This window comes from Strongylocentrotus purpuratus, unplaced genomic scaffold (assembly GCF_000002235.5).
Source record: "Strongylocentrotus purpuratus isolate Spur 01 unplaced genomic scaffold, Spur_5.0 spur5_scaffold_16, whole genome shotgun sequence".
NCBI classification, from domain to species: Eukaryota; Metazoa; Echinodermata; class Echinoidea; order Camarodonta; family Strongylocentrotidae; genus Strongylocentrotus; species Strongylocentrotus purpuratus.
Window position 1 is genome coordinate 26,913,315 of NW_022145601.1, and position 56,803 is coordinate 26,970,117.

General features: G+C 37.2%; 1 protein-coding gene across 1 annotated transcript; it reads left to right on the forward strand.

Annotated features, from left to right (window-relative positions):
* The first annotated feature begins 524 nt into the window (after positions 1-524).
* On the forward strand, positions 525-48,265 carry LOC752279 (protein dispatched homolog 3). The gene is made up of 17 exons (XM_030987501.1): positions 525-678; positions 17,606-19,384; positions 23,410-23,550; positions 25,566-25,672; positions 26,176-26,447; positions 27,340-27,500; positions 31,035-31,162; positions 32,743-32,957; positions 33,545-33,715; positions 34,194-34,655; positions 35,455-35,685; positions 39,433-39,653; positions 41,677-41,961; positions 43,315-43,480; positions 44,689-44,802; positions 45,901-46,067; positions 47,009-48,265. Exons 2-17 carry the CDS (start codon positions 18,218-18,220, stop codon positions 47,375-47,377), a joined length of 4,377 nt encoding a protein of 1,458 aa, XP_030843361.1. The 5' UTR covers positions 525-678; positions 17,606-18,217; the 3' UTR covers positions 47,378-48,265.
* Positions 48,266-56,803: the final 8,538 nt, after the last annotated feature.

Consider the following 56,803-nt stretch of genomic DNA (forward strand, 5'->3'; position numbering starts at 1 on the left):
AATGGAAAGGAAAATAATCTGGATGTGAGCAAAACCACCTTTCACTAAACTGCATAATAAAGCACAAAGCAGAGTTTGTTTCTTACAATGGAAGTATAATTGAAGAAATGAAAATGGATAGAGAGAGAGAGAGAGAGAGAGTGTGTGAGGGGGGGGGGGGGGGGGGGGGGGGGGGGCTGGGATTTGTCAAACGTATGATAAGGGGAAGGGTACGTGTCGTACTCATATAGGACATAGTGGCCCGAATTCACAAAGGAGGTTTGTCGTCAAACCTTGGCTTTCGTACGTCATAATTATGACGCGTTTTACGCGTTTTTTACAAACCTGGTTTTTAAAGAACAAAACTGGAGGTTTGGCGAAACAAAAGGAGGTTTGAGCTCAAACCTTGGTCTGAGCTCAAACCTTGCTTTGTGAATTCGGGCCAGTATCTCTATGGTATGATCGCGGAAACTACCGCGGGTGTCGCCAAATGCGGGACTTGCGCGCATGGGTTTATACCCGCCAGAGCTAGAGCCGTATCAGGCTGAATCACTACACATCCATATATTTGCGCGTAGTGAAAAGGCCTATGCAGCTGAGCCAACAAAACCTTCCTTTAGCTTTGGCTTTGTTGATATTTTGTGATCCGAAGACAAGACGTGTTTCCAAATTGCTGTAGAAGTATAGGCTCAAGCTACGGTAAGTGTGATTTTGGAGTAGATCTTGTTCTATAGGCCTAGACGTTTTCACTCTTTTCTTTGTTTCAGAAACTTGGCTTAAAAAAGGGACTTTGCAACATTGTTCAGATGAGAGGAAATGTATTGCTCTAACAGTTAGACCTAGACCCTAGACCGAAAATGTCTGTCTCTTTAAGACTTTAGTTCGTTAGCCTCTTTTTTTCCTCCTTTTTTTTCCTCCTTTTTTTTGTTGTTATTTCTGAAAAACTTAACAAAATTTAAAAAAAAATTATAGGCAACAATAGATCTAACTTTAGATCTAGGTAATAGATCCTATGTTCGTTAGCGACTCACAAATATTAATAAAGAAGCCAACGACCAACGACCATCGACCAAAGACTCGGATCTAACTTAGGGCCTCTTAGAGGCTGTTCACACCGGCAGAGATAGCGCGGTCTAGCGCGCGCTAGACCGCGCTGTCTCTGCGGTGTGGAAGGTACAACGTCGTTTCGATCCGCCCAACAGCGAGCCACGGCGAGTCACGGCGAGCCAAGACTGGAGCACCTCTTGGGGGTGGTCTACGAGAGAGAGCGCGATCTAGCGCGCGCTAGACCGCGCTATGTCTGCCGGTGTGAACCCGAGCTACGATAGCACGCCGGATTTCATCGTTCTACACGCGGGGAATTTTATACTCATTCTATTTTGGTGCGATCTGAATCTGAATCGGTACAATAGGCCATTTTCGTAATGTAACCAAATGTAATGCATAAGTGTTTGTGAGGTGCCTTAATACAAATTATTTCATTCACCTGATGGGAACAATATAGTATTTCAATAGTCAGAATGCAACTGCATATATTAAGTGTTGCTATATAGGTAGGTCAACCATAATGCTTGTCCAACCTGACAACAACTAATGTATGCAGTTTGGATTCTGTCTATTGAAACACTATTATTCTTATCAGGTGAATGAAATAATTTGTATTGAGGCACTTCACAAAGACGTATGCATTAAATTTGGTTACATTACGAAAATGGCCTATTCAACACTCCTAGTTCGTAATAGCGCGCGAAATCTTTGACCGCTCTGACCTCATGACGTCACGCGTCACGACAACAGGACCTCTCAAAAAAGGGGGTGCTACGATCTCATTGCGGTGTGGATCCGGCGAATGCCAATGGGTGGACCGTGGGTCGCGCTACGATAGCGCGATCCACGGTCCGCCCACGGTCCCCCCTTGCGGTGTGAACACGCCCTTAGAAGCCAATGACCAACGACCATCGACCAAGGACTCACAAATATTAAAAAAGAGGCCAACGACCTATTGACCACCCACAAATACTAGTCTAGTCTAAGCACAAAACTAATTTTTTCTTTTGTATTTTTAGAACGAGACATTACTTGTTGATTAAAATATCTAATAGGGTCATTGAAAGCAGACTAGCAGTGTAAGAGAGGGCACAAGGTACAAACAAATACGTGTGTGGGACTGAACGGGCTGGACATTTTGTGTTACTGAAATGTGCTTAGAATTCAGGTAATTCATCTATTAAATGACTATAACAGACAATAAACAAGACAAAGGTAAGGACAAGAATCAGTGCTTATCAATATAACGGACATTTTGCATGAAATACCATCAGGAAAGCCATCTAGATTTGTCACAAATTAGCGACAAACACACCAAATTCAGCACTGCAATGACGCACAAAACGGCGTAGAATTCAACTTTTCATCCACCAAATGAATTCAAACACTTGCATTATACAATCTTCAATACCTGTATCACCGTTATTGCAAATAATAAAATCACAATCTATATCTACGGCTAATAATATATGAAGACTAACAATATGGTAGGGTATTCCCGGCCCCCCCACTCAGAGGTCGGAATGACCGCATGCGTGTTGCCAAAATGTCCGGTAAAGGGGTACTTTTCGTGCGACAAAGTCCGGCCCGAGATTTGTAAAAAAAGGGGTGTATTTGACTTTTCACCCGGAGATTTCTTTAAAAAGGGGGTGTTTTTCTTTTTCTCTCTTATCTCTTTGGACTCCTGAGAAATTATTCCGAATTTAGGGGGTACATTGAGAAATTTTCCTGATTTAGGGGGGTCTCCATGGCAGAAAAAGCCAGCGAAAAGCCCGCGAAAAGGGAGTTCGGAAATGTTGGCAGTCCTTAGATAGGGGGTGCTTTCAAAAAGAGGGTACGAGCATATGCGTACCCTAAATAACACTGAGAGGGGGGGCCGGGAGGGTATTCTGCGATTAGGCCACTAAATATAAATCAAAAGTCTGATCTTATATTCAGATGAAGACAACAATGTTCAACAATTCCCAATTTTTCTACAATTTTGATGTAGGTCTAAGTTGCTTCATTTATTCTGCAATTGTACTGTCTGATATAGCACCAAATGTTGCAGTCAATCACTCTCATCTGTCCTATGTTGTGGTCAAGGCCATGCTCAGTTTAATTTTCCCTTCCCTTTCGCTTTATCTCCCTCTATAGTCTGGTAGATAAAAGCCATTTCCTGGTTGACTGTATTATACGGACACATGTTCCTGTCATTACACTCCATTTACTGTACTTGTCAACACTAATTCTAAAAAAACACTTATCGAGAGGTGCAAGTTCATGCTCAATACATGTTAATGTGTTTTTCCTTGTACATGTATGTACAAGGTGTGTTTAATCAGTTTGTGTGTGTGTGTTTTTTGTTGTTGTGAGGTTGTAGATTTCATTAATGAGAACAGTCGTTGTAATCATTTCACATCCTGTTTTCCCTCACCTTATGAATCAAAAGTAGTACAATTATGTACTTTTTTTGTGATATGTGAGAATATTTATTCAGTGCTGTTTTCTATGTGAATGTATTTCCAAAATTTATTTTGAGAAATCCAGGAAATAAAGAATAATTTCCCTTAGCCTTGAAGGCTTGAACCTTGTTTTTTTCTTTCCTTCTCTCTTTGTCTTTATTCTGTTTTTATTATTATTTTTTTTACCTCTTTAGGTGGTCTGTCATCGATAGACCACCTATTGATTTCGTCAGAAATTTTTTTTTCTTTATATTTTTTTTATATTTTTTTTTATTTCTCCACACTTTTTTGTGTAGAGGATATCTCAAGACCAGTTCAGTCAATTTCTTTCAATTTTGGCACAGTCATTATCATGAGACATGAAAATAACATTTTCAGAGTCATCAGATCTTCATGACGTCATCCAGGCGCCATTTTGTGAAATTTTCTGAAAATTAACTCATGAATATATCTTCATAAGGGAAAGTCATTTCTCATTCATATTTAGCATGATCAAGGTCAATATCCGTCTGGTCAACTTTAGGTCAATAAACGCGGGAGTACGCGACATCCGCGCGTCGTCCACGCGCAAAATTTCAAAATGCTCAAAATCATTTTTTATTCAAAATAAGGCCATTTTAAGCATTTCAAAATTTTGTGCGCGCTTACGACTGTTTCCCGATGTTTATATTTTTCCAGTTATTCAGCCCAGGTATATGCAATGTTTATGCTTCTCCCACAGACATGGAATTGTTTACATGTCTATAACTTCTGTCTTTCTCTATATAGTAAATATTCAATTCTATTTATGCTGGAAATATTGAATGCATCGTTTTCCATTTCATCTCTCTCTCTCTCTCTCCTAGCTGTCAAGATTGCTCTGTTTTCCTTCCCCCTCTAGAGAGCAGTCACTCTGTCTCTCTATTTATATTCTAGTACTTCATCTCTTTCTTGCTCTCTACTCTTTCACCATCTCCTTCTCTCAATCTGTCTTGCTCTCCCTCTCCTGCTATATTGCCTCCCATTTATTCTATTGCTCTGTATCCCAAGCTCTGCCTCTGTAGGTCTTTCTTTACTCTATCGCCCCTCTCGCTTTCTCGCCTCTGGTTCCTGTTTTCCTCTTTGATGTCTTAGGATGTTCCTTAATTTTCTGTAGCTCTTTCCTTTCCTTTGCCCTTTGTATTCTTATTTCACCCCTACCCTGTTTTCTTATACTATCCTCTCTCCTTCCCAGTGCGTGCATTTTGATTACTCTTTTACCCCTCTATCCAGCTCATGTATTTGTTTTACATGACTATACCCCCTCTCCCTACATGTATGTAGTAGTGTAGTAATAGCTCTATACAGAGCAAATTTATTTTTCATTTCTTTAACATAATATAAACAATGACAAACAATAATAAACGTAATGATATAACAGAAGTGAGCGTGGAAATATCTTTAATATTGTTTTTGGTCGTTGTAATGCAAACTGATATGGTTACTACTGCCAAACTTCTCTCTCTCTCTCTCTCTTCATCTCTTCATCTCTCCATACATGTATGAGATCCTTTAAAAAACGTCCAGACCACCTCATTTGTCTTCAGTGACGAATTCTTATCTCGTTTGTCTTTCTTTCTTTAGTTTTTAGAAGACGAGAAGGCAAGGAAAGAAATGCCCTTTATTAAATATAGTCTTCCAGTATTTTTTTTTTTTACTTTGAGATGGTTTTAGTAATGTAGCGAGTAAATATGCTGATGCGTATTGACCTCTAGCACGGTATACTTGCTGAGAGGCAGCACGATTTAAATTTTCAAAGTATTCTTTCTAACATCGGTAAGTTGAAACAAGGGAAACGCTCCGGGCGGTCTCGCCTGCATTACGCAATTTGATATGATAAAAAATTGAAGTTGGAACATTATTTATAGGAAGGGTGGCCCATTAACAGACCCCCAAAAATGAAATCCTCTGAATATAATCAGCCTTTTGAAGTGAATATAGCCCAATTGTTTCCTCTATATTTGAATGGAATAATAGATAATACAATGAGAACGGCTTCTTCTGTCAATTCATTTGTGAATGGCTCAGCTGAACATACACTACGTGCATGTTCTGTAATATTAACATGATTTATTCACATAATTGCGACTTAATCAATAGTTTCCTATTGGCATTACAGTTGAACTACTGTAGGTCAATAAGAAAAATGTTTTTTTTCAAACGAGTATTCGTTTGTGCCACGTCTATCATTGCTGTGTCATATCTTTCTAAATGTACTATGGAATTTTATTTTCACTGTTCTGTATAAACGTTATGCTTTTTGATGTAAATATAGGGAGGCCAATGCCCGGGCGTAAGGCTTCTAAGCCTACGATTTGTGCGCTCGTCGTCCAAGTCAGAAAATTACCAGAAGAAAAAAATAAAGAAAAAAATATCTATGGAATAACATAACAAAAATACAATTGAACACTCCACAACATACCTATAAACACGGATCTGTAACGGTCTTTCACCATTTGTTGACGATCTTGCATATTTTTACGTATTTGAATCCAATAATTTTTTTAGCAGACGAACATAACACGCACCCAAGAGAAACTAGAGGGCGCGGAGGTTAGCTCACTAAAATGCTTCTCAATGGCCGAAGGTAGACCCTAAAAATATGGAATCCGTTTTAAATGCAAGAACTTTTGATAGAGATTCGAAGGTAGATAGAGTACGATGTTTCTGTCAATCTTGCGTTGGTTTGAGGCCGATAGCTACAGCCATCTCAAAATGAGAAGAAAAAATGTGAACAGTGATGTCATTGTTCAAGCCCAAAATAGAGGTCTTGCGACATCATAATATGAATATGTATGAGCTCCGGTCCATGACATCACCATATCACACGCCAGACAGATCTCTCGTAGTCTCAGACACAGTACCTTATTCTCAAAGCACTAATATCGAGTGTCGAGCTTGTGCAGTAAATCATGCATGAGAAATGTTAAAAAAGATATTTCAGTAAAAAATGTCTGCGTGACCAGTCTATATTCCGATTGAGAAGTGGATGAAAGGTCATGATTTAGTGGATACATATATTTAGTATTAGTATACCGGTAGCTAAAGAGAGAGAGAGAGAGATAGAGATCTAATCTAAGTATGCATGCGACCCTGTTGTGCGAAACGTAAATGCAGTGTATGCTCGGTTTCTTCAGATGGTGCGCACTGTAAACTCGCCGCAAGCGGCTCGTCCACAGAGCGGCACCAATCTAAAGAAACCTTGCGTGTACTGCATTCACCGCTATTGCACTCTGGGACGTGCGTTATTTGTTTTATAAAATAGCGACACAAATAGCAACAAACAAAACTTTAGATCTTAAGTTAGAGTCTACGAGAGTTCGATCTAGAGTTATGTTGGTTCTAGACTAAGACCTTGCAGGCTTACCAAAAAGTCAATGGGATTCATTGCCTTGATTAAAAATAAAATCCATACAGTGGGTCTAGAGACGAGTCTACATCAGACAGCTGAAATTCCTGGCTTCATTATAAAATCCAAAAGTCAAAACAGGCCTAAATCCAAGGCAAAAGTAAAATAAAAATTTGCTTTTTATGTCTAGTAAGTCCATGCCTAGAGCTAAGCTACGCGTACGTTGCGCTGGGGATCATGGTGGAGCGTACAATATTAGCTACGCGCAACCTACAATAATCGCAATGCTCTCGAGGGAGCGCGTACTACACGTATGAGCGCGCATTGGATCTCCACGGTCACGTGTATTATAAAAAAAAAAATTGCGCTTTTTTCTGCAAAATCGTGCTTGCATCAAAAATTTGTGCATGTCATGTGACGCGTATTGACCAATCACGATGCTTAAAATACTAGAGCCATTTTATAAACCGGTATGCATGCATACATGTACATCGTATCATTCTGGATTAATGTGTCGATCTCGCTGTGACTTGGATTTTGGAGGTCGTTGATTGTACACTACAGTAAACTCAAATCATAATACTCATGAGGAAATCAAGTCATTGAAATATTGGAATAACAATCTAAGGTAAATATTAAGTTGTCGTACGTACATTGATGGTTCGATTTCAACTTCAGCCTGTATTGCGGCTTGCCTGGTTCGGTGTGTGCGACCGATTCAAGGCTAGCTGGTGATAATGAATGTACTTTCGCGCAAAGTTTTAATCTTGTTGTCCGGGCAATGACACGTTATTCCCTCGGGCCTGTCTAATTCTCAACATAATTTCGGGGACATGAAATTGATTGTTTCAAGGCTCTTACGTATGGCCAGGCGTAGAAGGAAGGGCCTACCTTAGAGCTGGATATCTCCTCTTTTATGGAACTTCTGGAGCCGGCAGATGGGTGAGTTGTCTTAGTGAAAGAAAATGCTTTCTTTTAATCTTTGTTTTATTATAAACAAATTAGTAATTAAAAAGTTAGATTTTGGCATTGGCCTCCCTAGTAAATATGTTCTTGTTCATTCAGGGCCCCATGGAAGACCACTACTTATTGGTGAATGGGCTACCCTGCCAAAAGATTAGAAATAAATAAATATATAAATAAATATGCTATACTATATTTTGAGTAGTGCCCCAAGGGAGAAAAACAGAAATAAATGATATTTTTGTACACAGCAAATGGGAGAGTTATCCAAGTCCTACATGTACATGTAGGTCACAATCCACTGACCGAAATAAAAATTTGAGATTCGTATAGACTTTAACAGTGATTTCATACATTCATTACTTCCTTACTATTGGTCTGATTCATTTCAAACTTTTGACATTCTGTTTCTATTATTTTTCTGCTTTCCTACAAATCAACTATTACAAGAAACATTCATTGTCTTATGTCATAGTAGCAAAGTTTCTTCCCCTTGTCAAATTTCATCAAACTCTCATACTGATTAAAAAATATTTCCTTTACGTTTTCCTTTTTAGAAGGGAGAATATGATAGAAAAACATTACTTAGTGTAATCAGTGTAAACTTCCACTTGTGATCGGATCCAGGCCCCCTCTCATTTGTTTATACCAACGTACCTTACATATTGGGTGTCAAAATTGTTGTGGTAAGACTAACTGCACTAAGTGCACTTACACTGTAAGCAAAACTTGTCAATATTTTCCTTACATTCTGATGTTTCATCATATATTCTTAAGCAACCACCGGTAAACACAACTAAAAATATTGTTTTTAAATCTCACTTTTAGTGTGTGTTTTTTTAAACGCGAGCATAAATTTCACCTTTTTTTTTGCAGTGTAAATGGCAGTCCAAACCCGATGGTTTTGGGGCTGTGTAAACGGGCCTATTGACAGTAATTTGTTTGTTTACTCAATAAAGTGACGTTCAATTATTTTAGATTATAAACGAACACACATACATGGATGGTTGAGTTAAGCGCATGGACTAATATGTGACTTGCATAAGTTTTTAAAAGCTGTAGCTGTTACTGTACATGCTTAAATGTAGTAGGGCAATATTTAAACAATCACTTTATATTTTGATCAGTCTACCATAACTATTGTGTTTGATTCTCACAATAGACTGAGCTGATGACCAATATTTTTTAAATCCCTTTTACGCCATTCACAGTAAACTGTCATTTGTGATCATTCACAGTAAACTGTCATTTGTGATCATTCACAAATATAAGAAAAAGGATAGTTTTAATATAAGTTTTGAAAATAATGACAAAATCTCTATATTTGGTTTGAGATAATTCACCAAAAAAGGGTAAAGGGTCATGTTAGTGCAGAATAAATGTTGAATGGTATGATTTCTCTGTCTTTTTTATTTTAGATGCAGTCTGTGTCTCAAACAATTAAGGGTAGGCCAAGACAAATACACTTTTGATGCTTATAAGGTTATATGTATATATAAAACCATTTCCAATATTTGGTGGGGCTCCACAAATATTCGATAATTTTTAACCAGCTATTGAAAAAACGTTTTATTCCAGCGCATGCAAATGTTGGCTTTTGGTTGGCTTTTTGTTGGCTTTGTTTTGTTTTGGCTATAATATGCATAGCCAGCTGGCCCGTGTATTGTTATTATTATTAAAGTAACGGTCACCATATTTTTTTAAAAAGCAGAGCTACATTGGTATGATCAGATTTAATCTAAATTTCACACAGTTTGGGGTTTAAAATTCCCTCTATAGCAATTTTAGGTCCTAGTAGGGCACCAGAAATTTCATAAATAAGAATTAAGAGCAATAACCATGCACTTTGAAGTAGTGCTGTAAGTCAGACGCTATGTTCGTGTTCGGTTCGGTTCGGCAGAGTTCGGCAATTTTTTCCCTTGAACTTGGTTCGGTTCGGGGTTCAGTAATATAATAGCAAGCAGCGTTATAGCAACGGCGGTCGGCACTGGGCGGGCCGGCCGGACGGGCCTGACCAGCACGAAGGACTTCTGCCCACTCCTGTTGAAAAACAGTGCTTCCGACCAGCACAAATTTCACATTAAAAAACTGCTCTAAACGTAATTATTTGTGAAGAAAAGTACTACCGGTACTTACATTCGTATTTTTCGTCTTGAATCGTGTATTATTTTCAATTTTAAAAGAATCATGTTTTCAATTTGTCAATAAATGATATTTTTTCAAGATTTTCCGAGACGGTTGTTGTCTAATGTTAGAGTCATGAAAATTGCCATCTTGAATAGCAATTCAGGCTTGTCAATAACTGTTTTTTTATAAGTTTTTATTTTCAATAGGAAAAATATAAAATCCCTATTTTTCTTGAATAAATAAATACCATACTATAATATATATTTATTTTATCATTTATAATGCAACATTTGTCCGATATTGTTACAATTAAAATATTGATTTTTTTTTGTTAAATGGGTTTGAGCTTGTTTTGATCACGCACATGTATTCTTGTTTATAGCTTGCGATCGCGACGTAGCGTAGCGTGGTCAGGATTTGGGATTTAAATGGCGCCAGTGAAGTCGCGCCCACCACTGGATATAGGCATTAATCACAAAAGCGGAAAATGGGAAAAAAGTAAATATAAAATGAGCAATCATGACATGAAAATTAGGTACAAAATGACAAGTTTATTAGCTTGCAAAAACGTTAACATCTTTCTGCCGAACATCCGAACCAGGCTTTTGCGTTCGGTTTGGTTCGGAAATGCCATGTTCGGCGAACTTTTGTTCGGTTCGGCTACAGCACTACTTTGAAGGCATTTGCGGTCTTATACAAGAAATCAACTGTCCCTTTAAATATGATAAGAGTCACTTTGCGTACTCGCAGAAGAGAGAGTCTTCATGATTTACTGGCTTGTAAAAAAACCGAAGTGTCAACCCTACACTTTGGAGATAAGAGCTTGTATCTAAGAAAGTACTCGAAACATAACGTGATTACATGAGTGATCGTTACAATTAAGCCTGAAATGATTTATTATGTGCTAAGATTCAATTTGCTCTAAAAATCATTTAAATTCTTTATCAGTAACCTGGTTTTTGTTTTCCTTTGCTTGTATGTTTTTTTTTTAAATGTTATTTTTCTGGCATTCTTTGACATGCTACACAAAGCTATAAAAATGTCAGGACCTCTGTTGGACCAATATTTTTTTCTCAATTAATTGATCAGATACCTTCAACTGGCCCCCGACTTAGGCAAGATACTGCCCTAGTTAGTCATATTATTATCATTTAAAGCCTACAATAGCTCTTCGCTTAATGGTTTGAATGCACATGTAGGCCGAAAGTAAACAGACAAATCAGAAGGCCTTGGGCTGTCACGCAATTATTTTACATTGGGAGAAAACTAAATTAAATCAGTCATGCCATCAATTTAGGTTTTCTATTTGTTGTGGGTGTTTTTCTTTTCAATTTCAAGGTCACTCTCATGACTTAGCTCAATTAAGGTTTGACAAGCATTTGAAAGCTGTGCGTTTGTTCACATGTATCCCCCCCCCCTAAAAAAAATAAAAATGGTGGGGCAGACATCAGGGGTGCTACTGCTAGTTTGGTTATACCCTGTACCCAACATTAACAAGCAGCTGGGACCAAATCCAAGTCAGGACCCTCAAAATTTAAAAAATGTTTTTTACATAGGACTTGTGCATACAGACTATGAAAAGTTAAATTTAGACCCCCCGTCAAAAACACTAATAGTGTTGAGCCCTGACTATGTAACCTTTTTTCTCTTTTGGGGGAGGGGGGAGTAAATAGGTGACCAGTATAGAAGGTGCAAGGCAGACATTAGGGACTTTTAGATTTGCGTGGACTGATACGTGTGACGTCCATTCAAGGCAGTGCATTAAAAGGACGTCGATCGTAGCAATCCACGTTGTCGTTGTGCAAATCTAAGACCCCGTTCTCACTCACTTTGAAAGTGGTCTTAGTTAGACCGCTCCAGAGGAACGGGTCTTGAGGAACGGTTTGCAAGCGTACACATTCCGAGCAGTTTTTAATGGCTCAAACCGCTCCACGAATCAAAGTGGTCTTGTTGCTATGGCAGCTCAGGTCAGCAGGTCAACTTTTTCGCGCGTGGAATACAAACCGTATGTACCGTACTACATGTTTCGCACGGAAGGTCACTAGCTCAATTCCGTTCAAAGTACGTTTCCGTTCACATTGCACGTTAGAGCGGTCCAAACCGCTCTTAATAAGACCCGCTCCTCAAGACCACCTCGGAAGGTGGTCTTCTGGAGCGGTCCAGAAGTCCACTTCCTGGACCACTTTGACCGTTCTCACTCACCTAAGAACCACTCCTGAGGAACGGGTCTTAGTTAGAGCGCTCCAGAGCGCTCCAACGAAGTGAGTGAGAACGGGGTCTAAAAGTAGGAGCGAACGCATGGTATACATTCATGGCAATGAAAGACTTATTTACAGCAAGAAAAGTAAACAATATTTCAACTAATGTAACACTAGAAACAGGTAAGCTAACAGATGGCCATCGTACAAGGTTTAGGTCAACTACATATCGGGTGATTTATAAAAATACAAATACAACCACCTCCGTAGCAGCTGGGATATACGAGAGATTTGCCGGAAAAATAATGATGTTTTAATGACGTCACTATATGGACCAATACTGCCCAAGCAGACAACATCCCATAAAGAATGAACATAATTGCAAAGTTATTATTTGTCAAATTATAACGAGTTTAGTGTATATAAATGTAATGGCATTTCAAACCATTCAAAAGGGGATATGACCCGATATTGATAACTAAAATCTTTTGCTTGTAAATACACAGGATAGGGGTTGTTAATTAACAATCAAAGAAACCAGACATTCAGATTGAAAAACCCCCGAAATGATATTAAGGAAATAATTACTCATGCGGCAGACTTGCCGCATACTCTTTCAGTATGATGAAGAGTCTGCGGCAGGTCAGGCACGTCTGCCGCAGACTCTTCATCATGGATATTCATAGAAAAGGCTATAACAAAGAGTCTGCGGCAGATCTGCTACAGACTCCTTTATCATGAATATTCATAGAAAAGGCTATAACAAAGAGTCTGCTGCAGACCTGCCGCAGACTCTTCACATGAATATTCATATCTCATATAGACCTGCTGCAGACCTGCCGCATACTCTTTCATATCCAGTACGTGGCAATTAATTATGCAGTCTTGCAGGAAGGCTATGCTGGAGAGCATGCATTGCATCATTACATTCTAGCGGTAACCCGACACATGCTCCGCCGACGATTGCTCCGCCGACATTTACTCCGCAAAACGCGACAATTGCTCCGCGACATTTGCTCCGCGACATTTGCTCCGACGTCAAATGCTCCGCCGACAGTTGCTCCGCCGACAGTTGCTCCGCCGACAGTTGCTCCGCCGACAATTGCTCCGCCGACAGATGCTCCGCCGACAATTGCTCCGCCGACAATTGCTCCGCCGACAATTGCTCCGCCGTCAACTGCTCCGCAAAACGCGACAATTGCTCCGTCGACATTTGCTTCGCCGACATTTGCTCCGCCTGAAGCGACAATTGCTCCGCCGACATTTGCTCCGCCGACAATTGCTCCGCCGACAATTGCTCCGCCTGAAGCGACAATTGCTCCGCCGACATTTGCTCCGCCGACAATTGCTCCGCCGACAATTGCTCCGCCTGAAGCGACAATTGCTCCGCCGACATTTGCTCCGACGACATTTGCTCCGCCCAAAAAGTGTCCCATAAACTACAAATGCTACTAGTACTACGACAAATGCTTCGCCGACAATATTTTCTTTACACCTATTTTTTTCGTTTCTTTTTTTCTTCTTCATTTTCTGAATGCATTTCTTGAAATAATGTAGATGAAATGAAATAAATGAATGATGATGAAGTGAGAGGAAAAAGGAGTTACCTAAAAGTCATTTCGAATATACTGAAATAACTTTCCATCTATCACTGTACATCCCATATAATGTATACTAAACACTCATTACATGTCGTGGGAAGTTTTAAAAAAAAAGTAGAGCAGCAAGCCACATTCCCCAATACGCGCATACCTCCTAGTTAATTTCAAGTAGCTCATCAATATGTAATACCTGAAATTACCTCGATCAATGCATCTTACTAGGTAAAGCATTATACAATGTAATAGGTCATCATGGAAGTTTAGAAAATAAGTAAGGGGGATTTACCAAGTGTTGATCTTTTTAAGAGTTTTATAAAGAAACAAAAAGATATTGAATATTTCTCAGCGAAAAAAAGGAACAAGCTTGTTTCGCATTTTAAGAAATGGCGATTTGACTTATGATACTCATGTTGATTTAACTTTTATTCCTGTGCCCCCTCACTCCCCTTTATGCACTGGAGTTCAAACTATGATTTATATGTGTACAGTGTATTTTTTTTTACTATAATGTTTTTTTTTTATAACTTTCTTGTCCTTTCATTATTGTTAGTTGTTCTTATATACATATTGTTTTTTTTGTTTGTCTAATTATTACCAATGACTTGTAAATATGTAATTTTTATATGATTGAAAATTTAATAAACACACAAATATTTAAAAAAAAGTTTAGAAAATAAGGGCACTTATATACGTAAGGAAGAGAACCCATTCAGACGGGAAAATGAGATGGCAGCCTTTCTGCTTATTCACATTTATACAAATCATTTTGTTGCAGTTTGATGTTAGTTCTTCATGATAAGCCAATTGCTCTTCTTCCGGTGGCTTCGTGAGTCCCTTAAATTATTTAGTGAAAACAAAGTACTCGAATGAAACGGAGTGTTTTGCACACTAACATATATATATTAAAGCTACATACACTTAACTAAAGGAAAGAAACCTTTAGAAAATGGACTGGATATTATTGGAAATATTATTCTAAACAAGAATGTACTACATGATTGTATTACTTTACGTTTCAATTTCACGAGAGAAATAGAACTCGAGAGGGGGAGCAGAGAAGAAGTGATGGAAATGAAAGAAGACTAATAGCATGAGAGGAAAGAAAAGAGCAAAGAAGACAAGAAAACGGTGTAAACAGGAAAAGGAGGAGCATGGGAGAGAGAGAAAGAGAGAGAGAGAGAGAGAGAGATAGCCTTGAGCTTTGGATCAGCTAATGAGTAATACATGAAGCAGATTTTGAGCGGAGTAATTATCTTTCGCCGGAGAACTTGCGTAAGGAGCTATAATTTTATTTTTTATTTTTTTAAATCAAACATTATGGGGAATAGCAAAAAACGGTTGTCTTTTTTGCTCTTTTCTTTCCTCTCATGTTATTAGTCTTCTTTCATTGAGGTAATTTCAGGTCTTGCATATTGATGAGCTGTTTGAAATTAACTAGGAGGTATGCGCGTATTGGGGAATGTGGCTTGCTGCTCTACTTTAAAAAAAAAAAAACTTCCCATGACATGTAATGAGTGTTTAGTGTACATTGTGTGGGACGTACAGTGATAGATGGAAAGTTATTTCAGTATATTCGAAATGACTTTTAGGCAACTGCTTTTTCCTCCCACATTATCAACATTCATTCATTTCATTTCATTTACATAATGTCATGAAATGCATTCAAAAAATGAAGAAAAAAAGAAAGAAACAAAAACAACCCGTGAAAAAAAAATATTGTCGGCGAAGCATTTGTCGTAGTACTAGTAGCATTTGTATTTAATGGGACACTTTTTGTCGGCGGAGCAAATGTCGTCGGAGCAAATGTCACCGGAGCAAGTGTCGCTTCATGCGGAGCAAATGTCGTCGGAGCAATTGTCGGCGGAGCAAATGTCACCGGAGCAATTGTCGCTTCAGGCGGAGCAATTGTCGGCGGAGCAATTGTCGACGGAGCAATTGTCGGCGGAGCAAGTGTCGCTTCAGGCGGAGCAAATGTCGGCGGAGCAAATGTCGGCGGAGCAATTGTCGCGTTTTGCGGAGCAATTGACGGCGGAGCAATTGTCGGCGGAGCAATTGTCGGAGGAGCAATTGTCGGCGGAGCATCTGTCGGCGGAGCAATTGTCGGCGGAGCAACTGTCGGCGGAGCAACTGTCGGCGGAGCACCTGTCGGCGGAGCACCTGTCGGCGGAGCATTTGACGTCGGAGCAAATGTCGCGGAGCAAATGTCGCGGAGCAATTGTCGCGTTTTGCGGAGTAAATGTCGGCGGAGCAATCGTCGGCGGAGCATGTGTCATGGAACCATTCTAGCACCTTGAATTAGTAGAAACAGCTAAAACAGGCGGAATTGCTTCAACAATTCTACAAATATGGGTTTAACACAATGCAGAAGTATAGGTAGAGGAATAGAAATACAATAACTGCATACACACAGTCCAGAGTACAGTCACAGATCCATGTGCTAGTAACAACAAAAAAGGGCTTACATCGAAAGGGTGCGGTGCGGCGCGGTGTGGTGAGTTCAACGCACCCATTCGATAAAAGGCCCCCCGCTTTTCTCGAAAGGATGTGTTGAGAATGGAGGACCGTTTTAGCACACCCTTTCGAGAAAAGAGGGGGATCTTTTCTCGAAAGGATGCGTCGGCTAATCTTTCACATCAGTCGTCTTAAAATGTTTAAGGAATAGAAATGTCGTTTTATAACTTGAAATAATCAAAATAGAAACTACTTTTTGCGTAGTCTTGCAGATCAGGCATTTATAAGAATTAAATCAGTAAATAAAAAGAAACACAATGACACTCAGTGTGCTGATCCTATAAAAGCCCCAACCCCCCTCCCCCCTCTGTCTCTCAGGCACGGATCCAGGGGGTCAAACGGGCCTTGCCTCCCCACCCACCCCCCCCCCCCTCCCCCCGCGAAAAAAGAGAAAGAGAGAAGGAAAAGAAGGGAAAGGGAAAAAGGAGAGAAAGGGAAAGAAAGAAGAAAAGAAAAGGGGAAGAATGAGACCGGGGGCGAAAGGGCCTTGCGTCGCAGGCTGTTGCCTCCCCTCCCCCTTACAAAAATAAGAAAGAAGGAAGGAAAAGAAAAGAAAAAAGGAAAAGAGCAGATGAAGAAGAAAAGAAAAGAAGAGGGATTTCAGTTGCAATTTTCTGGCCAACAAAATCGGGATCGGGAGGGGGGCAAATGGCCCTTGCCTCCCCCCCCCCCTGCCCCCGCTAAAAAGAAGAGAGAAGGAAGGGAAAAGGAAAGAGGAGAGCAAAAAAGGAACAAAAAAGAGAAAGAAGAAAAGAAAAGGGTAAAAAGAAGGGGAGATCAGTAGCGGTTTATCCCACCAACAACATGTGGATCGGGGTGGGGGCCGAAAGGCCCTTGCCTCCCCTATCCCAGCAAACCTAAAAGAGGGAGAGAAGGAAGGGAAGGGAAAGAGGAGAGAAAGGGAAAGAAAAAAAAAGAGAAAGAAGAAAGGTAAGGGAGATCATTTCCAATTTACCCATTAACAAAGTATAGATCCGGGGTGGGGGAGGGGGCGGGGGAACACTGGCGTACTGATAGGGGAGAGGGGACTTGTGGGAAATAACATTCAAATGTGGTTTATGTTTAATTCCATAACGGTGATTTACAAATAATGCTGAAATGACATAATTTCCGAGATTTTTCCTCACTCTTTAGTAAATTATACTTTTTCAGGCGTTTTTTGGAAAATTTGCAGTCAGGCAAGAAATATGTTTTTTTGAGTTGCCTACATGTCATGGCCCGCAAAACGGAGGGGATCGGAAGCCTCGAGCCACCCCCCCCCCCCCAACTTATTTTGAAAAAGTATATTAAAGAGAAATAGGAAGAAAGAGAGCAGATGATGTTTCACAAATCTCTTTGACTCGCATGTTCTTTTATTTTCTTTTAAAGGTAAAGAAGACCAACAGCATGGATGCTTAAAACAGCCGTCTATTTGTCTGAGAAGAGGTGCTGATGCTGAAGTACATGTAAAGACCAATCACACTTTGATGATGATCATACTGTATCAAGTCTAAGAAAGCGGAAGGGCAGATGTTGCATCTTCTCCAGAGAATCAAGGAACCTGATTTTTCTGTCGCTGATACCACTCCAAAGCCAGTGTTCACTGCAGTATTGCAGCAAATAGTAATGCAACAAGAAAGAACCATGAACAGCAGTTGTACAGTTCAATACTGGTAGATCTTTTCTTTTGTAAGAATTTACCTATACTGCTGGACAGGATTTTTAAAATTTAACCTTCTGTTACTTTGAATGTTAGTTACTTCCAGATTTGTAGAATCAGTATATTAATGCACCAAATAACAATCAAGTCTTTCCCTTTTTGAGCTTGTTAATACATGATTATTTGATGTCCTGGGAAAATGTTAGGATACAGGATGTGTTAGAGCTGTAGATGTCTTGAGGGAGGAAAGAGGGCATCTTGTCCTCAGGGCAGTGCAGTAGTTGAGCACCAGTCTTCCTTGAGAATAACCAATGCAAGTCTGAGACACAATAGAAGTCAAAATGGTTGGTCAACTGAGATTCAAGCCGCACATTGACCATTGGGAAGGAGATGATGAAGTAACATTTTATGCTGCTAATGTCCAAAGACCTTGTGATTTGAGTGACCTAGCAGCCGCTTCCTCCTCCTCGTCATCCTCCTCAAACTCTAGTTCTTCAGATCTCTCTGGAAGTGGAGACGGCTTGCAGAACAGCAATGCCGCCAATGAGGTGTTGGATGCTCTACGCTCCAGGTCAGATTCGTGTACTTTCTCTGAGAGTAAAGATGTGAAGGTGCACCCCTTCATGCTGAGGATAGGCAAGATCATCTCCAACGTACCCTTCAGTGTGGGTACTCTTGTCACTGTAAGTGCAGTATCTTTTCTCTTAGGGACACTGGCTGTTATGGTTGTCAAACCCTCGCCTCAATGGGACAAGTCACTCAACGCATTTCAGATTCCTAATCATTTGTCCACTCTCAAACGTGAGATGCTTGAATTAGCTCAGAAGGATAACCACGTTCCGAAGAGACCTAAGCGAAGCACGTTTGAGCCTCCGGCTAGATTAGGTGAATTGGACTTGAAAGATTCTACCATCAAGGAATATGAAATCGATTTCAAGCACATGAGCAATGTCCACAAGAGACATATCAAGACAAAGCTGAGCTATCGCAAAGAGGCAGGGGTCGACCTTCCAGAGAATTCATTCAATCCCATCCATTCTGATCATCTCTTGAATATCAACAAGAAATTAGTGCATCGCAATCAACAACTCATCAAAGACAATAACCAACTCGTGCAAAAGGATAAAAAACTTCAAGTTAACAGTGCCAACCAAAACACAAACAGCGCAAATAAACGCAGCTCAAGTGTAAGCAACTCCAACACTTTGAAAGAAGACACGCAGCGGCACAGCATCAAGAGGCGTTCTGCAGGACTCGTGCCCCAGGCCCACTCCTGGCGTCTGCAGCTGGTCTACATGGCAAAGGGGGAGGACAAGAACATCTTCACACCTGAGCGACTTCAGACAATCCATGACATTGAGATGGACATCATGAAGCAGCCAGGCTTTACACGATTCTGTTCCCGGTCTTCCCATTCTATTGATGATCCAGCATTAGCCAGGTTTGGCCACTGTCTACCTCCAAACTCTCTCATGACGTACTTCTTCCCCACTCAAGTTGGTGACATGGTGAGTGTTTGATATAATAAAATAGTTTAGAAATTTAAAGTTTTATAATCTATACCGAAGTCAACAACAAAAAAACTAATACCTCTGCTCACTCTTGTACATTGTTGTATTTATCGAAACAGGACTAATGAATGATAATATCTCACCTTGAAGGGAAAGACTTCGAAACATGGTAATCAAATGCACATTTTCTTGCACCTTTGGGTATTTAACCTTGATGAATATACAACCACATGAAGCTACATTGTAATTCAATATACAGCTCCAAGGCTGTTGATTAGATTCAAGAGATTCAAGATTCCTTTCTTTCTTTCCACTGACATGAAAACAATACATTCATGAACAGTAACAACTAAGGCTGTGCACAACAGTGTAATGAGGTACCCGAGTACGCTCCCAGGCTTACAAGCGAATACTCGAATATTTGTACGCCATGTTTTTTTATAATTTTTTTGATTTTTTAAATTTTTTTTGATTATTATTATTATTTTTTTTTGGTTGCCACTACCATACCACTGGAGCAGTATCTCAGCTCTGTCGCTGAAAATGCATGCAATTTTACCTCAAGTTGCAGTTGAAGGCGCCGATTTAATAATACTAATAACAGTAAACAATGCTGTTTTAAAAACCAAAGATGGCAGAATAATCCATTTTCCTCCAAGTCCAAACAGAAATCAGGACATTTGGTCCCAGTTTTAAGGTGCTTGAGTTGGGAAACATTTTTACCGACAACACCGTGCCAGCGGCCGCCGCTCTTTTTTTTTGCGGCCGAATATTTGAGTACCGGTAAGAGAAATCATACTTGAGTAGTTGTCAACAGTGCGGGTACTCGAGCATTTGACGACTCGTCGCAGCCCTAGTAACAAGAAGTTCATCGTCAACAAGAATAAATTGATGAACAATAACAAGAAAGTTATAAAGACATTGAAAATGTGAAAAAGAGGGGGTCTGTAAAAACGCACATCTAGTTAAACACAGATCACCTTTACAAGAACAACAACAAAAAAGATTTAAAAAGAAGTAATAGAAATAACGGGAATGGGAAATGTGAACAAATGTACAATACAGGGGGAGGGGGGGCTAACAATACTAATCTATTTACCTTTACTGAATATAAATAAATATAAGATCTATCACTAAATTATAGAATAGGGTAGATTTAAAAAAAGGAGCAGAATGATGATAAGTGAATAGTAAAGAATAGGGGAAGGTGAATAAATGTACAATACAGGGGGGGGGGGGGGGACAAACAAAGCTAAACCAGTTACCTACAATACTGAATGTAAATAAATGTCAGATCTATCACTAATTTTAAAAGGTGGCTATTATGAGTTAGAATGGCAAAAGGTGGCTATTATGAGTAAGAATGGCAATTAAACACTCTGTATCATGAACCGAACGCGTGTTCACAGAGGAAAAAAAATATACCTTAAACATCTACATTATGTACATGTATGCAGGAAATGTCAGCCTGAAAATATTTCATATGTAGTGAGCATGTTAATACAATGGATAATTTGATGATAACTATAAAATACGTACTACAGCAAATTAAATCACATTTCACTGTAGGTGTATAGCAGACGAAACGTCAGTTTAAAGACTGCCTGATACCCACTCACAGTCAACTACCTCTAGGACAACTACCCCCTAGGGCAACCACCCTCTAGGACAGCTACCCCCCCCCCCCCCCCCCCCGGACAACTATCCCCAGACAACTACCCCCCAGACAACTACCCCCCAGACAACTACCCCCTAGGACAACTACCTGCTGGACAGCTACCCCCAGACAACTACCCCCTACAACAACCATCGTCTAGAAAATATACCCCCCCCCCCTGACAACTATCCTAGGGAGAAGTTGTCTTTGGTTTTAATAAACCATGAAATTCACTCAGCAAATCATGAATGTATCATATCACCCTCAATTTTGTATGCTCCAAAGGATTTACCTCTCACAAATTGGAAAGCTAATTCCTACGCAACCTAATTTCCATACCCTTTACAAAAGTGAGCAGTGCTCACCCAAGCATGAATTATTTTCAGACTTTTTTGTGTCATATGAAAGTTGAGTTTATGAGCTTTCCATACATATAAAAATTTTCCCCCAAGAATATTATATTTTTTATTCGGCAGCCATTTCAAAAGTGTATAGTTTTTTTGGGGACGCACTGTATATCAGGTATGGAGCTAGACAGAGAAGCACCAATGTTAGAAAAATATTTATTAAATGCTTCACAGTTCACACATAAGTTTCTTGTCTTCAAAAAGACCATCCTCCCACACAAGATTTGTAATACTCTGTAGTTTAGGATTGGTTTTTAAGACATTTCAAATAACGTTGTGGAATTGATCAGAAAGGTTGATCATCTAGCATATAAGTATTGGTGTGTACTGCAAGGTTCTGGAATCATCAAAATGATAAGAAATTTGGCCCAGTCTTGGTAAAGTAACAAGCACTGTATACAGAAAGATGGACTACGCGATATCTATCCAGTCCGGATAGATATAATAATTTACACATAGACTGGGATTGAAAATGATAATAGTCCTTCTTTGCTTGGCGCAGAGCACAAGTCGGTACATTTCTGTATCTACACTATAGTATACTTTAACTCAGATTCACCAGTTTGCTTTGTATATATCTACAAAACAAATAATTTTTAAAAATTTATTGACATACGTAAAGACTTAGTAACCCATGGCATTCAAGGTACTCTTTAATATTCTTGCTTACATCTTTGCACCAAGGGCAAGCATCTGTCATAAAATAACATTATATCCATGAATTTATCAAAAGACTTATCAACATCTGTTTCACATAAATCTTATTCTATTCAACAGTTTCTAATTCTCTCTTAAATTGTGCAATATTTCATTGAGTCAATTTCTGTATTAACTTTTTATACGATGCATTGCAAAAACTGCTTAATGATAAAGAGGATCTAGTAAATATAGGGAAATGATCTGACAAATCAGTTACTATTATACCAGCAGTGGGAATAGGGTGCAAATTGGTAAGAATATTGTCAATTAAGGTTTGTGAGTTATCTGCTACTCTAGTTGGTTTATTAATCAAAGGAATCAAAGAGAATGTACTTAAAGTATCAACAAAATGATCAACAGAGTTATCGTGATCATGACAAAATAAATTAATATTAAAATCACCAATGATAATTATTTTTCTATATGACATTCAAATATAAATTTACTGACCACAGAAGGATGCACTGCATCTGTATTTTTTGAAAAATACTTTTTCATCCTAAACCTATTCACCAATAATTTACTATAATATTAGATACGTATACCATTTACCTCACCCACCTTGAAAAGTACATTTTTTGTCCATTGACATATCGAAACTCATCAAAATAATATCAATAAATTATGGAAGGTCCTTTTTGCATGGACCAATACAACTGTAGTTGCTGTGGAGCACCACGCAATTCAAATACATGAAATAATAAGTTTTTGTTCATTAAGTCATCAAGACTATTCAACATAATATCAATACATTTGTGAAAGGTCCGGTTTGTCGTAGTGCAGAGGAGTAAGAGGCAATATGTCTGTAACTTTAAAGGCTTAGTCCACTTCAAAAATAATTTGCTTTTAACAGATGCAGAAAAACAAGAGAAACAGAGCAAACAAAATTTAAGTAAAATCGGATAACTTATAAGGAAGTTATGAATTTTTGAAAAACTATAGAACAATAGAAATCACTTCTCAAATTGCCAATTTGGTTATCAGCTTGTGACGTCATTGCCTGACTATTTATCAATTGCTTTATACATTTTTATCCTATTAATTTCCTTTTTTATCCCCCAAACCTTTGCAAAGGTTTTATGATTTGTATCATATTGCGTGCATGACATTTCACAAAATCTTTTATGAACTTTGAAGAATTGATACTATTTTCTGAATATTGTATATTTATAATCATTGATTTTTATGTATACAAGTTTCACTGTATAAATGTAAGTGAACACGTCAGTTTGTGTCATGACTTTTATATTGTGTTTCAGATTCGCTATGATGGTATGGGTACTGAGTTAGCAGATATCAATGGTACACTTAAAATGGCGATGAATCATCAGACGTTCTACTGGTTTGTAGATACACACATGAACAGCACTACCCGCAGGTCAAAGTTCATACGAACAGAGGTAGGAAATTTGAAAATTATCATTATTTCCAATTTTGCCTTATTCCCTTCTAATTTATATATGTATTTATTATTTATTCAAATATATTTGGAGATGTCATGGTACAGTGGATACATCTCCGGACTGTGGATCACATGGTTTGCTGTTGAGTCCCGCCGAGTGTGACTATGTAGATTTAATGGTTATTTTGTTACTTTGGATAATAGCTGCATTTTTATAGAATTAATGCATACATGTATACATTCCCCCTTTTTATTTAATCCTGTTGTACTTGGCAAAAGGTTAGAGTCTTTATTTTCTCATTCTCTTCTTTCATGCTCCTCTTCTTCATCTTTCAGTTAATGTGTTGTTGTTGTTCATTTGTTATTTTTATGGTTTTGTTTTGTTTTATGCCTTCTTTCATAGAATTATGTCTCTCTATTATCAAGTAACCAAATGAAAGAATAAGAATATAAGTGAATGTACTTGCGATCAATCATAAGCCAAACTTGTTCCTCAAAATAGGCTCTACATACATGTATACTTACTCATTTATATAGGGAAGAGTGTGGATTTAAATTGCTTTTTGTTATTAGAAGATTTATGTATTAAAATGATTTAATTATATTTGTGCTCCAAATACTTGACTATTAAGCTAATTGTTCAAATTCTTTTGGAAAATAGCCCTTCTCAAAATAAAATTGTCTAAAACTAGTCAAAACCTAGTACTACAGAAAAATAATTTGTTGCACTTTTTTCAATTCTGAACATATTTCCCATCTATCTTTTGTTCCGAATCCTTAGCCTAAAAATGTGTTTATTGTCTATTTAAAAAAAAAAAATCTTTAAGAAAATAATTTTTTTTATTTATAGTTTTCTAGGAAATACCATAAAAAACATACTTCATACTTTTTGCATGACAAAAATAACCAGGGTAAAACAAAACTAATTGTACAGTTTATGCTCATCAACAGATGGAAAATTGTATTTTATTTCCTCTTTAAAGGTACTACACTGTATGTCCCATTTGCAGGTCAAAAAAATGAAAAGGTTAATTTCCAACGGCATTTTAAAGATATTACTAATTTAGAAAACTTCCCTAAAAAAGGTGGGACTCGAAAATGTCTTCAAGTGGGAAAATAACGACTATTAGTTGTCAAATCGACTTTAGGGCTATAGAGCCAATAAGTAATAGTCTTGATTTTCAGACCATTGTACCGAATGGTCATACGTTTTATGCTGCGCAAAGATTCAATCAGTTAATTTTTGGCCATCACAAGAAGTGGGTTATTGATGTAGACAAATGCTCATGTACCCTTTACAGCTCATTTTATATATGTTATTACCAAAGAAAAAAAAAGCCAATCGGTCACTCAATAGTGTCTGACAGTGAAGTCTAGCAAGTAACGGGTTTCCTTGCATAATTTGAATATTAGGACACTGCTAACGTTTAAATTTCACAGATAGGACATACATGACATATTCATAATTCCTGCAAAGTTCTACAGAATTTGAGGTTGGCTGCAAAAGGGACATAGTACCTTTAACTCCTAGTTTTGTATTTTTTGCAATCATGTTAATTATACTAAGTTCTCTCCTTCAAATTGAAGTTGTCAGATCTTTAAATTTGATTATTATGCCTGGAATTTTAAAGAACCTCATTAATGAAATATATGTTCTAAAATTAAGCGAAATTGACAGTTCTCACATTTGTAATGAGAGGATTTTTATTTCCTCTGAAGTATGCAATTATACATTTAGTCTATTGATCTAAAAACAATTATTTATAATTTCTTCTCACAAATATTGAAGTGCAGATAGTGGGTCGAATAACCTTTTATATGCATGTTATTCTTATTGATTTTGAACTTTTAGATGCATGAGGAAATAATTTATTTGACTTGCAAATTTGCTTTTACAACCTCTGTCGGAAATCTACTTTACCTTTAAATTGAGAGAAATATGTACATGTATTTCTCATCTTGTAAAATATTAGAAGTTTTACAAGTATTATTATTTATTTTTATTGTTGGTAGATCTGGTTTGGACGACCTCATGATAATATGACAAGATCGCAAGTGTATGAGGAGTACAAAAAGTTTATCTTTACTTACATCAAACTCCTGGACACAAAGTCTACAGAGTAAGTACTGTTGTTGCTGTTGGTTTGCTTTGTTTTGTAATTGACACAGCATTCCTGTATTCCTATGCAAAGCATGACTGGCCTATCTAATCAGAACATCTAATTGCACAGCTGAGAATATTTTGGTGAACATGAACTTGTTTTAAATATTGATAGATGTATCCTACAATGTGTGATACAAAACAAGTTAGAATTTGAAGCATTTCAATTCATGCACACTGATCGATTCTTAACCCAGATATAGTAAGTGTGATCTGGCAGGATTTATTCCATGAAATGTATGCATTGAATGAGGCTGTCAGAATTAAAAGCCTGGGTAATAATTCACATTCGAATGAAATAGAATAGTCAAGGCAAATGTACTATTAATGATTTAGATAAACAATGTTAAAAAAATGATTAAGCAAAATGCTTATTAATTGTATTCAATATGGATTAATACTTCAAATGAGATAAGTACTCGTGATAGATCTTTGTTCCCTTAAAATATTTCCATTATGCAGCAAAGTTGATGTCCTGTACGGTGGTACAGAGATCTTTGATCAGGAAGTTTCGATGACCATCTACCATGACATCCTCCTCTCCATCCCGACCTTTGTCGCCATCTTTGTTCTCCTATTTGTCTTCACATCCTTCTCTCTCTGGCTGACGATCTGTGGCCTTCTGAGTATCATATACAGCTTCTGTCTGGCCTACTTCTGCTACCATGTCTTCTTTGGTATTGAGGCACTCGGCCTCCTCAACGTTGTCTCTGTGTTTGTGATCATTGGAATAGGTAAGTGGAAGATTGCAATCATCGCGTTTCAACTCACTCAGGACAGGAATTTTTATTGGCTAAGTTGATCCTTTTTTTTTCTTCCCCCTTTTTAGTAGGTCAAACCTTCTTTTCACTCTGTACATTTTCTTCGGTCATGCATTGAAAAATAGATGCACAATGCAACCATGAACACAGAAAGCACCCTTTTATTCTAGTCATCATATTTTCTGCCATTATTTCAAGGACAATCCTGTACACTTAGGTAACATGAGATTTATGTCTTGCCCTAATGAATTTTAATGGAACAGAAAAATGTTGTTTTATTGTTTCTTTAATGATATAAATGTCCTTGCATTGGTTGATATTATACAAATAAGTGGGTTTGTAGGAAATGTGAGCACAAAGTAACTTTGAGCATGCACCCAATTCCACCGACCCACAAATTCAAACTGGGTATCATCTGTTTCATAGAATGGACTTGATTTTTGTCTCGCCTGCGTAGCAAAAAGCGAGACATAGGCGCCGCTTTTCCGGTGACGGCGACGGCGGCGGCGTCAACATCAAAACCTTAACGTAAGGTTAAGTTTTTGAATTTTTGATATAATTTTTAAAGTATAAGTCCTTAGTCAATGAAACTTTGACTATAGGGTAATCAAGTATCCCCAATCATGTGAGTAGAATTCCAGATCACAAAGTCAAGGTCAAAGGTCATTTCAGGTCAACAGACTTGGACTATTAAATGAGTAAATCTGAGGTTAAGATTAGGTAACTCAAGCTCCCCTAAGAAGAATACTATTTCATTCGCAGATGAGGCTTCCCTGTTTGAACTCAAAACAAATCATATAAAATCAAATTAAATCATATCATAATTACTGCATTTTTGGTATCATCCTATTCCATTCTCTTTCAGGTGTAGATGATGTGTTTGTATTTGTCAACACATTTCGTCAAGCTGACTCCATCAAAGACCCTGCCCTCAGAATGGCTCATACCATTACTACAGCGGGGGGTGCCACTTTTTTTACCTCCATCACAACAGCAGGGGCATTTGGAGCCAACATGGCCTCACAGGTATGTGTGCTGCTGTACTGGTTTTTGCATGTTTTTTTCTTTCTATCTTTCTCTCTCTTTGTCTCTGTCTCTCTATCTCTCTATATATATCCACCTATCTGCTTTTTATCCCCTCGCCGACGAAGTCGGAGGGGATATGGCACTGTTTTTTTTTTCTAACTATGACCAAATAGCTAAATGGCCCTTTGAGAGCCTGAAACTTTTCAAAGATAAAGAATTAGAAATCAATTACAATTTTTGTTGTAGCATGGACCTAGATTGACCTCCCATAGCTTAATGAACAATTTTCAACATTGCTTTATATGCATGAGGTATCCCTGAACAGCCAATTGTTTACAGAATTTTGTAACAAAATTGACATACATTTTTGGTTGAAGCCGAAAAAAATATATACCCACTAACAATATGTTTTTTTTCTATTGATGATTAATGAGCATGGGTGGATCTTAAAGAAAGTTAACAGTAATCTGAATTAACTCCTGTATTTTGATGGAACAGTGCAATTGAAAATGGTGTTTCGGACGTTACATTTTCCGTAAACAATGTAGACCCTCATTTAACCCACTAGAACAATAAATTAATGAGATTGTTTATGGTTTGAATATGCTTATTAGATCTCCAAGTCATTAAATTAAGATAAAATATAACTTAATTGTAGTAGTGCTTATATTAGAAATATACTCAAAATTTTAAAAAGTTGTCTCATTTTCCGTAAACAATTTTGTAACGTCCGAAACAACTTTCAATTTGAAGTAGCAGAAAATATATGAACTGCAGGACCTATCTTTCAAACATTTTGTTAACATTTCATGGCGGCTACCCACCAAAAAAAAGAAATTTGCAATACATCATTACAATACTATTTTATAGTTAAAACCAATTTTCCGTTAACAGTTTTAACGTCCGAAACAAATGTAACGTCCGAAACAAAAAATACCAAATAAATGATGATAATCCATATTTGAGGGTATCTGGAGTGAATAAATCATTATGAAATAAGTTATTATAAGTCTTAACACAAGTCAAAACACAAATAAGGTCTTTCATATCCAATAATTTTGTGTAAGCTCAAAAAGGGTGTTTCGGACGTTACACTATTTGATTGTTAACACATAGTTTGCAAATTTCAACTAATTTTTGATCATATGTGCAAGTTACCATTTCACAATGCACACTCCTGTTAAAAACACTTTTTTGATAATTTCATTTAGATCTAAATATAAAAATATGAAGAAATATGATGCAAAAAATAAAATTTTACGTAAAATATCTGAATTTTCTGCAAAATTGACTTATAAAACATAAAATATTGAAGCCACACATTGTGATGCAAGGCATGGCTGGCTGCTTTAGTATATCTGTAATTTATCAGAAAAAATCTCAATAAAAGGGACTCATAAAAAATATTCAGCCATTTTAACAGCACTTTCTGGTATGCTGTTGGCACGTTTGGGATGTTACATTCAACTGTTAACAGACATTTTCATACTTTAACTAGTTAAAATGAGGGGCAAAGAAAGATGTGAGAAAAGCAAATTTCAATTTTTCAACCTCTCCTCTTGCTATTTACATTGCTGTGTGTTTGCAAATCATCAGGTTTTCATTTTTACAGAGGTTGTTCCAAATTACGTCATATAACCAAAGATTGGATGGTCAATCTAAACTATTTGGTAGGTTACAAAAGCTCAAAATCACCCACTTAAGCATTACCCAGTGTACATGTACATGATACGGGTATGATACAGGTATATAAAGTTCATAAAATCAAGCAAATTAAAATGTTCTTCTAAAAGTTTATGGGAAATATGGATTTTCATTTGAAAATACCTTTTAAAAAGGGCACTCAGTACACGTAACTAATCTGTGTAGAAGGTACATACATGTATAAAAGAAAAAGATTACCATCAATACCCTATTTAATGATCCTAAACATATACAGTACATCTAGTATCTTCCTCAAATGTTTGCATACAAACAAAATGTATAAGCTAGTGTGAAATATAAATGGGCTGTCCGTTTGATTTGGGTTTTTTTTTTCCTCTACGAAATGTCATATGTCAATGACATATATATATTTATTATTTTTGGGTCCCAAAAAAATCACGACTCAGCCAGCCCCTGAAGGGGGGGGGGGGGGGCCGGGGTGCACGTGCCTCCTGTGTCCCCCCTGGATCCGTCCCTGGTTACTTCAGTAGTATTATACCCTAAAACATACAAAAATTAAAAATACATCTAAAATGTCTCATTCTCGAGATGAACATAAATTAGGATTTATTTATTTCTTTTTACTTACATGACTGAGGGTACTTTTTTATAGTTTAAATTTTTTTTTTCTTCAATGTTTTGCTTACATATGTATGTGTTAGTGATATTATTGAATGACTAACTATATAGTTGAAGGCAAAGAACATAAGCAAGCTGATTGAACATCTATATTGTAGAGTTTGTAGAAATTGATGATCTCATTGAAATGTTAACATTGTGTAACATCTGAAACAAACCATAGCATACATTTCACACTGTTGTTCATAACATGCAATAAAGAGTATGTTTCTAAGTGAATTTTCTAAGGAGTTTTGATGACTACAATTGCTATTAGCTTCATATTTCACTCTGTTAGATCACATAAGCAATTTCAACTACCGGTACACGTTCTTGGAATGAATAATATACCTTACATAAATCTGATTGACAGATTTTAATGAAATTTGATATGAAATTTGATATGAAGGTACATGATATCAAAATACAGGCCGAGTTCGATTTTGGAGTATGTAGGTCAAAGGTCAAAGGTCATAGCTCATTAAATATGTGGAAAAATACACATCCGGTTTCCGATCGTTAACTTTAGTAATGTTTGACAGATTTTAATGAAATTTGATATAAAGGTACATGATATCAAAATACAGGCTAATTTCGATTTTGGAGTATGTATGTCAAAGGTCAAAAGTCATAGCTCATTAAATATGCGAATCTGGTTTCCATTCGATAACTTGAGTAATGTTTGACAAATTTTAATGAAATTTGATAGGAAGGTACATGGTATCAAAACACAGCCTAAGTTCAATTTCCGAGTATGTAGGTCAAAGGTCATAGCTCATGAAATATGCGAATCTGGTGTCCATTCGATAACTTGAGTAATGTTTGACAAATTTTAATGAAATTTAATATGAAGGTACATGGTATCAAAATACATGTACAGCCTAAGTTCGATTTCTGAGTATGTAGGTCAAAGGTGAAATGTCATAGCTCATTAAATATGCAAAAACACCTAATTATATATGTGAAAATGTGGTTAACTTTCTTGCCTAGTAATATAATAGGTATAGTCCAATGGAGGTAACTTTTTCAGACGTATATAGGCCATTTGTACCCTGCGAGGGGATGCTACGCTTTGCGTTGACTTGTTAGATCTATTCTATGAAATTCTACTCTTGAAACTATGGAAATTTACCTCATCTGTGAACCAAACACCTGGTTAATGCATCTGCGTAAACATGTATTGCCAATCTGTCTTTGTTCTATTCTTTACAGATTCCAGCCATTTATGACTTTGGTTTATTCATGATGCTTCTTGTAGTCTTCTGTTGGTTAATGGTGGTTATGATAATGCCGTCTGCTCTTAACATCTGGTCCCATGCTCTCAACTGTGAACTTTCTTTGTAAGTACTGGGTAATGTAATCTTTCAAACTAATTGCCTCCTTGCTCAGTTTGTATTAGCAATCCCTACACAATTATGTTTGTGTGCACCCCACTGTTAGTTACGAAGACCCCAATACCATCAAATATTTTTTCTTTCTTACAAAAAATTTGTCTAACTGTTCTTTTTATTCGTTCATGCATTTGCCAACTTCTATCAAGATCAGTAATACAGGAAGGCTGGTGGAAAGCCAGTTCTATCAAGATCAGTCAAACAGGAAGGCTGGTGGAAAGCCAGTTCTTTTAACCCTTCTATCAAGATCAGTCAAACAGGAAGGCTGATGGAAAGCCAGTTCTATCAAGATCAGTCATACAGGAAGGATGGTGGAAAGCCAGTTCTTTTAACCCTTCTATCAAGATCAGTCAAACAGGAAGGCTGATGGAAAGCCAGTTCTATCAAGATCAGTCATACAGGAAGGATGGTGGAAAGCCAGTTCTTTTAACCCTTCTATCAAGATCAGTCAAACAGGAAGCCTGGTGGAAAGCCAGTTCTTTTAAAGGCCCACTGCACTACTGGTAGCTACTTGCGCCCTCTATATAACAAACAATGCATAATCGGTGACCATTGGTCCCCCATGATCCTCTTTTTCTTATGTAAACTGAGAGCTGAGTTGATGAGATAACCACCTGTCCAGTGACCTTGCAGAGCGGTCTAATCCCTCCTGTAAACTATGGCAGATAAGCTTTAACCCTTCTATCAAGATCAGTCAAACAGGAAGGCTGGTGGAAAGCCAGTTCTTTTAACCCTTCTATCAAGATCAGTCAAACAGGAAGGCTGATGGAAAGCCAGTTCTATCAAGATCAGTCAAACAGGAAGGCTGATGGAAAGCCAGTTCTATCAAGATCAGTCAAACAGGAAGGCTGATGGAAAGCCAGTTCTTTCAAGATCAGTCATACAGGAAGGCTGGTGGAAAGCCAGTTTTATCAAGATCAGTCATACAGAAAGGCTGGTGGAAAGCCAGTTCTTTTAACCCTTCTATCAAGATCAGTCAAACAGGAAGGCTGGTGGAAAGCCAGTTCTTTTAACCCTTCTATCAAGATCAGTCATACAGGAAGGCTGGTGGAAAGCCAGTTCTTTTAACCCTTCTATCAAGATCAGTCAAACAGGAAGGCTGGTGGAAAGCCAGTTCTTTTAACCCTTCTATCAAGATCAGTCAAACAGGAAGGCTGATGGAAAGCCAGTTCTATCAAGATCAGTCAAACAGGAAGGCTGATGGAAAGCCAGTTATATCAAGATCAGTCAAACAGGAAGGTTGATGGAAAGCCAGTTCTTTCAAGATCAGTCATACAGGAAGGCTGGTGGAAAGCCAGTTATATCAAGATCAGTCATACAGAAAGGCTGGTGGAAAGCCAGTTCTTTTAACCTTTCAAATCCATTGGGAGCCTGGTGGATTTCTGGAGACTGGTCCTTGGTCTGAGTAGGAGTTTGACTTGTTGAACGGTATTAAAGCCCATCCATATAAAACATATTGACAGGAAGAATAGCTTGCTCCTGATATGTCTATTATAAAAAGCATGAATATTTTCCTACTTTGTGTACAGAATGCAGAAATTCAAGAACAGGAAGTCAGGCAGCCCAAGCCGTCATCACGATACCAGCCTCTATCGAGTCCTGGCCCAGTATGAGAACCAGAGTGAGACCAGGCTACCAGCCCTGGAACCATGTCGTCAAGGAGTTAACGAGGTCCCAGAAAACCATGTCCTCGATGATAGCGATATACCTTTGTTAGACCTTGAGGATGAACCTGCAGAACATGGTGAGCATCTTTGTCTAGTTTGTCCCTCTGATAGGACTGAAATATGTAGGACCTATTCCTCATATATCAGTGATGTACACATACCAGATCTTGCATGATCTGTCATCTGGGATTAATTCACTTGTTATTACCATGTAAACATTGCTGGGTTATATGAAAGAGAAAGTACTTTTTAGGCAAGTTGATTGTATCGATTAATACATGCATGTATTACTTAAGACGTTAAGAGACTATGATCTATTTTGTATCGCCAAAACGGGACCGAAGCCCCCACAATTGCATGTTACCTCAATCTTGAGTTAGAAGATCATGATAGAAAAGGGTGGGTGGTGTTGAAGATCGGGTCTCCATTTGTTGCCATCACTATAATGATGATGATGATGATGATGGTGATCGTGATGATAGTGGTAAGGATGATGATGGTGGTGGTAGTAATAATGATAATGATGATGGTGATAGTGATGATAGTGGTAAGGATGATGATGGTGGTGGTAGTAATAATGATGATCATCATGAGGATGGTCATGAAGATGATGATTTACTGTGATATTGATCTTTTAAAATCTTTGCTTTGCTCCTTGGATCAGGCCTGTTGACCGATGATGAAGATGACATTCCTCTGCTGGAGATAATGTCCATCCCTGCTCTAGTACCCCCTAGAGACACCAAAGAATCAGCTAGTTTGACTGCTGCTCTTCAGAAGATGCTTCATACATTCATAGCCAAACCTGTTATGAAAGCTAGATGGGTTTTTATTGGTAAGGTCTTTAGGTTGGTGGATTCAGTTTCTGGGAAGCAAAAATTATTAGCATCGATCGATCTTGTTTCAAACTGATATGGAATTGTAATGGATAGACTGTCTCAATCACGACATCATTGTACCTTTCATTATGTGGTCAATTATGCAAAAATGTGGGTATTTAGTTAAATACATATAAAGACCCTTTAAACATAAACCTAATCAAATCTTTGGATGTTTCTCCTCAGAACTTTTATACAATCCATTCACTTCAATATTTCATAAAACATCGCAATGTAGGTAGATCCCCCTATGCATAATGTTCATCAATATGTCATACAAGTTCCAGACAAGCTTTGTGGTCATTCTTTCCAATTTTTAAAGGGACTTTCCTTGGATTATGTGGGGGGGGGGGGGGAAGTATTTGTATATTATCATATTTCGATGTACACATTCTGACATATCTTTCACTAACGTTATCTTGTTAATTTTCACAGGGATATTCTGCATCATATTTTGTGTCACCATCGTCCTTGTATCCCGCATCAAGCCCGCGAGTCGTCCTCCAGCGCTCTACCAACCCAACACCAACCTCCAACGACTTCTTGATCTCGCCTACAACTTCAGCGGCAAGGACATCCGCTGTACCGACTGCTCAGGCTTCGACCAGGGGGATTTGCACCCTGTTATACCAATCCCCGATGTGCCGGTGGAAGTCCCGGGGATGCTGAGTCCAAATCCAGTCTTGCCCACCCATCGGCCAGAGACCACCCTTTGGCCTCCATCAGAGCCCCCAATGATACCGACGGATGCTGGGGGTGGTGGTGATGGAGGAGTAGGAGGAGATGGGGGTGGAGGTGGAGGAGGTACTGTCGTCACCATTCTGGGACCCCCAGGGCACCAGACTCCTCTTACTACTACCAGTTATTCTGGGAACTCTCCTACTCCACCACCTAAAAGTAAGTTCTAAAATATCATACTCCTGTTACATTCCTAACAAATCTTGTTTTCTGTTGTGAAATACCCTAATGTTCTTCCACTAATATAATATAGCATTGATTTGTCAATTTTCAATTTTAACAGCTAGCTTATGACAACAAATTTGTATGTATTACATGTGCCTAATATCTGTGTTACCTAAAGCTGTGAATGCACTAAACAAGAAGATTGCAAGAGTGTTTTTTTTTAAAGAGAAAGGCCTGGAATTTTAAACTAAACATATTTTTTACAATTTTGTTCATCATTTCTGCTTTGTCAATCTGGATTGTGAGTTAATGGAAACTAATATGTTACTAAACCGTAGGTTAATCTTAATTTCTGGTAATTCACAAAATTCTCATGAAATCAGACAAAACCTTTGGAATTTCTTTTTTCCTTCAAAATGATGATTTCTGTAGTTACTTGGAGAAAAAATATTTTATGAGGGATGAAGCTCAACTTTTCTACAAAGAGAAAAAACAATCTGTGTTTCGAAGCAATTACAGGGCTGGATGCTTTCTAGACATTTTGAAATATGTAGGATCAATAAAGCTGCAGTCAGATACGACCTGGTAAATCATGGCTTTTTGGTCTGTACTGACGATGTAATACGCTTTACATTTATGTATCTTATAACACAGAGCTCAGTCAATATGTGCAAGACCTTTGTTGTGCACCATTCATTTCAATACACGTAAAGAAAAAGGCTGTGGTTTACTGATCACATCTGAACACATCTGTATTCTAGTTCAATTTTTTGTTTGTGTGTGTGGCTCTCAGGACAGACATGCAAGGATGTTGACTTGGTTTGCAAGTATGGCTCCGTTTGCCAGGAGTCTAATGAATCACAAGGTAGACCTCGCTGCATCTGTAAGACAGATTGCAACCAGATGAAGATCGATCCTGTTTGCGGGTCGGACAGGGAGACGTATGCCAGCGAATGTCAGATGCGCTCTTATGGGTGCATGGATAAGCGTAAAGTGACCGTTGTCAAGAAGGGAGTCTGTGATGGTTTGTAATTGTAGGGTATTCAACGCATAGAAAACTTGCAACCAAAATTGTGTTCAAAGGAAAGTCTTGTAGTCTTTGGCGAAACTATAGTTTAGAGGCTAGGCACCTTGCTTCAATGTTAATATGGGCATTTGCTCACAGCACATTGATGTATCACAGTTTTAAAACAGTATAGTCTCACAAGATTTCTGTTAGTGTTCTACAGTGGCATTACCTGCCATTGCCCAAAAAACTAAAACACTTTGTTTCTTTGTCTTATGAAAGAAGAAAGCTGCAGAGACAATCATGCCATTTCTGTAAAAATGTATATTCTGTTGAGAGTCAGAAGGGTGTTACATCTAAGTTAAATTCTTCACCACACAGTTATTGCCTTTCCAGTTTTTCAAAAGATAATACAATTGCAAGATACGGTTATTGAAATGTTATTTTGGTTGCCTGTTTTCTTTGTGTGTTTTGGGTCATTTTTGGTTATGGGCATTAGCATGTTTATTGTACATGTATGTTTCACTCATCTGTAATCATAAGTCATTAATCTTGTCCATAATACATTTTTCTATGGCTTTGTGTTATATGTTGTATGTTCTTAAAATGCATGTGTTATATTCCTCAACGATACCCAACCCTGAATGCAGTAGGTACTTGTTTTTGTGTTTGTTTGTTTTATGCCTCTTTATTCATCATTTCATTCTCTTTCTGAGTAAAAATTTTGTAAGCATCAAGGTTTCAACCTGTGGAATAGGAGTCCCAAAATAAACATTTCTTGAGTCTATTTAAAATACATGTTACTCCAAAATCAAATCATATCCAATAAGTTTTTAAAAATGGCTCTGATTCACTAGCATGTTACAACATATTGCTGTAGATGTCAGCCTATAATATACTTGCCTTCAAACTTTATAACTCAGATCTACATTGTAAATAACTAATATATTACTCATAACCTATAACCCAAACGGTCAAAGCTAAACATAACAGTGGTTGTAAAGATGTTGCTACAACATTCGTTATCTCTTTTGCAAGCTGCCTTGTTTTTTGTTTTTTTTTCTCATCCTTGTCGAGATACATAAACATATAAATATGAAATAGCTGTGTTGATGTAATAGCTGTGTTGATGTATAATGGTGTGCATGGAACCAATTCAATGGGCTATAGATATGAATCCAACCATGGGATGCTTTGATATGCCTCAAATATTCTTAGCAGACTATATTGTCTTTAATTTCTAGAGATTTCATGCAATAATAAACATCATTGTCATAAAAAGAAACCATGTGTATCCTTCCAAATATTTATCTTTTTCTCATCCTTGTCGAGATACATAATACATATAAATATGAAATAGCTGTGTTGATGTATAATGGTGTGCATGGAACCAATTCAATGGGCTATAGATATGAATCCAACCATGGGATGCTTTGATATGCCCCAAATATTCTTAGCAGACTATATTGTCTTTAATTTCTAGAGATTTCATGCAATAATAAACATTGTCATAAAAAGAAACCATGTGTATCCTTCCAAATATTTATCTTTGAAGAGTTTTCTGTATAAACATGTAATTGTGTTTTTGTTAAGTAGAATATATTTTTTTATGCCTCCGTTACGAAGTAGCCGGAGGCATTATGTTTTCGGGTTATCCATACGTCCGTACGTCCCATTTTCGTGATCGCGTTATCTCAAGAACCGATGGATGGATTGGATTCCTGCCAAACTTTAGTCATGTATGTATCTTGCAGAGCCAATAATCTGATTAGATTTTGGGGTCAAAGGTCACAGGGCTCATTATGTATGCAAAAATAGCTTATGATCACATTATCATTAGAATCGATGGACAGATTACCATCAAACTCAAAACATGTATTTATCTTGCAGAGCCAATGAATTGAGTAGATTTTGGGGTCATGAGGTCAAATGTCATGGGGCTCATTATGTAGGCGAAAATAGCTTGTGAACGCCTTCTTATTAGAACAGACGAATGGATTACTATCAAACTCGGGACATGTTTGTATCTTGCAGAGACATCAAACTGATTAGACTTTAGGGTCATAAGATCAAAGACCAAAGGGTCATACAGTACATGTATATAAAAAATAGCTTGTAATAATGATATTCTGTGAACCTGCTAATGGATTACAATCAAACTTGAATTTGAAAAATTGCTCTATGGCGGCCGGAGGCATCATTTTCGACTGCACGCAAACATCCATCTAGTTTCTTAAAATTCTATGTTTGAGTTTGAAACAATGTCCCAACTTTTATCAAGATGTCAGGATTTTCAGTTTCTCATGATGTGATAGACATATTGATTATTTTGCTTAAAGTCAAGAAGGCATATGAGAGCATTACCTCATGGTCATAATAGGATGAGCCTATAGAAACAACTATGCCTGTCATAGCAGTCAGTATATCTATACAACTTATCATAGAGTTCATCTTGTCTATCTTGCTCTCAGAAGACAGATTGTTATTTTAAATAAGGCAGGAGAATGTAAAGATTAAGTCAGCAATTATGAGATTTTGAAAAATAATTTGAGATTTTATACTAGTGATATTGCGAAGTATTTTTTCACATCATTATCACTATATTTTATTTCACCATATTTCAATCTGTAGGGATGATCAACATTCAGGTTTTACAAAGCATATTATCTGTACTCAAGCTTTAAAGCCTTGTTGCAAAATGTGTGCTTGCTCTTCATTTGTAGCTGATATAAGAATGCAATACAAATCACAAGACTGCTCTCAGCTTTTCCAATTACTGCAATTTTTCACTACCTCCTTGCTAACATTGCCTGACACAATTATGTATTGATTAGCCATTTTACCTTTTTTGCTTTTATTGTGAGTGTAAGCTACAGATTCTGTGCATCTTTTGTATGTTAAAGGTAATACAAAGTTTTGGGAAATTTTGAAACTGGGTGGATATGATTCTATACCATTTTGATATATTTAGATGCCCCTGTGGATGTATTATAAGCACTAGAAAAATTAGCCCCTAAAACACTTCTGCTTTCGAGAAAAATTGAATATAAAAATTTACCGGTGCTCCCGGTAAATTTTGATAAATTGCAAATAGCGCCTATACGGCCGTACAATGTTAGCTGCGACCATGAAAATCTCAGAATATGTAGTTGTGATATATAATTTCCAAACGGGAAGAGCTAATCGGTCGATTTTAGTCAAGAAACATTGTTTTATAGCTTAATTAATATCTTGACCTTGAGAGGGAGCTATACAACATAAAGAGTTTATTATTTACAATTTCATCACTTTAGACTCGTTTTCAACCGCAACAACAATCACTTCATATTGTAGAATCGCATTTCCTTCCATTATGTTTATTTGAACCAAATTCATGACCCCATACCAAAACTTTGTATTACCTTTAATTTGATACATAAGGGGTATCTAAATCACCAACAGCTCCAGTATAAAGTATACCTTGGAAAATATACCTTGAAAGTTGACTTAAAGTTAAAATACAAACCTTTAATATTTGCCCCTTTGCACCCATGAAGTAAATTATGTTCTATTTGAAAGGCTACATCAACACTTACAAAATTCACTGGGGTCAAATTTATTTTTCCTGGATTCCCAAACTTTATGATTTCAACATACAGCAATAAAAGAGAATTTCTGTAAATTCTATGAATCAATATTCACAATACAACCTCCATCGTCAGCATTGAAATCCTTCTTAAATGCTCTCAAACTAAATTACAATGTATCCACCATATTTTCACACAGGTCCACCAATCATCCCTCCAACTACCGAGCCTCATGGTAGGGGTGATGTTGACCCCTCCTCTCCAGGCAAAGGCTACGACCCCTGCGCCAACAACGTCAAGTGTGGCAATGCAGCTAGCAGGCCAGTGCTCGATGACACAGCTATGGTTTTTCTGGTGTTTGGAATCAAGGGTATCAACAAGACAAATGTTTCTACACACCATGTACTGAATGAAGACAAGGTTAGAAGTGTACAAATTAGTTGCATAGGTACAAGGGGTATTTCACCCCCCCCCCTCTCCCCATCTAAAAGATAGAGAGACCTATGGTATTTCTGGTGTTTGTAATACAGTGAATAAAGCAGGACTGATAATTACCTGATTTAAATCAGTTTCCCAATTTTTTAATTTTTTTCCTGATTTCTTCCCAGTGTTTTTTTAATTTTTTTTTCTTCCCGATTTTTTCCCTCATTTTCTCTTTTTTCCCCAATTTCTTCCCAATTTTCTTACTCAAAAGGGGGGGGGGGGGGTGGGGGAGAATATGTTGTTAGATGCCATTTCCCCCCCCCCCCAAAAAAAAAAAAATTCCTTTTTTTTTTTTTTTTTACTCAAAGGGGGGGGGGGGTGGTTGAGGGGATAACCCCCACCCCCCTTTTTATGCCTCCGCCACCGAAGGTGGTGCCGGAGGCATCATGTTTTCGGGTTGTCCATCCGTACGTCCGTCCCATTTGACCGTTATCACAATATCTCAAGAACCATTTAAGATTTAAACTTAAGACTCGGGAATAGTATTTATCACCATAGGAAGACGATCTGATTAGATTTTGGAGTACGTAGGTCAAAGGTCACAGGTTACTGAGGTCAACTTATGAAATTCCTTGTATTGAGTTTGTTAGCGCGATATCTCAAGAACCATTTGAGATTTAAACTTCAAACTTAAGGATAGTATGTATCACCATAGGAAGACGATCTGAGTAGATTTTGGAGCACGTATGTCAAAGGTCAAGGGTCACAGAGGTCAACTTATGAAATTCCATACATTGAGATTGTTATCATGATATCTCAAGAACCACTGGAGATTTAAACTCCAAACTTGTTTAAATTGCTCTATGGCGGAGGCATCATTTTCGACTGCGCGCAGTCAAAATTCCATCTAGTTTTTTTATAACTCACTATACAGAGATGCCAACCAATACAATTAAATTATATAAGAGTGAAATACGATATGATATCACCTCTTTAAATGCGCAACCCGCAACCTCAACAAAAACTTGCTTTTTAATTTCTCATTAAATTTTTATGTAAGAGCAAACATTTTACTTGACCATACTTTTAATACCAGTAAAACATTTTTCTGAAATTTTACTGGCCCAAGGCCCATTCTTCCAATATGTTTCCTCTGTTTCCAATATGTTCACTTTTGTGTACCGGTAACCATAAACCTAGTTACTGTATATCTACATCACCATGCAAGCCAAAACTTATAAGCAGCATCTATTCCTTAATTGTTGTTAATGATTATAATTGATTTGTAATGCTTTGTTGAAAAAAGAAATAAAATTGAATTGAATTGACTTGACATAAAAAAGGAAGAGCGTGTGAGAGAGAGAAAAAGCGAGAGACCAATGGTATTTCTGGTGTGATTGTAGTAGAGGAGACTAATGTTTCCACACCTTATGTACTAAATGAAGATAAAATGAGAAGTGATGATAATTAGTATCATAGCTACAGGAAGAAAGATGAGCCCCTTCCACTCTAAAGCTGTTTATTTGGTCAAATAAATCAAATTTACAATTCGTGTAGACATAGACAACGAATTAGTATTTATTCTGTCTTGATACAAAAATATATTATGTGCATTCTCAATTTATTTACATGAAAGATATTTCTTACCCCAGTTAACATTTAAAGAGAAGAAAAAAATTCATAGTAATAGTTTACATGTGCTAATTTTGCCTTAACTTGATCGCAGCAAAACTACTGAACCAATTTTTTTTTTGGATGATATATCGTCGCTGTTTTCACGAAGTGACGGTAGTGAAAAAAAATTGCATTCACTTTGCGTTACGATTTTCCTCACTACCGTCACTTCGTGAAAACAAGGACGATATGTATCATCATTTAGCTGTCAGAGCCTAGTAATCTACATGGATATATTATGGAATCGTAAGTTAAACCAAGTGCTTTCCCCTATGATCTGTTACAAACTGTACTTTAGTGTCATGAGATCATTTAGTACTCGAGCGTGATATCCTCTCATCCTCAGGGTACTGTCATTTATGACCTGGACTTCACGCCTCTCCGCTCTCGGACTGTGGGGGCGCTGTGTAAGATCTGCAAGCTCATCGGTAACAACCAAGACCTAGTCCGCAATGGCGGGGCGGAGTGCTTCCCGACCCAGTACTTAACCACACTTCAGATCTATGGGCTAAGGCTTCCTGACGAATGTAACGACATCCCACGACCTAAGCTCATCGCAGGTCAAAGGTCACATGCAAAAGTTCACATGATTGGTCAGGAGCTTGTCTGGTTCGCCATGGCTTTTGAGTCGGTGAGCATTCCTTTGTAACTTAGAATATTTCGCTGGCATAAATTTAATGAGTGGTACAGACTTGAAAAAAAATTGAATCACAATTAACTGACACTGAATGTTTCTGGTTTTTGTCTCGCCTGCATAGCAAAAGCGAGACATAGGTGCCACTTTTCCGGTGACGGCGGCGTCAACATCATTAATTTGTAATATAATTTTGAAAGTATAAGTTCTTATTCAATGAACTTAGCCTATAGGGTTATCAAGTATCACAAATCATATGACATAAATTCCAGGTCACAAAGTCAAGTTGAAAGGTCATTTTAGGTCAGTAGGGCTTTTTCATCTGCAGCACCTTGTCTTTGGAATAATTTACTATTTAATTTGAGAATCATAACTTCCTTAGAGACCTTTAAATCCAAGCTGAAATCTTATCTTTTTTTACCAATACCTGTACTTGACACTCATCCGAACTTTCTCGTCCAAACTTTCTCATTCTTTCTATTTTTCCTGTGCGCCTTAGAATAGCATTGTCTAGATAGACGGTGCTATACAAATGCCTATTGTTATTATCATTATGTTTTCACAACTTAATATGAGAATTGATAAATCAATTTTTGTTATTTGTTCATCTTTTATGAAAGTTACCAATCTTGGTACAAATAATAGTAAATAATTCTTCTGATGATTCTTAGTCAATATTCACTTCAAAATGCTGATGATTTTCAGAGGATTTCCATTTTGGGGGGCCTGCTAATGTCCCAACCTCAATTGTTCATTATATTGAATTGCGTAATGCAGGTGAGAGCGTTTTTCTTGTTAGATTGTTTACTCTGTATTCATAGGTAACCTATGATAATAGATGTGCTTGACCAAGGGTTTTACGTTTTAACAATTATGGAACATTATAGAATATCATTTTAATTTAGATTTAAAGTCTTTGTTTGAAGGGAATGACATATATGTGAGAACTTCAAATTGTTATAAACAAATCATCTCTAATATGGAGAGGGATTTCATCTTTACAAACAAAGACTTTCACTCTCAAAAGCTTGATTGATAGAGTTCATGCTGGCTAATTATATATGTTTTACCTTTATATATATTTTACCTTGTATGATTATTTTAATGCCCTTATGTTATTGACGAGACCCATAACTTTGTGGAATTATTTTTTATGATGAATTTGCCATTTGTATTCATGTATGACAATTCTTTGTGCAGAAAATCTATGAAGGGAAATCAAGCTTCGAAGTCTACAATGATTATAGTACATCAGAGAATGCCTTGGCAAAAGCGAAGGCATGCAAAATGACATTACTAAAGTTTTATACATTTGGCAAATTTATGCATGTATTATTTTTCTTTGTGCAGAAAATCTTTGAGGGGAAGTCGAGCTTTGAAGCCTACAAGGATTATAATGCATGGGAAAAGGCCATAGTCAAAATGAAGGCAAACTTGACAGAGGAGGAGAGAGTTGGTTTAATGTCAGTTTTCCAAACATGTGATTACTGGGAACAAGTCTTCATGGAGATTATTGGTAAGGGATGAAGAGAAATGATGGATGAAAGGAGTGATGGAAGGAAGGAGGAAGGAGGGTATGGTAGAAATATATGAATAAACAGGGGCAAATATTCTTGGAAATGAAGGAAGGAATGAAGTGAAGTGCTTAGCTAAGGAAAAGGAGACAGGATTGAGAGAGGCTTAAATGATCATGGATCATCAAAAGTGATGAGGAAAGGAAATATAGAGAAAGGAGTTGATCTGAGGAGGGATGGAGAATTCAATAATAATTGGGGGGGGGGGGGGTGTTACACCCACAAATGTAATAACACTTTACCCACAAATGTAATAACACCCACAAATGTAATAACACTTTACCCACAAATGTAATAACCACTTTACCCACAAATGTAATAATTTTGAATCACCCACAAATGTAATAATGTAGTACAGCGGATAAGCTCCCAATATAATGAAAATTGTGCACTTTTTGAGAAAAGCATGAAACTTCTAGCATAGTTAGTTTAGACCATAAGATTTATATTCAGATGTGGAGGGAAGTCAGATTTGACCTCTGATGACCCTGAGAGGTCAAATCCAAAATGGCCGCCAGTCCGCATGGTCTATTATGGACAAACACGCTTAACTTTTAAACCAAATAGTCAAGAAAAACGTTTAAGGTGTTTTTTCCAACTAACTAGTTGGAAATGACACCTTAAACGTTTTGTCTGGACTTTGTCTTTTCTCAAAAAGTGCACAATTTTCTTGCTAAGCCGCTGCACTAATGACTTTACCCACAAATGTAATAAATTTGAAGGGATATTCTGTCGAATTTGTTCAAAACTAAAACCCTGTAATAAAGCATAGGTATAGCGCGCAGTCTTTACTCCAGACACGGTTATTTCAAAAATTTCAAAAATCTTCAAAACTAAGACCCCATAATCCTTTTCCTGTGGAATAACATGAGAATCGAGCATAGTCTTTCCTCCAGACCAGGTTATTCAAAAGTAAAAAAAAAAAAAAAAAAAAAAATTTAAACTAAGACCCCACCATCTTCCAATGGGTAGGAGTAGACATTTTGATTTTTTTGATTACTTGGAGATAAAGATTGAAGGGAGGTTTGCATTTAGGAAAGGAGGGAGTGGACTCCTTTTGCTCATGCATGTTTTTGTATGATTAAGGAAGTTGTCCTGATAGATTGTTTTCTCCTTCCTTCACATGTGTTTTATCTGTTTTTCCATGTAGGTGTTACCAGTGCTATATATGGAGTAGCATTCTCTCTCATTGTCTGTGTGATTGCTGTGGCTCTCTTCACTGCTCATATCACAATCTTACTCATAGCATTCTTAACAATTGCTGGTGAGTATTCACATTGTTGATCATGTATTTGCTCCAGCAACATTACTCTGGTGACAATAGCTCCAGGCTTTATTTTGTCTAATATCTAGTGTTATGGTTAGGGTTTGCAGTTGGAATTGAGGTTTGGTTTACTGTTGAACCTATGTTGAAGGTAAGCATTTGATTGTGTATGAAATTGACTGTAGAGCAATTGTCCATGAGGCACTTGCTGTACAGTTTTGGATGTCATGAGACTCTGAAAACGGCATTTGTCATAAAGGCTAATTTTGATGACCTAATATTTCGAAAGTTTGATGCTACTTTTGAGCTGTTGGCAAAAGTCACTGCTATTAAACAAAATGTTACACACATACTTGTATCTTCAGGCTAATATTGAATTGTGGCAAAATATAATTCGAACAGGTAAATTTTCATCAAAAATAATGGATGAAATGTTCAAATATTTGGCATGTATATACCGGTATATATATATTTGCTGGAAGACACCCTCAGTCACTGAGGTTCATACAATTAACAGAGCTGCCAACCAGTACAGTTTTATCATATTTTGTAGGATTTTTAGGAGTAAATACGACAGTACGCTTTATCCTCAATAAAATACAATTTTCCACAAAAACATAAAAATTGGTGTGTGTAGCTGCCATTTTCAATAGCAAATTGCCCATTCTCTCTTGTAAAGTATCCTACAAGCATTTCACATCAATAATTTGGGGATGTTCATTGGTACATCGAACACACCAGTCATGACAAAATCATGCATATTCAACCAATGGTCCATTCAAAAATTCTTCCTGTATGTTGGAACTTGCCCCCCCCCCCCCCCCAACAATATCAAATAAAAAGCATGCTTGCGTTGAGAAAGTATTTTTCGATCAAAGATCAAAAATAGGATTTTTAGTTTATATTTAGGATTTTTTGGGGGAAAAAATAGAATTTTTGTTCAGTTTGGGTTGGCAGCTTTTCAGATTAAAATGCACACACAATTGTCTGTTGATTTTACCCACACCAATGACACTTAAATTTAGATATCTGGCCACGATCTAGATTATTTTGTAACTATCTCTCTTTTTTTGTTGAAATTCCCTTTCTTTCCTTCAGGTGTGATCTTGGTGGTTGTGAGCATGTTCTATCTGTTAGGATGGCAGATGGGTGCAGTAGAAGCTGTATCTCTCTCAATCCTCGTTGGTTCATCCATCGACTACTGCATCCATCTTGTGGAGGGTTATCGGGTTGCTGGTTGTCAGGTCAAGATGGATTCCGGAAAGGTTGGCTTTGTTACTATTATATTGTAGTAATATTGCCACTCAAAGGAAATAGAAATAAATGTTATAAAAAGTGCCACTGCAGACAAACTGGGGGCTTTTGAGATTTATTCTACAGGACATGAAACCTAATGGTTTCAAGGCAAGAAAGGTGGACACTGTTGACAGATGGCCCTTATCGAAAGGTGGTCACTAAAGACAGGTTTGACTTATCTTTTATTATGCCTCCATTACGAGGTAGCCGGAGCCATTATGTTTTGGGGTTGTCCGTCCATACGTCTGTACGTCCCGTTCTCGTGATCGCGTGATCGCGTTATCTCAAAAACTGATTGATGGATTCCTGCCAAACTTAGGTCATGTATGTATCTTGCAGAGCTAAATGAACTAAGTAGATTTTGGGGTCACAAGGTCAAAGGTCACAGTGCTCATTATGTATGCAAAAATAGCTAGTGATTATCATTATCATTAAAACCGATTGACGGATTACTATCAAACTCCAGATATGTATGTATCTTGCTAAGCCAATGATCTGATTAGATTTTGGGGTCATGAGGTCAAAGGTCATGGGGCTCATTGTGTATGCATAAATAACTTGTGAATGCATTCTCATTAGAACTGATTTTTAGGGTCATGAGGTCTAAGATCAAAGGATCTTACATGTATATGCATTATCATTAGAACGGATGGATGGATTACTATCAAACTCAGGACATGTATGTATCTTGCAGAGCCAATAGTTTGTAATCACAATATTCTGAGAGCGTCGTAATGGATTTCTATCAAACTTGAATTATAAAAAATTGCTTCTACTTTGGTTTGTAAAATCGCTCTGTGGCGGAGGCATAGAAGATCCACCTAGTTGTTTTCTACTGGTAATTTCTTTTCAAGTGTTATAAGATAATCAGATTACAAATGTATCTTCTTTTTTATTATTAATTTACTAGAGCGCAAGACAAATCCGTCAACAGCGGACCATCCACTCCATCAGCACCATCGGTGTTTCAATTTTGTCTAGCGCCCTCACCACCATCATCGCTGCCATCCCACTATGCTTCACAACCATCCAGCTCTTTGCCAAGTTCGGTCAAATCGTGGCCCTCAACACCCTTGTGTCCATCATATACACCCTGACGTCCTGCACGGCTTTTCTTGGCTGCTTTGCTCCAGCGCGCTACAAGTGGAATTTGCGCGGGTTGCTGCTGACGTTGGTTATTGTCGGACTGGTGCTTGGGGCAGGTGTGGTGGCGCTCTTCGTCATGCATCATCATGGCATCACGATACCTGGACCGTCAGGAGACACCCTATTTGGATGATGATGTCTTCGTACAATGTGGTATTCCTTTTGAACATTGTGCAACAAGTTTGTGTGATATAAATGCTTCCATCCTAAAAAGTTAAAGTTAGGCAAAACTAGGCTTTAAAATGTAGGCTACTCGAAATGAACAATTGAATTATTTTTTCAAACTATATACACGTATGGTTTGCAACAATGGAAATGGGTAATGAAAGGTAATAATGAATATTATGTATAGATGACAATGCTATGCTGCTAAAGAGGCTTTAAAGTGTCTTGTTTAGATATGGTATGGTAAACTGCTGCAAAAAACCCACATCAGTTATTTTTTAACGTAAAATGAATAGCATCTGCGTGCAAAAAGGGACTTGCATGCATGTATTCACTGAGCTCTGTGATATCAGATTCAGAAAGGGACTTGCGTGCATGTATTCACCGAGCTCTGTGATATCAGATTCAAAAAGGGACTTGCATGCATGTATTCACTGAGCTCTGTGATATCAGATTCAGAAAGGGACTTGCATGCATGTATTCACTGAGCTCTGTGATATCAGATTCAGAAAGGGACTTGCATGCATGTATTCACTGAGCTCTGTGATATCAGATTCAGAAAGGGACTTGCATGCATGTATTCACTGAGCTCTGTGATATCAGATTCAGAAAGGGACTTGCATGCATGTATTCACTGAGCTCTGTGATATAAGATTCAGAAAGGGACTTGCATGCATGTATTCACTGAGCTCTGTGATATCAGATTCAGAAAGGGACTTGCATGCATGTATTCACTGAGCTCTGTGATATAAGATTCAGAAAGGGACTTGCATGCATGTATTCACTGAGCTCTGTGATATAAGATTCAAAAAGGGACTTGCATGCATGTATTCACTGAGCTCTGTGATATAAGATTCAGAAATGTGAAGCATATTAAATTTCACATCATTAAAAAACGATGTAGTTTTGCCGCATCATTTCTGAACAAAGCCTTAGATGTTCCTAAATTGAAATATCCTCTGTGGAACTATTATATAAGAGGTACATGTAGTGCTAATTATTAGAGGACGCTATGCTGCAAATTATGCTTTAACGTAAAGTTTGTAATGGCCATGCAGAGCAATAGAAGTTTGTGATATTACATGATGTTATTAATATACCATGTAATTTGGTTGCTGAATGAAATTATTCTGTGGAACTGTATTATTTAGACAGAGGACATGGTTTTGTTGGTTTAGTGATTCATCCCCCGGGCACACCACTAAAGTGACTCCAGACTGACCATTAAGCAATAAAACCTTGAATGCATGTCCGGTATGTTGCCAGTGTTGTGGCCATCTCGTTTGTGTTACTGGGTATCATGGGTGCTCATTAAAGGTAATACAAAGTTCATGAATGTGGTTCAAATAAACATATTGGAAGCATATGCGTTCCTACAATATTCAGTGATCGTTGTCGCGGTTGAAATGGAGTCTAAAGATATGAAATTGTAAATAATAAACTCTCTATGTTGTATAGCTCCCTCTCAAGGTCAAGATATTAATTAAGCTATAAAACAATGTTTCTTGACTAAAATTGACCAATTAGCTATTCCTGTTTGGAAATTATATATCACAACTACATATTCTGTGATTTTTATGGTCACAGCTACCATTGTACGGCCGTAGGCGCTATTTGAAATTCATCAAAATTTACCGGGAGCATCGGTAAATTTTTATATTCATTTTTTCCTTGAAAGCAGAAGTGTTTTAAGGGCTAAATTTTCTAGTGCTTATAATACATCCACAGGGGCATCCAAATATATCAAAATTGTAGACAATCACTATCCACCCAATTTTCAAAATTTCCCAAAACTTTGTATTACCTTTAATCTATCTGGTTGAACCAACAGATTATTTGACAGGGTAAAAACTCAGTCACGTCATCTAACTAGAGACTGACTCAAAACAGATAATAATAATATTTAATTTTTATATAGCACTTCATACAAATGTTTCTAAGCGCTTTACAAATATACTGTTACCCCGGTCAATGGATTCAGTGCTTGCCCGCACACACTGTATGCACAATCTCCACTCCCTGGGGAGTATTCCAGCCAGGCGTTACTTGACGCTCAAAAACTGTTTGACTCTTGGCCTTTTTGGGTATTGTCAATTTTCAGTTGGTCATTTTTTTATTTTTGTGAAAAGTGTTGCAGGAATATGCTGCTTATTGTAAAATCACATTGGGATAATGAAGTATTCTTAGTCTAGCTTGTATCAAGCAAAGTGCTATGCTAAATGAATTTACCTCTTGTTTAAAACTTCTTGATATTTGCTATTTTAATCATTGCTGATATCAGTTTTACTTGAAGGTTATCCTCAATTTTTCCTGAATCCATGTATTGTAAATTCTTAGTTTTGCCAAGTGCCAACACATGATAGTAAAGGTACATGTATGGATATGGTTAAGTTTGAAATTGGCATTTTAGAAGCTGACTAAGCTTGTTTAGGGCAAGCTTTATATTTAGATCTGATATTATACAACTACAAAGAACTGGGTATTGTAAAATATATTGGATTAAAGTTAGGTGACTCCAACTCGAGTTGTGGCAAAATCTTTTAATATTTTGCATGTTTATTACTGTGTAAAATATCATATTCTCAATGTTTACTCCTGGAAAAGAGAACCACGCAAGTGCAAATATGTAGCTAGGATTTATGTAAAAGAAGGAAGGATAGAGACATTACATGTATGTGCAATTAAAGTACCGGTAGTTACTTTTTTGAAATATTAAGTGGTTGTGAAATATTTTTTTTGAAAGAGCAGGTTACCAATTTGTTTTATATTTTATATTTTATGAAAGTTGCTAAATATTAATGTGTAGAGCAGGTCTCATCATGTCACAATTTTTACAAATCTTAATTTATTTTTGAGTTGTTTTCATCTCTTTATTCATCTAATATGTTGTAATTGTATGGGGAAAAAATAATGGAAAATATAAAAAAAAATCTATTATGAATGTTCTTTTATCCCCCAACCTCGCTTGAATGGATGTTGGTACTTTTGAACATGTAATATAGACATTTTATTTTATTTTATTTTATTATCTCATAGTTTTTTCAATTATACATGTACAAGGTAAAAACAGAAGTTTGTTTTGGGGCTGAACTAGTATTATTTGTGACATATTTTGTATTTTTTTTTGGGGGGGGGGGGAGGGAGGGGTGGGGGTGTATAAAAAATATAAGTTATAATTTTTCTCTCATTTTAACATGTGTATTTTTTTTTAATAGTACCAGGTCAATTATGTAGGTAATTATATGATGCTGCAGTAATATCTTGTCAAGTCTGGAATTCTCGAGACATGAAATTACTCATAGAAAGCTATCAATTTATTTGTCTTTCTTTTTAACCTTTTAGCCTAGTCAGTGATTGTAAAACTGTTTTCCTTTAGGGCCCTTCTCACAAAACACATGTAGAATAATACATGCACAAGGAAATGATAAAATACACAAATCCAAGTATATTACAAATCTAGTAGCAATGTCCTGTCCAAACATGAGTTCGTTTAACACATTGGATATAATTTCATTTAAATTGTACCAATCAGCTAAAAATACAATGTGTGTACCTGGCATTCTATAGGTAAATAGTCCAGAAGTTATGAAGAATACTAGATGCCTCCGTCATATAGCGATAACAGAAGCAATTTTTCAAATTCAAGTTAAATCCATTAACAGGTTATCAGAACATTGTGATTATACAAACAAGCGCGTAACCAGGATTTCATTTTAGGGGGGGCGGTAGTGAGCATGCGAAGCGTGCTTATCACTTACAGAGCGCGCATAGCGCGCTCCCTAGGGGGGAGGGTGCAGGGAAAGCTTCGAGGTTTCATCAAATTATAAGAGAAAGAAGACGATTCGTTGGACCGTTCTCGACTCTTAATCCTTATCTAAATTCAGTTTCCGTTGACGTTTCATTAGAGAAAGAAGACGATTCGCTGTACCGTCCTCGACTCTTAATCTTTGTTTGAATCAAGTTCCCCTGCCTCCGCGCATAGCGCGGAAGCTCTGAAGTTTTATTAGATTATTAAAGAAAGAAGCCGATTCGTTGTTCCATTCTCGACTCTTAATCCTAATCTAAATTCAGTTTCTTTTGACGTTTCATTAGAGAAAGAAGATGATTCGCTGTACCGTCCTCGACTCTTAATCCTTTTATGTATCAAGTTCCCCTTCCTCCGCGGAAGCTCTGAAGTTTTATTAGATTATTAAAGAAAGAAGAAGATTCGTTGTACCATTCTCGATCGACTCCTAATCCTTGTCTGAATTCAGTTCCCCCTCCCCCCTCCCCTCCCGCGGAAGCTTTGACGTTTCATAAATTAAGAAGACGATTTGTTGTACCGTTCTCGACTCTTAATCCTTATCTGAATTCAGTTCCCCCTCCCCCCCCCTCCCCCTCCCCCCCCCCTCCCCCTCCCCTCCCGCGCGAAGCGTGGAAGCTTAGACGTTTCATTAAACTATTGGAGAAAGAATACGATTCGTTGTACCGTTCTCGACTCTTAATCCTTTTTCTTCCTACGTCCTCTTCCTTTTTTTTTTTTTCTCTGTTTTTCTTTTTTTTTTTGGCCGGCGTTTTTTGGGGGGCGACCGCCCCCACCGCCCCCCCCCCCCCCCCTGGCTACGCGCCTGTTTACAAACTATTTTTCATACACATGTATGACCCTTTATCATTGACCTCATGACCCTAAAATGTAATCAGTTCATTGGCTTTGCAAGGTACATACATGTCCGAAGTTTGATGGTAATCAGTTTTAATGATAATGCGATCACAAGCTATGTTTGCATACATAATGAGCCCCATGAACAAAATCTAATCAGTTCATTGGCTCTGCAAGATACATACATGACTTAAGTATGGCAGGAATCCATCAATGAGATAAAGCGATCAAGAGAACGGGACGTACGGACAACCCGAAAACATTATCAAGAATAACATGAATGAAAACCCCACACATACATGTAGGACCCAAGTCTGGCCTTGGTGCCATGCATACTCTATTGTATATATCGTGACTTATGCGTGTTTTGAATGGGCTGAATTGCGTGCAACGCGAATTTAAGAAGCCGCGAATATGTTATGGGGTCGCTCAGCTCGAAAAATTAATCATGCGAAAATAACACTGTTTACAGTAGTTGAAGCTCATATTTTGAATGCAGTAAAGTGTCAATTTGAGCAAAATATGTAAAGAACACATTTTATTTGTATACAATGTAACTAAGGAGGAGCACTTTAAGTGCTTGTCAGGCCTGGTGATAACACTATATGCATGTTGTCCTCAACCGTTTTAATATTTACCAGTAGATGTTTTCCTACAAGTTTATTAGCTAAGTTTGCTTGTCCTTTGCCTCATTTTATGAGAGCAGGAAATAAAATATCTTCAAATGTTTTTTTAAAAATCTTAAAGCATGTAGGTAGTTACGAAGGAACCTTGATCCAAATTAGTGCAATCTTTTTTACTGATTATTTTCTACAGAGGTGCCAGTTTTCAGGCCCTATCTATTCTCAGACCATAGTTGAGGCTTTTTTGTGTACAAAATAGCTCTTTCCAGGTGATTTTCAGGCCCTCTGATCAATTCTAACTGGCATCCGTTTCTGTTGACCTTGGGGCTTTTTTACGAGTTCCTTTGAGAACACACTCGTCCTAACTATTGAATGTACATGAATCTGGTTGCAATTAAGATCTCACAAAATAATATGGATAGACTGGCAGAGTACCAGGTATACAAAAATGTACAGAATTTAAATTCAAGCAACTCTTTGTAAATTACCGGTACTGAAATGTTGAATAAGGAAATATTGTTTACCATTGGGATGTATTCAGGATTCTGTATGTATGCGAAAAAAATTGTTAACTGTGTCATTGTTGTGATCTTTTCATTGTTATATTTATAAATCATTTAATTAGTCTCTACATATTATACTCTATTTGATATAAATCTGCAGTCATTTGCTTTACATGTATGTAGCTTTTTTGTGACCCGCAGAACAATTTACATGAAATCTGGCTAAGTATGAATATTGCTGAATATTAGTCTATTTTGTATATTTTACAATTCTTGCTGCAAGTTTTAAGTATTCTGGTGTTACAAAAAGCCACCTGAAATAACCAAAGTATATTTGTAAAGTACCTGTCTTTACAGGGTGCAAATAAAGACAACTTATCAAAGATGTCTATGGTGCATTTAGAATTTTATATCCATAATTGGCTTCCGTTTCATGTAGTCTTGGCAAGGGTTTTTTAATTAAAGAGAAATCTACATATTAGGATTTCCAGTGGTTTTCAAATACTTTGAACATCAGAAAGTTGTTATCAGATCTTCAGCCAACGGGGAATCTGTAGATGGATGTTCCAACAGTTTACTCCTTCTGTCTGTAAGTTCATCTGGATAGATAATGTAGCAACTCATTGTAATAAAGGGCAGTTAAGAATATCTAAATATTAGCTTGCCTGAGCTTCAACCTGACATGTACTGTTCCGATTAATGGATAGGTATATTGTGCCGGATAATATAATTTATACAACACCTACGTGGATCCTTGTCGTTTGATTGGACAATTGTTGGTCACATGATATTCAATAGATGGTATATTGCACGGTCGTGCATTTTTGGTTATATGCGCCGTGCATTTTTGGTTATATGCAGACTGCGTACCTCTCTGCTGCATGTGCGCGTATCCCTGCGTGTATCTGTTGACTCCAACTTTAATTTATCTTTATAAGGAGTAAAGCAAAATTTGTTGATTAACGTTCTATTAGGTCTTCTTCGATGTTGTATAAAACAAATAATGAATGTTTTTCATTCGTTTAATAGTGCAAATATGTTCATTCGTTGAAAGATTAACGTTAATTCTATTCAACTCGGCTGACGCCTCGTTGAATAGAATGTTAATCTTTCAACTCATGAACATATTCGCACTATTGAACTCATAACCATTCATTATTTGTATAATATACAATGATTATGCTGACCTATTTGTGAAGGTTACCGTATTTAAAATATGAAGAAATGTGGGCTTCAGAGTATCCTTTTCTAGAATGTATCATATTTCATTTTATGAAATATTGAAACTTTCTTTTAAATGCAGTTTCAAGTTGTAAGATTGTTTCAAATCTTCATGATCATCTTTTTGTCTGTGCTTTCATGTTTATGCAATGGTGGCTATTATTTTAATTATCTTCTTTTTTTGGGGGGGGGGGGTGGTAATTTTCAAACAGATAACTCTGCAAAACTCAGTCAGTCGCACAAGTTTAATTTTCTTTAAGTGGAATAAATTTTGTGCCCCAAACTATGCAAAACACACGTTATTTACTCCTAAGTTAAATTTCGCATAATTTTTGGGTGAAATAAGTGGGGAAGGCTTTAGATAGGTCATTGGATATATCATGTGATTTTCATTTTTGGATGAAATAAATGGATAATGAATATGTAAGGCTGAAAAATATCAAAATATTTTGTTTTTTTCTGTCTTTATTGAATTGCGTCCATTTTCCTTTCATGGATTAAAGGGGAAGTCTACCCGATATTATGTTAGTTTTAATATAAGCAGAAAAATGAGAGGAACAGGTAAGTGAACGTTAAAGAAAATTGTTGCAATCAAACACAAATTGAAAACACTATGCCGTTTCTTGCAAGCTCCTCTCCAAATTGCTTGGTACATTTCATTTTCTTCGTTATTGATGACAGATTTTTAAATCATATATACCGGTACAGTGGTTGAACTGAAACATGTTTGCCAATTGCTCAAACTTTCATTAACCTGTTTCTCTCATTTTTCTGTTACTATTAAAACATAATATCAGTCTCAAAAATAACAAGTCGACGCAAAGCGTAGCATCCCCTCGCAGGGTACAAATGGCCTATATACATCAGAACAAGTTACCTCCATAGGACTATACTATATTACTAGGCAAGGAAGTTAACCACATTTTCACATATATAATTAGGTGTTTTAGCATATTTAATGAGCTATGACCTTTCACCTTTGACCTACATACTCAGAAATCAAACTTAGGCTGTATATGTATTTTGATACCATGTACCTTCATATCAAATTTCATTAAAATTGGTCAAATATTACTCAAGTTATCGAATGGAAACCAGATTCGCATATTTAATGAGCTATGACCTTTGACCTACATACTCCGAAATCGAACTTAGGCTGTGTTTTAATACCATGAACCTTCATATCAAATTTCATTAAAATCCGTCAAACGTTACTTAAGTTATGGATCCGAAACCAGATTCGCATATTTAATGAGCTATGACCTTCGACCTTTGATCTACTTACTCCACAATCGAACTTAGCCTGTAATTTGACATCATGTACCTTCATATCAAATTTCATTAAAATCCGTCAATCATTACTGAAGTTATCAATCGGAAACCAAATTTGTTACGGACGCACGCACTGACAGAAAGACGGACTGCAGCGTTTCTATATCCCCTCAGACTTCGTCGGCGAGGGGATAATAAAATGGCAAATGCATGCAACAAATGTCTCACATGAATTCACTGGTTTTGTGTAATATAAGTGAAGTGAAGTGAAGTGAAAAGGGATCCGGTAACTTTGTCTCAGATTCTGAAACAAAATCCTGGATTTAGCTAATGCTGCAATGATAATTATAAACCTTTAGGTCAGTCAGGATCCCCATGGCTTTTACAAGCCAATCACCAGTCTGCTTATCAAGATATTTACGATTGGAAATCGAAACCAAAATTTGCGTTCCTATTCTATTGGGGAAAAGGAGTATGGTAAGACTGGTCACTCAAAGATTTTTACTTTTTGAAGCACGTCTTGACCTATTTGAAGCACAATTTTTAGGGCTTCGATATTTATATTATATTGACTGGGCTTGAGGGGTATATCAGAAATATTGACCAAGCTAAGATCATATTGCCCCCGAGTCAAGGACGAGGGCAATATGGTCTTAGTGCGGTCAATATTTCTAATGTACCCCGAGAGAAGCCCTGTCTATATAATTATTATTACCTAAACGAGGCATTTTTTAACAAACTATTAATATACAACTTTGGTACCCTGATTTTTACTCCCGTCTGTTTGCCGGTCCATCTGATTATTCAGGCAGGTATGTAATTGTGACGTAACAATGATTGTTACTGTGTGTAATTATGATGTAACAATGATTGTTACTGTGTGTAATTATGATGTAACAATGATTGTTACTGTGTGTAATTATGACGTAACAATGATTGTTACTGTGTGTAATTGTGATGTAACAATGATTGTTACTGTGTGTAATTATGACGTAACAATGATTGTTACCGCGCGTACACTTTAATGCCTACACAATACTGCGCGTAAAGTGCACTGAAAGACAGAGTGGAATATGGCTCAATATTGCCCTCTGATTTAGTACAGTGGTCTACGGGGCAAACCCGGAAGAGGGCAA

Coding starts and splice junctions, on each gene's coding strand:
- LOC752279 (XM_030987501.1), top strand. CDS start 18,218: ATGGTTGGTCAACTGAGATTCAAGCCGCACATTGACCATTGGGAAGGA. Junction 44,803..45,900: donor AGCATTCTTAACAATTGCTG/GTGAGTATTCAC, acceptor TCTTTCCTTCAG/GTGTGATCTTGGTGGTTGTG. Junction 46,068..47,008: donor TCAAGATGGATTCCGGAAAG/GTTGGCTTTGTT, acceptor TTAATTTACTAG/AGCGCAAGACAAATCCGTCA.